Genomic DNA, 61,128 nt, shown 5'->3' on the forward strand with positions numbered 1-61,128 from the left:
GGTGCGTGTGAGTAAGGTCATGTGTGTGTGAGAGAGAGAGGGAGCTTTTCATCCGTGCATCACTGGGAAAACACTGGTGCTTTAGGAGGAATGGAAAAGAAGAGGAGGGATAATCAGATCCAGTGCTGCCGTTGGCTGCCCAGTCCCACAGAAGCTCTTCATCCTCTCCTGAGAACAAACAGTAGCTATCATATCACATATAGTACATCTAATTATATACGTAGAGTTGACATCAAACATATTCTCATCTTCCACAATAACTCAAGAAAACTCTTCTGACATCATTTCATAGAACATCAGATGATCGAGTTGAGATCAAAGCCATCATCTTCAACAGCAACCTATTTATCCTCTGCATATCATCTGATTATTGAGAGCTGCTAGGAAACGAATTATCAACAACAACTGTACAACCTATTACAAGAGTACAAGAGTACATGCCCACGTAATCTGATCAGACTAGTGTTGGATCAGAGTGATTGCTTCCTTGTGTGGGTGTCAATCACCATCAGATGAGGCTGCCAAAGAGGCATTATCATAGGTGTTACGTTCCCCAGGTTTCTGCGTTGTTGTGGGTTTGTATGTGTGTGTATTTCAGGAAATGGCTTCCTGAAATCCTAAAGCAGCTGATTGCTCGGCCCCATCACTGATTGGAGCTCTGACCCCTCCCTCTCGTCAGGGGAAACAGCTGTCTCTTCAATTACCAACTCCTTCTCCAGCTTGATAAAAGCCAGTGTTCCTTCATCAGAAAAGAGCTTATTTTTATGTCGTGTGTTGGTTGTTTGTCAGTGAAAGTTTTGATGTGATTATTTTGTAGCCGCTCCTTCAGAGGTATGTGTATGCCAATAGGACTTAGTGTTTTTGGTTATTGAAATTGTTCTGTTTCATTTGTTCCCAGGGGAGAAGGGGGAACATACCTTGGGAGTGTTTAGCCAAGTGACCTGCGGTCATACATAACCCGTAGTATTTAATCTGTCTATACAGACTAGGTAAAACCTGGGTGTACCACCCCCTGTGTTTTGGTTAGTGCGCCAGGTGATGCTGAAGGTTAGGTAAGGTAGGAGAGGAGACTTTTTTAAAACTTTGCTTTGGTTCCGTCCAGCCCCTTTTCCCGACATTACCATGTTAAGGAATCATAAATTCCCTGTAAACGGTAATTTTCTCTGCCTGTCGTCCTTCCCCTGCACCTACGATCACATACTTTTTCACTCCACAGGGAGTTGAGATGCAGCAGGGTGTTGCGTTCCCTCCAAGAGGCGTATGTAACATAATGGGGGCTCATCCCGGGATTATTAAATCCACAGGACCACGCTGCTCTCTGATTGGTGTTTGAGGTGTGGTGTTAAGGTTGTGAGTTTGGGTGACTTAAGTTTACGTGTGTTCTGTAGGCTGCTGTGTACAAAATGGCTGCCACAGCCGTCTCCAATTTTATTGAAGCAGCCTCTGTTGATCGGTTGGAGGGGTTGTTTAAAGTAGACCTTTGCACCATAGCTGACCATTATGGACTCTTCGTCCCTGAGAAAGCCCTAAAGTCTGAGCTTTTGGTGCTAGTCAGGGAGGGTTTAGTGGGAAAATAAATGTACTTCATCGTTCCCCATGATTGTTTCTCCATCAGCGACTTTGTTTTTTTACGTCTGCAAAAACTGCGATTCACGTCCTACGGCTCCCTCAAAGCTTTCAGTTCAGACACTTTCTTTTCTCTTATGTAAGTGCAAGGAAGTCTTGTATTACTGTGGGAACGTTACACTTCTAATTGAAGAACGTGTGGGAAAGCTGTCAGGCACACACACCTGCTGGGGGTAGTTTAAATATATTTACAAGGTGTCTCACCTCTCTTTGTGATTGTCTCCACCTGACCATGCCTGCAGTCCTGTACCTTTGCCTGCCTGTGTTCGATTTTAAATAACTTTTGTTACTTCGACACTTCCTGCACTTGGGTCTTACCTTCACACCTGATAAAAGGGAAGGTTGCAGTACAGCAGGGATCAGCTAGATATACATTACATCGAGGGCAACCAGTTGGGGGACCCTGCAGTACAGTGTGTGCTGGTAAATAACATTGCTTTAGGTGTTCTCACATTATATGAAGCAGAGGCATGCATGCTAGTATCTGACTGAAATGTATCCCACTGACTTCACCTGCCCTGGAGATAAGACAACTGGGTGACAAGTTATCTTCTTACTCTAGAGATGTTGCACTGTTGACTCCAAGTATCTTCTGTTATGAGCATCCTATAGAATCCTGTAGACCGTTACTACATGTTTACACAGCGGTAGGTAATTTTGGTCCGGTTGGTCTGCAGAGACACAACTCATACGTATGTGACCCCTTTGGGGTGTTGGTGGCAGGTTACATGAGTTCATTCTTAGGACATGGTTTGGAGATGGCTTGTATCCTTCCAGGACTCTCTGAGTTGAAGTTCGTTAGGGAACACAGAGGTAACTCTTTGTCCCTAGCAAACTCGAAAGTACGGTGAGAGGGTTTCTTGTGGTTCCTGAAGCGCTGTCTATAAGCTTCAGGTACCAACTCATAAGCCCGCAAAACAGTTGTTTTAACTATATCGCACAGAAAACTGTCTTCCAGGGAGAGAGCGGCTACTAGGCAGGTAGCCTAGTGGTTAGAGCATTGGACGAGTCACTGAAAAGTTGCAAAATCAAATCCCCGAGCTGACAAGGTAAAAATTTGTCGTTCTGCCCATGAACAAGGCAGTTAACCCACTGTTCCTAGGCCGTCATTAAAAATCCGAATTTGTTCTTAACTGACTTGCCTAGTTAAATAAAGGTAAAATAAATACTTCCTGGGCTTTCCAAGACAACTTACATTGCAACAGGAGTGGCCACACGCTCAAACGCAGAGAAATAGGAATCAACTCCCGAAATGGAGGGACTAAAGCAATATTATTACTCACTTCGAAGTGGGAAGGTTGTGGAGTCACACTGGAGCCAGCGTCTAGCTCCAGTTGTCGGATCCTCACCTCCTTGTCTATTTCCATTTTCCTAATTTCTAAATTGAACTCCAGCTGTCTTATCTTTAAGCTCCATTTCCAAACGGGCCAGCCTCAACTTTAGCCTAGCGGTCCCGTCTGAATGACACGAAGCAGAAGATAAAGGGTCGAATTGGAGCAATGTAAAGGGGGTACGAGCAACCCCTTCCTCCGCGCTGTCCACCGACTTGGCATTGGAAGGTCTACCCGTCTCCTCTCCCGAAGCCTCCCTCTCATCTTTCAATGAGAAAATGCATACAATTATGTGGAATACCGGAAGGTCACCTTCTAAATTTGTCACAAATACACTTTATCGCACACTTTTAATTCCATGCACCTAGAAATAAAATGGTACTAAAATATAGGTAAACGGATACTTTCTCGAAAGAATTACGTGTGTTACTGAAAGGAATGTGCTGCATATTTATAAAACGTTAATGTATCGAGATCTGCAGTGTGTACCCCCCGTGGTCCTAACAGCATCACAACAGTTTCACAGCACCCTCTGGTGGTGATTCAGAATGGACACAAATTTAAATTTTATAAAATAGTTTTATTTCATAGAACCCCCTCCCCCCCACCCCACAATGCCCCTCCCCCCAGAATGCCGTCAGACACATTTTAGACATAAAATAAGTTCCATATAGAAAACAAAGATATAAAAACGTATACTACATAATGAGAGATTCAGTTACATAGAAACTTACCAACAGCATGAAGACAAATGAGGCAAACCTGCTCAGCTCTTGAAAGCAAATAAATTGTCACTATGTTAGTAACACCTGAATAAATAGGCAGGCTGTTGGTATGAACTAGCAATACCTTCAACGTTTGTCCTATTACGAATGGAAAAGATATGTAACGTTATCTGAGTAAGAGCCAATTTATGATTGATCTGAAAATGTGGTCGGATGCATCGTGTGGATGGTGACTCAATTTCGCACACATAGGCCCAATTGAGCTCAATACCGTATCTTAAAAGAAACATATTTGGGCTTCATTTATTTGATAAAGATCGAAATATACTCCCTTATATGAAGTTCTTAGAAACATATGACTTCCCAGAATTCTATTCTATATGCAAAGCAATACCTTCAGGACTCAATTAGTGAAATCACATTTGTGTTTTGGGGAACATGTCAAGATGGATGCACAACTTATGTTAGAAGGTTGCCCCTGCTGGATAAGAAATGTAATAATAAACTCAGCAAAAAAAGAAACGTCCTCTCACTGTCAACTGAGTTTATTTTCAGCAAACTTAACATGTGTAAATATTAGTATGAACATAAAAAGACTCAACAACTGAGACATAAACTGAACAAGTTCCACAGATATGTGACTAAAAGAAATTGAATAATGTGTCCCTGAACAAAGGGGGGTCAAAATCAAAAGTAACAGTCTGTGTCTGGTGTGGCCACCAGCTGCATTAAGTACTGCAGTGCATCTCCTCCTCATGGACTTCACCAGATTTGCCAGTTCTTGCTGTGAGATGTTACCCCACTCTTTCAACAAGGCACCTGCAAGTTCCTGGACATTTCTGGGGGGAATGGCCCTAGCCCTCACCCTCCGATCCAACAGGTCCCAGACGTGCTCAATGGGATTGAGATCCGGGCTCTTTGCTGGCCATGACAGAACACTGACATTCCTGCTCGCAGAGAACGAGCAGTATGGGTGGTGGGATGGTCATGCTGGAGGGTCATGTCAGGATGAGCCTGCAGGAAGGGTACCACATGAGGGAGGAGGACGTCTTCCCTGTAACACACAGCGTTGAGATTGCCTGCAATAACAACAAGCTCAGTCCGATGATGCTGTGACACACCGCCCCAGACCATGATGGACCCTCCACCTCCATCGATCCCGCTCCAGAGTACAGACCTCGGTGTAACGCTCATTCCTTCGACGATATACGCGACCATCACCCCTGGTGAGACAAAACGGCGACTCGTCAGTGAAGAGCACTTTTTGTCAGTCCTGTGGTCCAGCAACGGTGGGTTTGTGCCCATAGGCGACGTTGTTGCCGGCGATGTCTGGTGAAGACCTGCCTTACAACAGGCCTACAAGCCCTCAGTCTAGCCTCTCTCAGCCTATTGCGGACAGTCTGAGCACTGATGGAGGGATTGTGCATTCCTGGTGTAACTCGGGCAGTTGTTGCCATTCTGTACCTGTCCCGCAGGTGTGATGTTCGGATGTACCGAGCCTGTGCTGGTGTTGTTACACCTGGTCTGCCACTGCGAGTTTAACAGTATAGCTTCCGTCCCTCTCCTCACCCCTACCTGGGCTCGAACCAGGGACCCTCTGCACACATCTACAACTGCCTCCCACGAAGCATCATTACCCATCGCTCCACAAAAGCCGCGGCCCTTGCAGAGCAAGGGGAACAACTACTTCAAGGTCTCAGAGCGAGTGACGTCACCGATTGAAATGCTATTACTGTGCACCCCGCTAACTAGCTAGCCATTTCACATCGGTTACACGAGGACGATCAGCTGTCCGTCCTGTCTCCCTGTAGCGCTGTCTTAGGCGTCTCACAGTACGGACATTACAATTTATTGCTCTGGCCACATCTGCAGTCCTCATGCCTCCTTGCAGCATGCCTAAGGCACGTTCACGCAGATGAGCAGGGACCCTGGGCATATTTTTTTTGTGTTTTTCAGAGTTAGTAGAAAGGCCTCTTTAGTGTCCTAAGTTTTCATAACTGTGGCTTTAATTGCCTACCGTCTGTAAGCTGTTAGTGTCTTAACGACCGTTCCAGAGGTGCATGTTCATGAATTGTTTATGGTTCATTGAACAAGCATGGGAAACAGTGTTTAAACACTTTACAATGAAGATCTGTGAATTTATTTGGATTTTTATGAATTATCTTTGAAAGACAGGGTCCTGAAAAAGGGACGTTTCTTTTTTTGCTGAGTTTATATATATTCTTTTGTGTGTATGGTTGCTTTTACGCACCACACCACAGCGACAACGGCTGTTGTAAGTTTAGGGGGAGGCTTAATGGGAACAGAGTCAGTGCATCCATCTCTCCTGGAGCTTGTGTTTCTGCTCAAAGAGGTATTCAACACACATCAATCTGTAAGTGGAAATATGGTAGGCTATAACTAGCTATAACTATCCTGTCTCTTCTTGCCAAATGTGAACTGACACAGTCAGGAAGCATCTAAAACCCAGACAGTGCTAATATTTATGCTCTTATGGGCCCAGACTCATGCACCGACGTGCCAAAGGTTCCAGAATTGTTGCCGTTAACAAGTCATTCCAAATTAATCAAGAGGTCAGGGCTGTCAGTATGTTGTTCAAGAACTCATTATGCCTAATGACTCAAATATAGGGTAAATGCAGTTTTTATATGACAGGTTGACTGTGACTTGAATGTTTGGTTATGTTTATAGTACATTGTCCCTTTAAATGGTTATAGGATTTTTATAAAATGTTTAATAAGAACAAAATGTATTGGCACACACCACTCTCTCTCTCCCTTCATCACTCTCCCCCAATGGACCGCTCTTCTCCCCTCTCCCCTCTCCCCATCAAACCCTTCACTCCATCTTTGTGAAGTATGGTGTTGTTTCTTTCATTGACTCTCCATCATCCCTCAGGGGTTTTCAATCTGTGAGAGTTAATAAGCTTGAAATTGGTCAGTTCGTTGTTGAGTATTCTGTGGGGAGTGTCGAGGAGTGATACTGGACCCTGGGTTCCATTCCATTCAAAATACATTTAGATAAGAGCCATGCATTGATTGTAATCATATATGACATATTCGAAATGTACAGTGTATACCAAAACAAATATCACTATTTGCCATCTCAATGTGACCTCTTTCATTGTAGAACATTATGCTGTAAAGATATGGAATATATAATGCGATCCGGCATGAGACTGTATGTTTTCATATGACACAAGAGCTCCACACCTAAACCTAGGCTTATACCAGTTATTCTAAACATGTACATACACAGACAGGGTTAATTCATAACAGATGTTTATTTTATTAGACTTTACATATTACATGTCAAGTACATATGCAACAGAGAGGGAGCGAGAGTGTGTGTGTGTGTGTGTGTGTGTGTGTGTGTGTGTGTGTGTGTGTGTGTGTGTGCGCGTGTGTGTGTATGCGTGTGTGACATTAAGAGCAGATACAAACCATACACAGCCATGTTACAGAACCAGGCTGACTATGTATTGATATCACATACAGTGCACTCAGCTTATAGTGAATGCAGTTAGTGATAGTGATCAAGTTGTCCTGCTCCGATATAATCACTATAATGAGAGTGCACTGTACTCTGTACCCTTCTCTCTTGCGGTATGGAAAACAGGTCAGCTGGGGCTCAGCGGGCACCACTGAACCTCACCCAGTCCTCTCCTCATCCCATGCCACAGCCACATGTGGTGTTACAACACGCTACTCCTCTCAGTTAACATTTGGATCACAAGGCTCCCCACAGGATCCCTCCCATCTGGATGCAGTATGCTGGGTTTGGGATGCCGTCCCTCTCATTTCTGGTGAGGAGTGAGAGATTTCCACAAGCTCATCCTGATCTGGCTGAAATGAGAGTTTGGATCAAACCGTAATCACAATCTAACATAACGGATAAACTAGGCAGGGGAGGCGGGACTAGGGGTACAGGCATATAGCGCAGCCTATCAGTGTTGAGGGTGTAGCTCTAAAAGTTCTAAAAGGCCCTGAAGTCATCTAGCACTGAGTGGTACCCAAGGGGAAGGCCACACACACACAGAACTCTATAGCAGGGGTTCTCAAACTTTTTCACTGGGGGGGAAGCATCCTGCAACTGTGCACACAGTGTCTATTTCTTTGGTTACAAGCACTGTTCATGACACAAACAGTTCACACCCCTCTTGTTGGTGGTTAAGGTTTTGTTGGTTTAAAGCTTACTTCCTGCATTTCTACACACGTAATCATTGGGTGCAGAGAACATTTTGCAGTTTTAAAGCAAATTTTCTTGCAATTCTATACATTTTGCCATGTCTAATGTGTATTCATGTTATTTGAGTGACTCATGTTACAACAAAATCTTTGGGTAAAAACCTAGCTAAAAAACATTAGCTGACATGGGCTAGTTGATCTGGACATTTCTGGCAAGTTATAAATAGCTCTAAATATGCAATGACTGACAAGAGGAAAACTGATGATGCACTACCCAATGTCAAAATTGCACGTTGTGCATTCTACTATTACAACTTTCAAGAGTAAGTTGAAAGCTGGACTGACATCCCCCCCCAAAACATAACAATACCCCCTTCCAACAACAAAAAAAGCTTTTTTGGGAGGGACCCCCTGCCAACACCTTGTGTGCCCCACAGTTTGGGAACCACTGATCTATAGGGATATGTCCTGCTGGGGGATGGGCATATCCGAATTCAGTCAGAAGGTGTGTGATGGGTGGGTAATGGTAGGGTGGGGGCAAGGATGCAGAGGGGGCTCTCATTTCCCCTGGGGTGATCTGATTAGTTTGGCCAGTGATTCACTAAGGTTCACTGAGTTCTCCCTGTCCTCATGTTGCCCTGTGCCCTCAGGTGTGTGTTTGTGTGTGTAAGACTGTGTGTGGGTCTGCATACTCCCTTTCTAGGGTTGAGTTTACATTCCCAAAATGTGCTGCTGTGTCTGTGTTTTCTAAAAACAAACACACACACACACACACACACACACACACACACACACACACACACACACACACACACACACACACACACACACACACACGAGCCAGGGTGGCAGGTAGCCTAGCAGATCAAATCAAATCAAATCAAATTTATTTGTCACATACACATGGTTAGCAGATGTTAATGCGAGTGTAGCGAAATGCTTGTGCTTCTAGTTCCGACAATGCAGTAATAACCAACGAGTAATCTAACCTAACAAATCCACAACTACTACCTTATACACACACAAGTGTAAAGGGATAAAGAATATGTACATAAAGATATATGAATGAGTGATGGTACAGAACGGCATAGGCAAGATGCAGTAGATGGTATAGAGTACAGTATATACATATGAGATGAGTAATGTAGGGTATATAAACATAAAGTGGCATAGTTTAAAGTGGCTAGTGATACATGTATTACATAAAGATGGCAAGATGCAGTAGATGATATAGAGTACAGTATATGTCACGTTCTGACCATAGTTCTTGTGTGTTTTGCTTGTTTTAGTGTTGGTGAGGACGTGAGCTGGGTGGGCATTCTATGTTGTGTGTCTTGTTTGTCCGTTTCTATGTTTGGCCTAATATGGTTCTCAATCAGAGGCAGATGTTTTGTGTTGTCCCTGATTGGGAATCATATATAGGTGGCTTGTTTTGTGTTGGGGATTTGTGGGTGGTTGTTTCCTGTCTTTGTGTTTTCTATGCACCAGCTAGGACTGTATCGGTTTGCCACATTTATTATTTTGTATTTGTTAAGTGTTCACGTTTATCGTTCGTATTAAACATGTTGAGCACTGGCTACGCTGCGTGTTGGTCTGATCCCTGTTACACCCCCTCTTCTAGTGAAGAGAGGGAAGGCTGCCGTTACAGTATATACATATACATATGAGATGAGTAATGTAGGGTATGTAAACATCATATTAAGTGGCATTGTTTAAAGTGGCTAGTGATGCATTTTTACATACATTTCCATCAATTCCCATTATTAAAGTGGCTGGAGTTGAGTCAATATGTTGGCAGCAGCCACTAAATGTTAGTGGTGGCTGTTTAACAGTCTGATGGCCTTGAGATAGAAGCTGTTTTTCAGTCTCTCGGTCCCTGCTTTGATGCACCTGTACTGACCTCGCCTTCTGGATGATAGCGGGGTGAACAGGCAGTGGCTCGGGTGGTTGTTGTCCTTGATGATCTTTATGGCTTTCCTGTGACATCGGGTGGTGTAGGTGTCCTGGAGGGCAGGTAGTTTGCCCCGGTGATGCGTTGTGCAGATCTCACTACCCTCTGGAGAGCCTTACGGTTGTGGGCGGAGCAGTTGCCGTACCAGGCGGTGATACAGCCCAACAGGATGCTCTCGATTGTGCATCTGTAGAAGTTTGTGAGTGCTTTTGGTGACAAGCCGAATTTCTTCAGCCTCCTGAGGTTGAAGAGACGCTGCTGCGCCTTCTTCACAACGCTGTCTGTGTGGGTGGAACAATTCAGTTTGTCCGTGATGTGTACGCCGAGAAACTTAAAACTTACTACCCTCTCCACTACTGTCCCGTCGATGTGGATAGGGGGGTGCTCCCTCTGCTGTTTCCTGAAGTCCACAATCATCTCCTTTGTTTGGTTGACGTTGAGTGTGAGGTTATTTTCCTGACACCACACTCCGAGGGCCCTCACCTCCTCCCTGTAGGCCGTCTCGTTGTTGTTGGTAATCAAGCCTACCACTGTAGTGTCGTCCGCAAACTTTATGATTGAGTTGGAGGTGTGTGTGGGTGAACAGGGAGTACAGGAGAGGGCTCAGAACGCACCCTTGTGGGGCCCCAGTGTTGAGGATCAGCAGGGTGGAGATGTTGTTACCTATCCTCACCACCTGGGGGCGGCCCGTCAGGAAGTCCAGTACCCAGTTACACAGGGCGGGGTCTCGAGCTTGATGACGAGTTTGGAGGGTACTATGGTGTTAAATGCTGAGCTGTAGTCGATGAACAGCATTCTCACATAGGTATTCCTCTTGTCCAGTTGGGTTAGGGCAGTGTGCAGTGTGGTTGCGATTGCGTCGTCTGTGGACCTATTGGATCGGTAAGCAAATTGGAGTGGGTCTAGGGTGTCAGGTAGGGTGGAGGTGATATGGTCCTTGACTAGTCTCTCACAGCACTTCATGATGACGGAAGTGAGTGCTACGGGGCGGTAGTCGTTTAGCTCAGTTACCTTAGCTTTCTTGGGAACAGGAACAATGGTTGCCCTCTTGAAGCATGTGGGAACAGCAGACTGGGATAAGGATTGATTGAATATGTCCGTAAACACACCAGCCAGCTGGTCTGCGCATGCTCTGAGGACGCGGCTGGGAATGCCGTCTGGGCCTGCAGCCTTGCGAGGGTTAACACGTTTAAATGTTTTACTCACCTCGGCTGCAGTGAAGGAGAGCCCGCAGGTTTTGGTAGCGGGCCGTGTCAGTGGCACTGTATTGTCCTCAAAGCGAGCAAAAAAGTCATTTAGTCTGTCTGGGAGCAAGACATCCTGGTCCGCAACGGGGCTGGTTTTCTTTTTGTAATCCATGATTGACTGTGGACCCTGCCACATACCTCTTGTGTCTGAGCTGTTGGATTGTTACTCTACTTTGTCTCTATACTGGCACTTAGCTTGTTTGATTGCCTTGCGGAGGGAATAGCTACACTGTTTGTATTCGGTCATGATTGCCGGTCACCTTGCCCTGGTTAAAAGCAGTGGTTCGCGCTTTCAGTTTCGGCGAATGCTGCCATCAATCCACGGTTTCTGGTTTGGGAATGTTTTAATCGTTGCTGTGGGTATAACGTCGCAGATGCACTTTCTAATGAACTCGCTCACCGAATCAGCGTATTCCTCAATGTTGTTGTTGGATGCAATGCGGAACATATCCCAATCCACGTGATCGAAGCATCTTTAGTTAGAGCATTGAGCCAGTAACCGAAAGGTTGCTTTTTTTAATCCCCGAGCCAATAAGGTGAAAAATATGTCTGTGCCCTTGAGCAAGGCACATAACCCTAATTTCTCCAGGGTTGCTGTTGATAATGGCAGCCCCGGCCGTGACCCCACTCTCAGAGGTTGTCTCAGAGGTTGTCTCAGGATATCCAAAAAACACATTTCCAATTCAAACATGCATATAATTGATACTTCTACATGTGTGAAATAGGACAAATATAAGCACCCACCTAAGTATTATTATCATTACCAGTAGCCTAGCGGCTAGGGGTATTGGGCCAGTAACTGAAAAGTCACTGGTTCGAATCACCGAACTAGATGAGCAAGAACGTCTGCTAAATTACTCAAATGTAGCGTACCAGTCAAAGTTTGAACACACCTACTCATTCAAGGGGTTTTCTTTATTTTCACTATTTTCTACATTGTAGACTAATACTGAAGACATCAAAACTATAAAATAACACATATGGAATCATGTAGTAACCCCAAAAGATTTAATCAAAATAAATTTTAGATTTTAGATTCTTCAAAGTAGCCACCCTTTGTCTTGATGACAGCTTTGCACACTCTTGGCATTCTCCCAACCAGCTTCTTGAGGAATGCTTTTCCAACAGTCTTGAAGGAGTTCACACATATGCTGAGCACTTGTTGGCTGCTTTTCCTTCACTCTGCGGTCTAACTCAACCCAAACCATCTCATTTGGGGTGACAGGTAGCCTAGTGGTTAGATCATTGGGCCAGTAACTGAAAGGTTGCTAGATTGAATACCCGAGCTGACAAGGTAAAAATCTGTCGTTCTGCCCCTGAAAAAGGCAATCTAGCAACCTTTCAGTTACTGGCAGTTTCAGAGATTTGGAAGAGAACTGGAAGGAGAGGCGGCCAAAGGAGGAACTGACCCTGGGGGTGACAAGTGAGATATACCTGCTGGAGCAGGGGGCACCGGTACCGAGTCAGTGTGCGGGGTTACAGGCTAGTTGAGGTAATCTGTACATGTAGGTGGGGCTGAAGTGACAATGCATAGGTAACAAACAAACAGCGAGTAGCAGCAGTGTACAAAGGGGGGGGGGGGGGGGGGGGGGGTCAATGTAAATTGTCCGGTGGTGATTTTATGAATTGTTCAGCAGTCTTATGGCTTGGGGTAGAAGCTGTTGAGGAGCCTTTTGGTCCTAGACTTGGCGCTCCGATACCGCTTGCCGTGCGGTAGCAGAGAAAACAGTCTATAACTTGGGTTATTGGTCTGACAATGTTATGGGCTTTCCTCTGACACCGCCTATTATATAGGTCCTGGATGGCAGGAAGCTTGGCCCCAGTGATGTACTGGGCCGTTCGCACTACCCTCTGTAGTGCCATACGGTCAGATGCCGAGCAGTTGCAATACCAGGCGGTGATGCAACCAGTCAGGATGCTCTCGATGGTGCAGCTGTAGAACCTTTTGAGGATCTGGGGACCCATGCCAAATCTTTTCAGTCTCTTGAGGGGGAAAAGGTTTTGTCTTGCCCTCTTCACGACTGTCTTGGTGTGCTTGGACCATGATAGTTTGTTGGTGACGTGGACACCAAGGAACTTGAAACTCTCGACCCAATCCACTACAGCCCCATCGATGTTAATGGGGGCCTGTTCGGTCAATAAGAGCAGACAAAGGATATCAAGGATCTGGAAAGATTCTGTATGGAGGAAAGGGCTAACATCTCTCCCAACGTGTTCTTCAATCCTATAAAACATTTTAGCAAAAGTCTCATTTATTTCTCTGAGCAATTGTATTGTATAAAATAATTTCCTTTTTTTTTTAGCTCAGTATTTATTTTATTCATTTATACCGATTTGTATTTATTTATTTAAAAAAAAAATTGCTTACGTTTATGAAGATTTTGTTGTGTTACGGTCACATATTTCTCTCTACTATAAGTGGGAATACTTGGGAACATATTTCCTAAATTCAAAATCAATTGGAGCTGACATCCTGGTGTTTTTACAGTTTTTTATGTACAACAATGAAAATTCCACAAAAGCTAGTTATTTAAATAAAAAAACTTGGGGGGAGCGCAAAGTTTCAAAAATAAATTTGGCCCACGGGCCGCCAGTTGGGGAACCCCGCTGTAGAGGTTTCCTTCTTTTCACTCTATCATTTACCATAGTATTGTGGGGTAACTACAATGTTGTTGATCCATTCTCAGTTTTGTCATATCACAACCATGTTTTAAAATCACCATTGGCCTCATGGTGAAATCCCTGAGCAGTTTCCTTCCTCTCCGGCAACTGAGTTAGGAAGCACACCTGTATCTTTGTAGTGACTGGGTGTATTTATTGATACACCATCTAAAGCCTAATTAATAACTTCACCATGCTCAAATAGATATTCACTGTCTGCTCTTTTTTTAAATTGTATTATTCATACCAATCGGTGCCCTTCTTTGCGAGGCATTGAAAAACCTCCCTGCTCTTTGTGGTTGAATCTGTGCTTGAAATTAATTCATGCTCATAACGCTTATCTGAGAGAGCGAGAGAGATATAGAGAGGCTAACCCAGTCCCTGGGGTCGAGGGGGTACAACAGTGCGTCGGCCAGGCGGGCGGTCTCTTGGGAATGGACGCTACATCCCACTAGAAGGCCAAACAGAACAGGACAGGAAGAGTAAGTACATTGTTTTGGAGGCAGGAATGCAGACGGCAGTGGAGATGGAATAATGGCCCCAAGACTTTAAAAAGGAAACACTTTCATTGTAAAGACGTTAGGGTGGAGTCACATCCTGCCTAAGACAAAAGTGGCATATATCTAAACTATACTATATTCACTCAGTCCGTATTGTATAGGTCTATCAATCTCTCTCGCTCTCTCTTTTGCTCACTCTCCCTCTTACCCCCCTCCCCCTTCTCTCTACAGTTTGCCTTTTTTTGTTACCATTCCAGACGTTTTTTTCTCTTTTCCTCCGTTTCTCCTTCCCTCAGTTATTGTTGTTTTGGATAAGGAGGCCCTATAAATCAGTCAGCACCTGGCATTGCATTGATTAGGAACAAGCAATGGACAAAACAAATACCTTTAAAAAAAACATTTCAAATCTACCATCACTAGACCAATACCGCCAGTCGTTATAGCTCGAACAGTATAGCGGAGATTAGGTAAGAGTCACACGTGGTAGACATATTGGGGAGTGTAACTGTGTGTGTGTGTGTGTGCGTGCGTGCGTGCGTGCTTGCTTGAGAGAGAGAGAGGTTTTCATCTGCACGTCTCTAGGAAAATACTAGTGCTTTAGGACATATTATTTAACTAGGCAAGCCAGTTAAGAACAAATTCTTATTTATAATGATGGCCTACACCGGCCAAACCTGGACGACGCTGAGCCAATTGTGCGCTGCCCTATGGGACTTCCAATCACGGCCGGTTGTGATACAGCCTGAATGGCAAAGAAGAGGAGGGCTAATCAGATCCAGTGCTGCCGTTGGCTGCCCAGTCCCACAGAAGCTCTTCATCCTCTCCTGAGAACAAACAGTACCTATCATATCACATATAGTACACAGATTATATAGAGTTGACATAAAACACATTCTCATCTTCAACAACAACCTATTTATCCTCTACCAAGGATATTGAGAGCTGATAGAAAATGAATTACTAACAACCTGTACAACCTATTACAAGAGTACAAAGGAGAGATGCCCACGTAATCTGATCAGACCAGTGACGGATCAAACTGATTGCTTCCTGTGTGGGTGTCAATCACCATCAAATGAGGCTGCCAATGAGGCATCATCATACAGGTTTCCTCTCACCTGTTCACTAATGGACTTCAACTCAGAGGGTCCTGGAAGGATACAAGCCATCTCCAAACAATGTCCTAAGAATTAACACATGTAACCTGCCACCAACACCCCGAAGGGGTCACATATGTATGTTGTGTCTCTGCAGACCAACCAGAATAAGGTCAACTACTGGTATGTACCTACTAACTGGCTACAGGATTTGATAGAATGTGCATTGCTCATAACAGAACATACTTGGAGTTAACAGTGCAAAATCTCTAGAGTAAGAAGAGAACTTGTCACCCAGTTGTCTTATCTCCCAGGGCAGGTGAAGTCAGTGGGATACATTTCAGTCAGATACTAGCATGCCTGCCTCTGCTCCATATAATGTGAGAACACCTAAAGCAATGTTATTTACCAGCACACACTGTACTGCAGGGTCCCCCAACTGGTAACCCCCCAATGTCATTTCTATCTAGTTGATGATCTCTGCTGTACTTAAATGTAGAGGCGAGAATGCCTTCAAAATACATTTTAGACAGAAAATACATTAAGTTACATGCAGAAAACGAAATACGGGGGGCCAGTACAAAAAAAGTATGAATGTATGTACTTGTAAGTCGCTCTGGATAAGAGCGTCTGCTAAATGACTTAAAAATGTAAAAAAAAAAAATGTAAAAAAAGTAACCAAAATAATGGGAGATTCGGTTATATCCGACCTTACTAACTGCATGAAACCAAAAGAGACAACCCTGCTCAGCTCTTGTATGCAAATAAATGGTCACTGACTATGTTAGTAATGCCCCAATAAGTAGGCTAGGCTGTTTGTAGGAAATAGCAATACCAACTTTTGTCCTATTATGAATGGAAAAGAGATAACCCTATCTGAGTAAAGACACCAAGGCCATTGCCTCACCTTAGAATACCTTGTGAATCCTCCCCCGACATGAGAGACCCGCTATGGCGTAGAGTAGGCCAGGAGGATAAACTGAAAAACCTAAACTACACCAAAGAAAATGATGGCAGAGCCACAAAAGTACTTCTGTGCAAGGGTGTTTATTTACATAGTGATTCCAGAAGAAAACCAGTACTGCCACCAAAAGCATACATTATGGGACAGCTTAAATAAAAAAATATATATAATAATAGTAAACAAAGCATCAACAACTCAATCAAAATGTCCCCCACTTGAACTGATAGAGGCTCCTTTTGTAGGGGAAGCCCCTCCCATCAGAACATACCAAACACTAATTAATTAAGCAATTGCCAACATCCAAGCCTACATTTTTCACTCAGATAAACATATCATGAACTATATCTTTGCACCTTTGCAATTCATTTATCATGAAACAATATAACATATTTACAAAACCCATCACGGCTGTCTTCCAATACGACCATTCCCATGAACGTGCCATTCGGGACAGGCACTACAAAGCCAGACCGATTGCCGTAGCTCTGGTCCTTTTCCCAGCATACCCGGAAGCTACAGAGACGGGGAGAGAGGAACAGAAACAAACAAACTGTGCGCTCATCCATGACATTGATAAGTACAATAAACTTTGCTTAAATTAAACATGAACGCTTGTCTGTATATTCTTTATACCATAACAAACGGTTAAGAATAAAGTGTGTAATGTATGTACTAAGATTAGCAAAGATAACTTGTGTGTCGACCCACATTGCTAACGTAGCTGATAACGGAGCGGGTAGTGGGCGATCAGTGTATGTGTATGGGGGGTGATTCATGCCAGAATTAAGCCTCGTGAAGTTACTGATACCGCTCACCAAGTCACCTTTATCTAACCAGGTAAGCTAGTTGAGAACAAGTTCTCATTTACAACTGCGAACTGACCATGATAAAGCAAAGCAGTGCGACACAAACAACAACAGAGTTACACATGGAATAAACAAGCGTACAGTCAATAACACAATAGAAAAAAAGAAAGTCTATATACAGTGTGTGCAAATGGCGTGAGGTTGGCAATAAATAGGCCATAGTAGTGGTTATTCACAATTTAGCATATTAACACTGGAGTGATAAATGAGCAGATGATGATGTGCAAGGAGATACTGGTGTGCAAAAGAGCAGAAAAGTAAATAAAAACAATATGGGGATGAGGTAGGTAGATTGGGTGGGCTATTTACAGATGGACTATATACAGCTGCAGCGATCGGTTAGTTGCTCAGATGGCTGATGTTTAAAGTTAGTGAGGGAAATATAAGGGGGCGGGGGGGGGGGGGAACGTGCTCGGACTGGGATTTTTGTTTTGTTTTGAACAGTCATTCAACTCGGAAACTCTGGCATCTTTCTCTGACCTGAAAATCATTCATGTCATGATTTGACCTCGTTTCCCCCCCCCACTTTACCAGATTAACACTGTCACCATGCAATCCTTCCTCTATTCATTTCTGTGGAGATGTTTTATGGTTAAAAGCAGGGTTCGAATTGAGGGGGTATGTGAGAAAATAGGCCTTGTTATAGAGATGTGCAAACAGCATGTGCTACCACTTCTTTGCTTAGCCATAGGAAAAGCAACGGTCCAGATTTTATAAAGCGATCTAGGCTATAACAATGATAAACTCCACGACTATTTCCGGTGTCTACTAACCTATCGACGGTCTTGTGCAGCCTAAACATCACAGGAAATGTGGTTGATTTATTAAATGCTCTGCAATGTAGAGCTATGCAAAATACCAAAAAGTTAGAATCAGTATGGGTCTATGCATTGACCAAACAGCTTAACAGATCAAATAATGTATTATTCAGGAGAATCCAATTGAATCAGGCTATTCATTTCAGTGCAGTTGCGTTCTTACGCATATCCTTAGACTAAACACAAATGAAAACACCCCAGTCTGTTTTGATCACAAATCATGATGAAGCCTGAACATTTAAGCTGTTTGTCATTGATTTAGCCCTCATTTGCCTACAGATTTGATACACATGAAGACCTATATTTAATCTGGAATTGACTTTCCCCCACTAAATGTGTTACTATTAATTTGCATAGGCTAACCATTGTGATTCATGTAATTTTTTACATCTTCTGCTTTTTATGAATATTTCAATGCCCCCCACGCACACATTGTTACTTACCTTACAGATCACAAAGTGAGCTAATTTCCACTCCATTCATATGCAAATACATTTGATTCATGCACTGGTTTGTCTGGCTCGCATGTTTTCATTTTGAACAGGCATTCCCTTATCTACACTGAATTCATTTTGGTCCTCAATTATGATTTAAAAAATCATAGCTCGTTAGTACACCCTTGTGGTTGAATATATATCTATTGTATGTCTTATGATACAATTAATAATGTTGAACTAACAAATACCATCAAGTGATACATTACAATTTACAATAACAAACACCTTATGAAACGGCTGTGAAAACCAATCTAGCAATATTTTAGATTTAAATACATAACCATTGATTTTTTTGGGCACGTGTGTCAATTTACTTAAAGATTTTTTTGTACACTCACATGGCAATCATAGACTGAAATACAGAATTCTGGTGTGTGGAATAGAGAGAAGGTGGGTATTGTGTGGATGTCTGCCTGTCACTTGTTTTTCAACAGGTAGTGGACTCTAAGAGGGAAACTGCAAAGTCCAGGCACTGCTGCCCTCTTTGTTCTGAGTGTTTGCAGTGCTAGTGTTTTTAACTAACCTGTGCAGCTCACATTATGTGCCCAGTATGATAGTTGTCTTGCTCTTAGCAGATAATGACAACTTGACAGTAACAGTAGCTGATGTAATGAAAAGTTGGACAGTGGTTGGTAATGGAGGACATCAGGTGGATCCATGTCTGGGTGTTAGGCAGAACCCCTAGGTCCTGTAGAACAGGAGCAGAGTAAACGGAACAGGTTAGGAGACAGACGTAAACAAGCAAACACAGGTTAAATGATTATCAGGTATGTAAAAATACAGTTATTAAATGATTTAATTTAAATGTTTGATTAGATATGCAATAATGTTAATGGCAGATAGAAATAAAAGGATACCTGTTTAATTGTTGATGTCAGTGGGGTTGGTAATGGATGGTCCCTGGAAAAGATAGAGAGATGAGTTGTGAGAGAAACTCCCCGGTGGTGTCATGACCACTGGAGTCATACACCTTAACAGTACCTACCTAGAAGTGGCGGTTACTTAACGTGACCCAGTGGTTAGCCTTGAGATTGACTATTTGGAGAAACCCCTGAGCCAGTGGTGGTACTGCAGACAGCATGGTGATGCTGCCAACCACGAGGCTGCAAATGGTTATCTGAGATTTTTATATTCACCTTAACGGATGTTGACCCCAGCTAGGAGCGAAAGAGCACCATGCTTTCCCGGGTCTCGCCTTCCTTTCGTCCTTCTTCCAAGCTAAGTCCTTGATTCTTCTCAGGTGGCTCTCCTTCTTCTCATGCGCCCTGTCCATGTTCAGTCTCACCTTGATAGAAAAATAAATACATGCAATTATATTTCATATTATTACAAATACATCTCTTATATATCTCTTGGGAGGCCAGAAAATAAAATAACAGCGAGCAATCATTTTTACCTGGTCAAAAACCTCCACATCCTCCTCAGTCCGTGCCTGAAGGTGGTCTTTGAAGGCGTTCTGATCTGGTTCGACAACTTCGACAAGTCCAACAACAAAAAATGTATACTACAGTATATGCAATAATGTTATATACAATTGCATTGTTTACGTTAGTTAACAGCTGTGGCTCCCCTCCATATAGCAGGCGATATAGTGAATACTCTGGAGGCCTAGACAATGCTGTGTTTTGTCCAAAGATAATTACCTTCAGATTGTCCTTCCACCATTCCTGGTACCCGTCAAGGGACTTGCCCATGGCATTCCCATTGGTCCGTTCATCCAAACGTGGAGTCACCATACATCTACACATTCACATTATATATATACAGTTGAAGTCAGAAGATTACATACACTTAGGTGGAAGTCATTAAAACTCGTTTTTTCAACTAATCCACAAATTTCTTGTTAACAAACTATAGTTTTGGAGGGTCGGATAGGACATCTACATTGTGCATGACACAAGTAATTTTTCCAACAATTGTTTACAGACAGATTATTTCAATTATAATTCACTGTATCACAATTCCAGTAGTTTACATACACTAAGTTGACTGTGCCTTTAAACACCTTGGAAAGTTCCAGAAAATGATGTCATGCTTTAGAAGCTTCTGATAGGCTAATTGACATCATTTGAGTCAATTGGAGGTGTACCTGTGGATGGATTTCAACGCCTACCTTCAAACTCAGTCTCTTTGCTTGACATCATGGGAAAATCTATATAAATCAGCCAAGACCTCAGGAAAAAAATTGTAGACCTCCACAAGTCTGGTTCATCCTTGGGAGCAATTTCCAAACGTCTGAAGGCACCACGTTCATCTCTACAAACAATAGTACGCAAACACCATTGGACAACGCAGCCGTCATACCGCTCAGGAAGGAGACGTGTTCTGTCTCCTAGAGATGAACGTACCTTGGTGAGAAAAGTGCAAATCAATCCCAGAACAACAGCAAAGGACCTTGTGAAGATGCTTGAGGAAACAGGTACAAAAGTATGTAGATGCCCACCCTGACCCTCCCCTATAGGTTCAGGTTTGCGGCCGGGAGTCCGCACCTTTGTGGGGGGTACTGTCACGCCCTGACCTTAGAGAGCTGTTTTATTTCTCTATTTGGTTAGGTCAGGGTGTGATGTGGGGTGGGCATTCTGTTTTGTTTTCTAGGTTTCTGTATTTCTATGTTTTGGCCAGGTATGGTTCTCAATCAGGGACAGCTGTCTATCGTTGTCTCTGATTGAGAATCATACTTAGGCAGCCTATTTTCCCACCTAATGTGTGGGTAATTATTATCTTCCGTGTGTGTTTGTGCGCACCTCGGTTGCGTCACGGTCATTGCTGTTTACCTGTTTGTTTTTGTTAAGGTTTCACTCCTATTAAAAGATGTTGAATGACATGCACGCTGCGCCTTGGTTGATTTATGACAGGGAGTTTGACGATAGCGACCGTGACAGGAGAGGTGGAAGTTGAGAGCTGTGCGTCCTCCGAAACACAACCCAGCCAAGCCGCACTGCTTCTTGGCACAACACCCGCTGAACCCAGAAGCCAGCCACACCATTGTGTTGGAGGAAACACCTGGCAACCGTGACGCCCGGCCTCCGTCATTCTTAAATGGAAGAAGTTTGGAGCCCCCAAGTCTCTTCCTGGAGCCAGCCACCCGGCCAAACTGAGCAATTGGGGGAGAAGGGCCTTGGTCAGGGAAGAACCCGATGGTCACTCCGACAGAGCTCTAGAGTTCCTATGTGGCGACGGGAGAACCTTCCAGAAGGACAACCATCTCTGCAGAACTCCACGATTCAGACCTTTATGGTAGAGTGGCCAGACGGAAGCCACTCCTCAGTAAAAGGCACATGACAGCCTGCTTGGAGTTTTCCAAAAGGCACCTGAAGACACTCAGACCATGAGAAACAAGATTCTTTAGTCTGATGAAACCAAGATTGAATTCTTTGGCCTGAATGCCAAGCGTCACGTCTGAAGTAAACCTGTCAACATCCCTACGGTGAAAACCTGCTCCAGAGCGCTCAGGACCTCAGACTGGGGTGAAGGTTCACCTTCCAACAGGACAACGACCATAAGCACACAGCCAAGACAATGTAGGAGTGGCTTTGGCACAAGTCTCTGAATGTCCTTGAGTGGCCCAGCCAGAACCCAGACTTCAACCCCATCGAACATCTCTGAAGAGACCTGAAAATAGCTGTGCAGCGACTCTCCCCATCCAACCTGACAGAGTTTGAGAGGCTCTGTGGAGAAGAATGGAGAAACTCCCCAAATACATGTGTGCCAAGCTTGTAGCGAAAAATAAACACATTTGTGAAGCTGTAAAGTATCGTGATTATGACGCTTGTGACATACAGCTCAAATTAAGAAATATAGACTAAAAACCTAATTATTTAATTGCCAGGGAGGTGTATAAGACCCGATTTGATGAAGAGGGCCGTATGGTCTGGAGACATCATTCTGCCTATCCCAATCAATCCTGGAGAGAAGGTGGATGTAAGTTAAAACACACAAACACACACAATGGGATTATTTACTCATTGCAGTGACTTCTGACAGATGGGGAGGTTAAGGTGACCATTGATGTTGGTCGTCAGGGAGGATGATCAGAACTGGGCCACAGTGGAGTCTGCCAAGGACGTGAGTACACACACACACGATTACAAGCTTCCTATGAAATCAATAATTGTGATTGACGCTGAATGTGACTTCTGACCTGTAGATAGCCCAGATGATGAGTGCAGCGGGTAACGAGCACCTACTGACCATTCTACTATACCCTGATGCTGGACACCTCATTGAGCTGCCCTGCACACCCCACTTCAGAGCCACTTCAGAGCCAGCAACTTCATAGTGCCTCAAACACGACAGAAAGGTACTGTACACACACAAAGCTCACACCTATAGTATACACACTGGAACCAAGATATGTATAGCCAATTCTTTACTCGCAAAGTAACAAATTATTGTGTGTGTTGCAGTGATCATGTTGTGTGGGGAGGGTACCCAAAGTAGCACGCCAATGCTCAAGAAGACTCCCGGGAAAAGAGCCTTGGCTTTCTACGGCAACACCTGTACCCCAGCCATGACTCTGTCGCTAAGGCCAAGCTGTGATGTCACGCCCGAGAAGCCTCCAGGACCTAGTATGAACTAGTCTCTCATTCACTGTACTGTCTGAGTTTCAACCTGCCAATAGTGTTAACACCTGTGCCTGTAACCTAACTGCCATAGTACACAGATGACTGATTCCATTTTTTGATTCATGAGGAAATATTAGGAAATGTATTGTCTATGATGTTTATAATGTAGACATCATAGATAAATCAGAGGAAGGATATGAGCAATATCTGTTGCTATTGAGAGCATGAGAGCGATTTGCTATGTTTCTTGCAGTTCTTCAAAATACCACACGAGGGTAACGTATGCACGTAGTATGTAGTGGTGGTCAATGGATGAGTCCTGGGGCTGTATTCCAAACGTCTCAGAGTAGGAGTGTTGATCGAGTATAAGGAACCCCCTGTACATTTAACCTATTTCATTATGATCTGAAATCCAGAACTGATCCTAGATCAGCACTCCTGCTCTGAGATGTTTCATACATAGGTTGCAGTCTAAACCAGGGTTTCCAAAACTCGGCCCTAGCCCCCCGTGCATGTTTTGGTTTTTGACCTAGCACTACACAGCTGATTCAAATAACCAATTCATCATCAAACTTAGATTATTTGAATCAGCTGTGTAGTACTAGGGTAAAAACCAAAACGTGCACCCAGGTGGGGCCCCACGACCGAGTTTGAGAAATCCTGGTCTACATTTTTAAATAAACCCCATTGAACTTGTTGGATAGAGTGTTTAGGAAACTAATAAACATGTCTTGATTTTACAGTTCAAAATCCAGGCAAATTAATTCAGCACTGAGGACGGAATCATCTTTAACTCACAGCCTGTGTGCACACACACACACACACACACACACTGAGAAGGGAATAATCTTTAACTTTCAGTGTTTAGGGAGATGCTATGTCTATTTACCTAGGGGTAACTATGGGCACCTGCCTCTTTGCCATTTGTCATAACTGTGTCCATTGTCCAACTCAATGACAGGCATGTCCAGGGTTTAACCCAATAGGGGATTGAATCTGGCAGAATATGATTTTTCACCCATCACCCATCTGTGCCCACCTGCTAAATAAGCAGTCCACTACAAACACAGAAAATGGCCCCTGTGTGTGTCCCTCTGTCCGCCAGAGACGGATAATGTGGAGTTCTATGCTTGACGTGGTAAAGTACCCACCCAATTAGCACAGTGGATCTGGGAGTCAGACTCGGCCGATGTCATGTGGCCCGAGTCTGAGCCGCTTTCGGCAGTATTACTTATGGTTTGGATGCAGGGATTGAGCTCGGGCCGATTCCGGTGAGAGTTATCTAGCCCAAATGTATTATTTGGGACTCGGCCCGATTGGGGCTACTCTGGCAGATGATCACACACGCTGCTTTATATAATTAACATGTCATTATTTATTTTCCCATATTTTCCTCACTGTTTCTGTGATCAAAAAATACAATTAACATTTAAATGAAAATATTTAAGAATCCTGTGTAATATTTCAGTATTTTGATACTTTGTGCAAGGCAATTGATAAGCATAATTTTTTTTGTGGATGAGCCTCCCGAGTGGCGCAGCGGTCTAACTGCGCTGCTACAGATGCTGGTTCGGCTAGCCGGGATGTCCTTGTCCCATCGCATGTAGTGACTCCCAAGGGGGTGCGCTGCATAACCTGCCAGGAGGGTTGAGACTCGGGAGCGCGTGGGATGCACAGTTGGGGGCTCGCCACGACTTCCTAGAACAGAGTTACAGAGACCACTCGTTCACACACACACAAGAGACACTCACGTACACAACTGCTTCAGGACTTGCTGACAACAACCCGAGGGATAATCATCAATGTTTCATACTCGAAAATGTTGATATTGCACATCGCATCACTTTTGAGTAAGTATTGTTTTTACACGGAACTGTTACGTTTTATAGAGTGAATTTCCTACTGCGCAGGTAGCTAGCGAAAGTATTTTCAATTCATTTGAGGAGTTGCCTAAAGCCAAGTATTGTCTTAAGAGGAAAAGTAAAACGTGAAGAGATCCAATAGAGGAGTTTAATTCCAGTGTTACTTTTCACTCTCACCTATCCAGGACCATGGGGACATTTAATGAGGAACATCTGTAAGCCATTATTTAAACATCTCAAATGTGTCCAAGAGTTTATACATATCAGATGTCTCAATCCACTATGCTTGTTTAAAGATGTTTTGTGCACATTATTTTCAACTAGCTATCGTTTACAGAAGCTATTTTGTACAGTCAATAACTGTCGATGTTGTTCTCGAACATAGCAGCCTGTTTTCATAAACAGTCACCCCACAGGGATCGATAGGAAAGCGAATCCATGTGATTTCAATGAAATTAACCGAAGAGAGGCATATCTTGTGACCGTTATGTTTTTATACCCAGTGATGAAATAGACGAAAGGGAAACTGTGATAACAATGCAGAGACACGTCTCTTACGTCTAAAATAGAAACATTTGCACAGGTTTTTAACTGTGGGATAGTTGAGTTATATAGCATAATAGTTGCATGGAGAGTTATACTCCAGACATGTTTTGCTCGTCCATGCGGCATCATCAGCAACTCTCACGGCTGTTTCTGTCGCTCAGCCCTCGGGTGGCGCTCCTTTGCCCAGCTGCCGGAGTTTGGGGATGTGTGCACTGAGGGGAGCTGCTACCCCGCCACCGGGGACCTTCTGATCGGCCGTGCGCACAAGCTCACCGCCTCCTCCACCTGCGGCATTGAGAAGCCTGAGCGCTTTTGCATCGTTGGTCACTTGGAGGTAAGACACCTCACACCTGGGGCACAGATACTGTAGGTGCACTACACCTAGACAGGGCCGGCAGTGGGCATAAGCGGCCGCTAGGGGCCGACATAAGCGGTTGCTCTCAACTGAGTTTGAAAAGTAGAATACATAAGGTGTAATTTCGAAATTTGGTTGTGCATCAGCAGTTTCCCTTATTGACTTAAGACATTTCAGTTTTTAATTTTTAATTTATTTGTGTAAAAATGTATAAAAACATAATTCCACTTTGAAATGATTGGATACTGTGTTTAGGCCAGTGACACAACATCTAAATGTAATCCAAATAAAATAAAAACGTTATACTTTCATCATGGTTCCCCCCAAATCATGCATGAAGGGTTGTGCCCAGGGGCCCTGAACTTCCCCCATTGATTATGATATCTCACGGATATCATATTAACATGACAAAATGTGTAGAATTTCTAGAAATTAGCTTAAAAACTGCTAAAATGTCTAAAATGTAAGTCCCAGGGGTTCGGATAGGGAAATTACACCTGTAGGTAATGGGATACAATATGGCCATTACATTTGCAGCTAATAGGGCTGGGCCACATATGATCGATACACTCACTGGTCCTCTGTAGTTCCGTTGGTAGAGCATGGCACTTGCAACGCAAAGATGGTGGGTTTGATTCCCTGGATGGGACCACCCATAAGTAAAACGTGTGCACGCATGACTGTAAGTCTGCTAAATGATGACTATTATTATATTACACCTGACCAGCAGGTATATGATTTAACACTTCATTGTGTTTCCAAAAATTGTGTTGTAACGTAATAGTGTAGTACAGTACAGTGTAATATTTGAGTGTACGAAAGAGACTCTATGGTATTGTGTGGGAGTCTTGGCATTTCCCTCCACAATAAGCATTGTGTGCCACACAATCACCGCCCTGTGTGCTTATCATGGGGGAGGGGAGAGTGCATGATCAGGGGTATCCCGTTATTCCAGAATCCCCTCGGGGGTGAACGCCTACAGAATGTGTCCATGTGAAGGGGGTGTTATCTACCAATGGGCTGTGGGACGATTAACGAAACATTGGAACATTCTAGGATGAGTCATCGTAATGAGGAGGAGAACGGGGGATGAGGAAAAGAGCCTGAGGGTCTAGTGCAGAGAATTCTGGGAGCAGACTTTGCCTAACGGGGAGTGGAAGCTGGACCACTTAGCAGTTACAAGTGGTCACATTTCAACGCAGTTAAAACATGTGTGTGCAGATAGATTGGAAAGCAACTGCTTGGATTAAATTAGAAGGTTGTGAAAGTCACACTGTGAGGTTGTGAAATCCTCACTCACACACTTGTTAGGAAGATACAGTGCAGAGAGTAGGGTGTGTGTGTGTGTGTGTGTGTGTGTGTGTGTGTGTGTGTGTGTGTGTGTGTGTGTGTGTGTGTGTGTGTGTGTGTGTGTGTGTGTGTGTGTGTGGAAGACAATCCAGAATCTGTGTGTGTATGCCAAACCATCTGATGACAGACTGAGTGGTAGCGCTATAATTAGGTGAATGATCATGTTTTTCACAGTACTGAGACACTCTCTCTCTCCTCCCTCGCTCTCTGTAGGAGGAGAAGAAGTGTTTTGTGTGTGACTCCAGGGAGAAGTATGATGAGAGGATGAACCACACCACCAGCCACAGCATCGAAAACTTGGTCACCACCTTTGCCCCCAACCGCCTCAAGACCTGGTGGCAGTCTGAGAATGGTGAGAATATGTGTGTGTGTGTGGGTGGGTGTTTGTGTGCATGTTTTTGGTTTTACTAGTAAAATAAGTAACATTCAGACAAGTGGGGACATTTCGCCGGTCCCCACAAGGAAAAAGGCTATTTTAGTGTTAGGGTTTAGGTTTAGGGTTTATGGTTACATTATGGACATCACATGTTGAATGCGGAATGAGGGCGGAACGAGGAAGAGCTCGGTTTGTTGTTTTGAAAGTCTCTGAAAAAGAATTCTATTGAAAAAGTTTGGTTACTAGCTACCTTTTAAATTTGGATCCCGCGGCGCGGTTAGCCTCGGTTGCTGGTACCACTATATCTGTCCAGGGATCCTGCCAACCGAAAGTTTGAAGAGCTGCTTGGCGTAGCAAGGTTTCCAGCCCTTTTGGCTGGGACTATGGATTGTCCCGGGATTGTGGCTGTCTAAATCCCTGCTGTTTGTTGCTGTTTAAATCTGCCCTGTGACCTGCCCTGTCTGGAACTGTGTGGAGTACCAGCGTTAGCCTACATTGCTACCATGGCGTCCAAAGCCAAATGTGGAAGTAATGGAGAGGACAGTGTTTCTCTATCACAGGTCAATGATCTTTTAAATGAACAAAAATGATTTTACAAGCAGTTGTTACAACAACAGGAAAATAGCTTCAAGAGTTTTGTCCAGATACTGATGGACTCAACTAACGAAAGAATGGCCGATCTGACGGGGGGAGGTTCAGAACTGTAAGAACAGTTTGCAGTTCTCCCAGGGAGATGTGTATGTCCTGAAAGAGACTTGCAGCAACAAATTGTAAGTCCTCTCGAGATGACATCAGCAAGAATCCTTATTAGCAATGACTGGTAAAACAGATCCAGGGGGACAATCCAGGAGGAACACCATCGTTGTGGATGGCATACCAGAGTCTTCACATGAGAACTGGGCCGAGTCTGAGGAGAAAGTATGGAAAATGATCACTGAAAAGCCTGCCGATGGATCATACGAAGATTGAGGTGGAGCGCGCCCACAGGTCTGGAAAACATGTAACCAGCCCAGGTGACAGACCCAGGCCGATAGTGGTCAAGCTCCTGAGGTTTGAGGACAAGATTGCTGTTCTGGAGAGAGCCAAGAACTTGAGAGGAACCAACATCTTCCTCAAAGAGGACTTCTCTGAAGCTGTGCGCCAGAGGCGGGAAAAGAACTGATCCCAGCTATGAAAGCTGCCAGTGAGCATGGGAACATTGCTTACATCTGCTACAACAGGCTCATTGTCCACCCTCCCTCCCAAAAGCTTGGGAGAAATGAGAGAGCCAAGCCTCAGTGCCCGTAGCTTCAGCCCAACATCACACACACGTATATACAGTGTATATTTTTTTCTCAGATAAGCTATCAAGGAAATGGCTAAGAATAGCCAATATTAATATACACCGAGTTTACAAAACATTAGGTTGCACCACGTTTTGGCCTCAGAACAGCTTTAATTCGTTGGGGCATGGACTCTACAAGTTGTTGAAAGCGTTCCACAGGGATGCTGGCCCATTTTGACTCCAATGCTTCACAAAGTTGTATCAAGTTGGCTGGATGTCCTTTGGGTGGGGGACCATTCTTGACACACAGGAAACTGTTGAGCTTGAAAAACCCAGCAGCGCTGCAGTTCTTGACACATTCAAACCGGTGCGCCTGGCACCTACTATCATACCTCATTCAAGGTACTTAAATCTTTTGTCTTGCCCATTCACCCTCTGAATGGCATACATACACAATCCGCGTCTCAATTGTCTCAAGGCTTTAAAATCTTTCTTTAACCTGTCTCCTACCCTTCATCTACACTGATTGAAGTGGATTTAAGTGACATCAATAAGGGATCATAGCCTTCACCTGGATTCACTCAGTAACTTGCTAACATCGGATAACATTCATATACTGGCCATCTCTGAAACTCACTTAGCTAATTCCTTAGATGATACAGCAGTAGCAATGTATGCATATACTGTAATTACGGAAAAGACGTGAATGCCAATGGGGGAGGTGTTGCTGTGTACTTTATGTTCAGAGCCATATTCCGGTAAAGCTTAGAGAAGATCTCTTGTCAAATGTTGTTGAAGTGTTGTGTTTGCATGTTCACCTGGCTCATCTAAAGCCTCTTCTTTTGGGGTGCTGCTATAGGCCACCAAGTGCTAAGAGTCAGTATTTGGATAATATGGGTGCAATGCTTTATAATGTGTGGGAGAGGTCTATTTTCTGGGTGACCAGAACATTGACTGGTTAGCAACTAGCTGTCCGCTCAAGAGGAAGCTTCTAACTGTGACTAGCCTGTAGCATGACCCAGGTTATCGCTCAACCAAATAGAGTGCATACCAATTGTTTCGGACAAAGCAATATCCGTTTCCATTGGCTGTAGTCACCATAACATTGTGGCAATAACAAGGAAAACCAAAGTGCCAAAGTTGGTTCTAAAGTAATTAATAAAAGATCATACAAAATGGTTGACATACTGTAAATTGAGAAATGTTGTGACTAAACTTAACAAAAAGAAGAAGAAATTATATCACCATAAAACACAATGGGAAAAGACTTTGGAGTACCTTAAATGATATCATGCACAGAAAACCCAATACATATCCATCGTTCATTGAAGTTGATGGGCCATTTATAACAAAACCTTTTGATATTGGCAATCATTTCAATAACTATTTCACTAGTAAAGTGGAAAAACTCAGAAGTGAAATGACAACAATGAAGAGTGAACCATCATATTCTTGTATAAATAAAATCTAATAATGAAAGAGAAGGATTGCTTTTTTTGAATTTGGTCAAGTTAGTGTGGGAGAGGTGGGAAAACTATTGTTATCCATCAATAATGATAAGCCACCAGGTATAGACAACCTAGACGGGAAACTATTGAGAATGGTAGCAGACTATGGGTGCGTTCGTTAATTCACTCTGGCTATCTACTCCGATTTCAGAGCAGAGCTCAGAATAACTGATACATTTACAAACGCTCAACACCCGTTGAATATGGCCGGTGTCAGTAAACATCTGCAAAAAAGCTTAGTTAAATTGTTGCCAGTAGCACAGTTACAGTCACCAACGCTCTGGATAACATGAAAACAGCCTAACCAGCTCTGCTAGGGCGAGTAAAATGGTCAGAGTGAGGTGTTCTCTCATTTGTGTTTGGAAGTAGCTAGCAAGCTAGCCAACGTTAGCCAGTTAGCTTAGGTGCTTGACTGCCGTTGTGAGGTCAGAACGCTCGGATCAACCCTACTCCTCGGCCAGAGTGTCCAGTATGTTCTCTGAACACTCCGAGAGCGAAACGCTCTGAACTTCCGAACGGACAATCTGACAACACTCTGAATTTACGAACGCCCAGAGCGCACTCTGTGCTTTGGCGCTCCAGATTGAATTTACAAACAAACCCTATACTGCCACCCCTATTTGCTATATCTTTAACCAAAGACTAAAGGGAGTGTGTGTGTCCACAGGCGTGGAAGGAAGTTAAAGTAATTCCACTGCCTAAAAATAGTAAAGGCACCTTTGCTGGCTCTAACAGCCGCCCAATCAGTTTGCTGCCTGTTCTTAGTAAACTGATGGAGAGGATTGTGTTTGACCAAATACAATGCTATTTTTCAGCATGCATATAGAGAAGGGCACTCAACTTGTACAGCCCTGACTCAGAGGACAGATGATTGGATCAAATAAATGGATAATAAGATGATAGTTGGAACTGTGTTGTTAGATTTCAGTGCAGCCTTTGATGTTATTGATCATAAAAAGTTATTGAAAAAACACCACCTGCCTTCACATGGTTGGAGAGTTATTTATCCAATAGATCCCAGAGAGTGTTCTTCGATAGAATCTTCTCTAACATCAGATATGTACAGCGCAGTGTCCCTCAGGGCAGTTGCCTTGGGCCGTTACTCTTCTCTATTTTAACAAAGGATTTGCCACAGGTCTTACACAAAGCTAGAATGACTAAGTATACGGATGATTCCACACTTTACATGACAGCACCCAAAGCCAGTGAGCTCACTGAAATTCTAAATAAGGAGTTACAGTCAGTATCAGAACGGGTGATTAGTAATAAACGGGTCTTAAATACATCTAACACGAAAGCATTGTATTTGGTTCAAAACATTCTCTAAGACCTAAACCTCAACTGGAGTTGTACGTAAAGGGTGTGTGGCTGTAGAGGCAAGTCGAGGAAGCTAAACTCCTAGGTATAACAGTGGATGGTAATTTATCAGGGTCAAGTCATATTGTCAAAGTTGTTGTGAAGATGGGGAGGGGTATATCTGTTATGAAAAGATGTTCTGCATTTTTTGACACAAATCAACTGTACTAGTTGTTCAGGCTCTGGTCTTGTCCCAAAGAAAGACCTAACAAAGCTGCAGCTGGCTCAAAACAAAGCAGCACGCCTTGCCCTTAACTGCACATACAGAACTAACATCAACAACATGCATGGCAGTCTTTCCTGGTTCCGGGTTGACGAGAGATTGACTGCTTCTCTTATGTTTTATAAGAAATATTACCGTGACGAATATTCCAGATTGTCGGCATAATCAAACCCCCATACGTACCCCACAAGACATGCCACCACGGGTCTCGTCACAGTCCCCAAGTCCAAAAACAAATGGACGGCAAACGCACGGTTTTATACAGAGCCGTGATCTCATGGAGCTCCCTTCCGTCTCCAATTACTCAGGCAAACATCAAAATGATCTTTCAAAAGTGGATTAAACAACAACTCATGGAACTGCGGGTACGGTGAGGGGACAAACACACAACCACATAGACACACTCTAATGCACACACACTTTTTGAGTTGTGTTGTTTCTATTATTTCTTTGTTGTATTGATTGCATATCGTTGTATTTTACATTTGTGTTACTGTCCTTGTCTATCAGTGTATCAGTGTTTTGTTACTTGTCGTGTTTTTTTGTGGATCCCAGGAAGAGTAACTGCTGCTTCTGCAACAGCTAATAGGAATCCAAATAAACAAATAGGGCTAGGGTTAGGTTTAGGGTTATGGAAAATAGGATTTGGAATGGGAATCAATTGTTTGGTCCCCACAAGGATAGTAATACAAACATGTGTGCACGTGTGTGTGTGTGTGTGTCATGGTGAGGTCCAGCTGTGAGAGAATGGTCAGTGTGTGCTAAATGTGTTCTCATGGGAACAGGGGGGCGGTACGGTGAGTAGAGCAGATCACAGAGCAACACAGCTCAGCCAATCAGAGCAGGCTTCAGGGCAGAGGATATACAGGTATGCTCACGTGAACAGGTGTTAGACACAGCTGTAAATCAACACTGCCGACGCCACATGACCGCATTGTTCCCTGTAATACACACTCCCTCGCACACATACTTGCAACTGGGCAACATAATAAGAGACTGAGGTATTCTTGTCTGAGAGCATGGGAACTGGACTGGATTTCCCGAATAAACACACACACACACACACACACACACACACACACACACACACACACACACACACACACACACACACACACACACACACACACACACACAGTCGTGACACTAACACAGACTCACATAGCCCATGCACGCACGAACATACACACACGCAGTGGGTTTGTTTATTCATTGCTGAGTCTTCTGACAGATGGGGAGGATAAAGTGTCCATTGTTGTTAAGTCATGGAAGGGGCCACAGCCAGATGCCCAGATGGTCTGGGAATACCAGGAAGGACGAAACATGGAAAAGCAGGGGTTCCTTTTCCCGGTGCATTAGTCCCTATGAGATCCCACTACGCACCTGTTACCACGGCAGCGGATCAATTCGTCACATGGGTGTGGCAGAAAGACCAATTGACATGGTCAAATTGACACAGCTAATCAGCCCAACTCCTGTGTGTGTGTGTGTGTGTGTGTTTGTGTGTGTGTGTTAGCAGAGATTTTGGCAGACTCACTAGTGTGTTTTTATGGGTCTGTAACTCCTAACTCCTGACTTAAAACAGGATATGTCTGTCATGGGATGTCTTTCTCAGTGTGTGTGTGTTGTGTGTTTGTGTCCCTGTGCTGCAGGTGTGGAGAATGTGACCATTCAACTGAACCTGGAAGCTGAGTTCCACTTCACACATCTCATCATGACCTTTAAGGTGACCACACACACACGCGCACACACACGCGCACACACACGCGCACACACACACACACACACACACACACACACACACACACACACACACACACACACACACACACACACACACACACACACACACACACACACACACACACACACACACACACACACACACACACACACACGTGTTTAAGGTATGTGGAAAATCGCCCTACTCTCTTGAGATGGATGGGAGAGAGGGCCCTTGTAAAACACTATACTCTGTACTGCTGGCTTCAGTGTATTGAGTCTATCCAGCTTCCTTTACAGCCCTCCATGTATCTCTGTTTCTGTCTCTGATCTGGTCTGGACTCTCCTCTCTCATTCATTCTTGTTCTCATTCGCTCTTTTTCTTTCTTTCTGTGTTATAATATTAGGACCCAGAGTTATCCCTGGTCGGGTCACGTGGTCAAGTAACTAGTCCTTTATATTTGTTGTATTTCTGTCTTTACAAATTAGAATGATCTCTTTGATTGATAGACGTTCCGTCCGGCTACCATGGTGATCGAGCGTTCCATGGATTTTGGGAAGAAGTGGCAGGTGTACCGTTACTATAGCTATAACTGTGAGTCCGCCTTCCCTGGGATATCCGTGGGACCCATGGTCAAAGTGGACGACATCATCTGTGACTCTCGCTACTCTGACATAGAGCCGTCCGCAGAGGGAGAGGTATGCATCTGTGTGGCCTTTGAGCTTTTGCAAGGGGTGGGGGTAGAAGCTGTGGCTCCAGAATGATTCAGAGTTAGTCTCTCATTGAATTATAACCCAGTAAACTTTTATTTTTACAATCCTTCTCTTCATCCCTCTCTCCCCCTCTCGATCAGGTGATATTCAGGGTGCTGGACCCAGCGTTTGAGATTGAAGACCCTTACAGTCCCAGGATACAGAGTAAGTAACTACAGTACAACACCAGGCCAGAAGTGGGAAATCTCATTAGCTACATATGATCCAGTTAGTACTGCAACAAATCATTTTCTCAGTGTAATAACCGAAGTCTGAGTAGTGGCGGTAGTCAAGGCAACACAGCAGGGCAGGGGTTAGAGGTCAGGTTATCCTGACACCTCTTATGGAATTTCACATGTAGAAGCTACACACACACACACACACACACACACACACACACACACACACACACACACACACACACACACACACACACACACACACACACACACACACTTACACACTTACACAGAGGGCCCCTCATGTTACGTATGTGGTGAATGTGTGTGTAGGGTGTAGGGAGCCTTTCGAAGGAGGATCCCACGTCTTTAGGGTCAGAGGTCGTAGAGATGAGCTTGGAGAAGATCCAGAACCTAATATAAAGGCACAGTAACCTACAGAAACATTCCTATAACGTACCACTGCTGTTTTAGATGGGCCGTTGCATTAGGACTGGCAAGTGTGCCTTTATCCTGATTGTGTGTGTGTGTGTGTATGTGTCTCCATATGTGTGTGTAGACATGCTGAAGATCACTAACCTGCGTGTCCAGTTCACTAAGCTCCACACACTGGGTGACAACCTGCTGGACTCCAGAGACGAGGTCACGGAGAAATACTACTACGCCCTCTTCGACATGGTCGTCCGCGGCAACTGCTTCTGCTACGGACATGCCTCCAAATGCGCCCCTGTCGATGGGATACACGTAGGCACAGAGGGCATGGTGAGTGAAACACACACGCAGACACACACACACACACACGATACAACATACACACACACGACATGCACACATTCTCCTAATAGGTTGTGTGACCGTTAAGAGGGAGATGACTCGAGTAGGTGCTTTTCTCTTGTCTTTGGGACTAGCAACTCTAACACTAGTGTTTCTTTCTCTCTCGATCTCGCTCTTTCTGTGCGTGTGTGTGTGCATGCATGCGTGCGTGTGTGTATCCAGGTCCATGGTCACTGTATGTGTAACCACAACACAGAGGGTCTGAACTGTGAGCACTGTAAGGACTTCTACAACGACCTGCCCTGGAGGCCTGCAGAGGGACGCAACACCAATGCCTGCAAGAGTGAGACACACACACACACACACACACACACACACACACACACACACACACACACACACACACACACACACACACACACACACACACACACACACTGATCACACTGTACCAGATATATACAGAGTCTGGATCATTCTGTTCCAGATATGTCAAAAATATTCAACAGGGGGAATCTCCCTCATTCCGTCCTGTTGGTCGTGTCTTTTGAAGTGCGAAATACGTTTAAACAAAATATTCTCTCTATTTCTCTCTCTCTCTCTCTCTGCCCCCATCTCCCTTCACCATCTCCCTCTGTCTCTCTCTCCTTCTCCCAGTGTGCGAGTGTAACTACCACTCCAGGTCATGTCACTTTGACATGGCTGTGTATCTGTCTACGGGGAACGTGAGTGGAGGAGTATGTGATGAGTGTCAACATAACACCATGGGGCGTCAGTGTGAGCAGTGCAGACCCTTCTACTACCAGCACCCCGAAAGACACCTGAGAGACCCCAACATCTGTGAACGTACGTCACCGTCTGTCTGTGACCTATGACAAGGGCCAGGAGTTTGCTGGCCTCACCTATGACCTCTGACCTATCAAGTTTAAACTCTCAACTCTCCCTTTGATCTCTGTCTCTGAACTTAACACTGTTGGAGTCTCTGTTCTCTTCTTTTTCTCTCCTTCGTCTCTCCCTCTCCAATACCCTCCCCAAACTCTTTCTGTTTCTTTGTCTGTCTCCTTCAACTGCCTCATCACTCTCCCTCCTACCCTCCCTGTCCCCTCACATTCCTTCCTGTCTTTTTCTCTCACTCACCTCCCTCCCTCTCCCTCTGTCTGTAGCGTGTAGCTGTGACCCGACGGGCTCCCTGCAGGGTGGTGTGTGTGACGGCAGGACAGACGTGTCTGCTGGTCTAATAGCAGGACAGTGTCGCTGTAAGACCAGTGTGGAGGGAGAGCGCTGCGACCACTGTAGACAGGGACACTACGGCCTGGGACAGGGACCAAACGGCTGCCTGCGTGAGTCTAATACACACACACACACACACACACACACACACACACACACACACACACACCTATATTTTTGTCTCTCATTGTTTATTTGATGTGTGTGTGTGTTTTTGGCAGAGTGTACCTGTAATCCCCTGGGCACACTGCCTGGAGGAAGCCCATGTGACATGGACACAGGAAACTGCTTCTGCAAACGCCTTGTCACCGCCAGGAACTGTGACCGGTGTCTGGTGAGGGACTTACCGACCACATCACTGTGTGTCTGCAGTGTGTGTGTGTGTGTGTGTGTGTTTATTTATGACTCTATTATTTTGTTCCTGCAGCCGCAACACTGGGGCCTGAGTAATGACATGGACGGCTGCAGACCATGTGACTGCGACCAGGGCGGAGCCGTCAACAATGAGTATGTTTCAACCAATCACACCATGTCTCTACTCACATGATCCAATCACAGCACAACTACTCTTCATAATTCCACCCCGCCCAAAAATGCATGGTTGCGGAAATGTAATTGTAGGTATTGGATATTCACTAACAATCAGTTATTCTCATTCTGTTGCTCTCCCTATTTATCTCTCTTCCTTCCCCTCTAGTTGTTCTCCGATATCAGGCCAGTGTCAGTGTCGAGAACACATGTATGGGAGGCGTTGTGACCAGGTGGAGTCAGGATTCTACTTCATCGCCCTGGACCACTACACCTATGAGGCTGAGGACGCCAAGCACGGCCCTGTGAGTGTGTGTGTGTGTGTTGACCTCTCGCTTTCAATCTCTCTGCCTTTGTCTTTCTAAATGTGTCATATCTCTCTCTCAGGGTGTGACGGTGGTTCCCAGGCCCTCTCCTCCGAACCGTAGTCCTACCTGGACAGGGGCGGGGTTTGTCAAGGTACCTGAGGGAGCCCACTTGGAGTTCCACATCAACAACCTACCTGACTCCATGGACTACGACATGCTGATCCGCTATGAACCACAGGTAAAACACACACACACACACACACACACACACACACACACACACACACACACACACACACACACACACACACACACACACATAACAAAACAATCAAGCACACACATACTCCCACGCGGTTTTCTCTACCGTCTGCAATGTGTGATATTGTGTGTCTGATGTGTGTGTTGCTGTAGTTGCCGGAGCAGTGGGAGCAGGTGGAGATCAGAGTGATACGTCCGTACTCAATGAGAGTGGAACAGCCAGCCAGTCCATGTGAAAACACGCTACAAGGAGGAGATCAGCAGTTAGTGTCTCTTCCTCCAGGATCCAGGTAGGTGCCCAAGTGACACACATCTCCTCCCTGGTCCCTACAATACACCCTTGCCTCCACCTTCATACACCATCTTTACACACACGCACGCATGCAAACAAACACACATACACACACCGGCACGCCGCCTCTACCGTTTCAACCGTGCTCTCCTCTGCGTGTGTGTTTCAGACATGTGCTGCTCCCGAGGCCTGTGTGTCTGGAGAAGGGGTGGAACTACACGGTGCGTCTCAGTCTGCCTCTCTACTCCTCTCTCAGTGACGTCCAAAGCCCCTACACGCTCATCGACTCCGTAAGTAACAGTCACAAACCACGCTCCATCTAGTCTGATGAACTGTAGTTTCCACTAACACACGAGTCATTATGGAAAACATCCCTACACTAGTCATGTTATAGTCAATGGAGTGTGGAATAACAGACTTGTACTATCTCTAAGACAAGCCCTCGGTCTTTATCTGTCTCTTCCTTACTCTCCTCCTCCCCTTCCCTCCCCTTCTCTCTCCCTCCCTCCCTCCTCCCCTCTCTCTCCCTCTAGTTGGTGTTGATTCCGCGGGTGCGTGAGCTACTGTTGTTTGAGGGTTCTCAGGGCGAGGGGGCGTGGGATACGTTCCAGAGGTACCGCTGTCTGGAGAGCAGCCAGAGCGTCATCAAGAGCCCCATGACGGACATCTGCAACAACTACATCTTCAGTGTGTCTGCCCTGCTACACCAGGGGGCTATGGGTAGGAAACGGGGCTGGGGGGGGGGCTGTGTGTGTAGGGTTCGATGGAGGGGCGGGATGGGACGGGGGGGTAGTCTGTATGTTTGTGTGTGTGTCTATGAGTGCATGTTTTCCGTGTGTCTGTCTCTGTTTATCATTAATAAACAATAATTTGCTTCCTGAAGCATTCCTAATACTCAAACAACAACAACAACAACTCCCATTTCTGCATTCCTCTCTCTCTCTCTCTCTCTCTCTCTCTCTCTCTCTCTCTCTCTCTCTCTCTCTCTCTCTCTCTCTCTCTCTCTCTCTCTCACACATCTTCCCTCCTCCCTCTTCTCCCCTCCCCTATCCTTCCCCCCTCTTTTACTCTCTCCCGTTCCCCCCTTTCTCCCTTCTGCTCTATAGCGTGCCAGTGTGACTCCCAGGGCTCTCTCAGTGCAGTGTGCGACCCCAGCGGCGGGCAGTGCCAGTGTCGGCCCAGCGTGGCAGGCAGGAACTGTGACCGCTGTGCCCCCGCCACCTTCCTGTTCAGCCCCTTAGGATGCAGACGTGAGTGACAGACAAGCATGGGGTCAGGGGTTAGAGGTTAAATGTCAGGGAGAGGGTTATTTTGAGACTGCGGTTGAAATTCCAACTTCAAAAGTGTGGTATTTTTTTATCCCTTTCCCACTCTCTTTTCCCCTCTTATCTTCCTCTTTGCTCCACCCCTCCTTCCCCTCTCCCTATTACGCCCTCCCTCCTCTCCCTCCTCTCTCCCCAGGCTGTGAGTGTAGTCCTACGGGCTCTGTGAACGCTTTCTGCCACGAGGCCACAGGTCAGTGTGAGTGTATTCCAGGTGCGTCAGGGCGTCAGTGTGCCCACTGCTTGCCAGGCTACTGGGGCTTCCCTCAATGCCAGCCCTGTCAGTGCAATGGCAACAGCGACTACTGCCACCCTCAGACTGGGGAGTGCCAGGGCTGCCACGCCTTCACCACCGGGCACATGTGTGAAAGGTACTGTGTGAAATTATACCATATACCATATTCAAATTATAGCCAGCTAATATACCACACACCAAACCACAGTGCAGGGCACAGCTACATATTTCACTGTCATGCTTCCTCTTATCAGTACCAAGCGTGTGTGTGTGTGAGTGTTTACCGTGCCTCTTATCATGTCTTACCCCGTGCCTACAGGTGTCTGGATGGTTACCATGGCGACCCAGTGTTGGGTTTGGGGGGTCACTGCCGCCCCTGCATGTGTCCCGACGGGCCGGGGAGCGGGCGCCAGTACGCAGACAGCTGCTACCAGACCGCCAACAACTACCAGCTGGTCTGTGTCTGCAGCCCTGGATACAGAGGTTAGACACACACATTGTACTACATACATTGTTCTCCCAGTCCTAGTACACATTTTCCCTGAAATGACAGAGCTAGCAGAATCCCCTCTGCTCCTGGTCATAATGGGCAGGTAGTAACTACAGGGACAGTGAGTATGTGAGAGATCCCACAGATACCTCTCTCACTGGAACAGGAGGCCAGTCCACTGCCTGTAACTGTTTACGACTGTTTACGATTGTTCTATGACTGTTTTATGAGTGTTTACAACCTGTGCCATGACTGCACTGTACTACTCACTGCAGCCAATGGACAGTTCTGCCTCCTTACAGATCTATAACTGTAGGTGTGTGCGTGTGTGTGTGTGTGTGTGTGTGTCTGTGTGTGTAAACAGTTCGGAATTCACCTTTCCTTCTCTTCCGTAGGAGCCAGGTGTGACGAGTGTGCCCCAGGTCACTATGGTAACCCCCAGGTGCCCAGCGGCCGCTGTCTGCCCTGCCAGTGTAACGACAACATCGACCAGCTGGACCCGGGGTCCTGCGACGCTCGCACAGGCGTCTGCCTCAAATGCCTGCACCATACCGAGGGCTATGGCTGCCAGCGCTGCAAGCTGGGTTACTACGGCAATGCCGCCAGCCAGAGCTGCAGGAGTGAGTACAGTTAGACAGTGTGTGTATATATGTAGTGTGTGTGTGTGTGTGTGTGTGTGTGTGTGTGTGTAACTGTCTTTCTCTCTCCACAGAGTGTATGTGTTATTCAGTGGGCACAACGTCGGAGACGTGTCCGTCCCCGGGGGAGTGTCACTGTGACCTGCAGACTGGCCAGTGTCCCTGCCGGACTAACGTGATTGGCCAGAACTGCGACAGCTGTGCCCCTGATACGTTCAACATTGGAAGCGGACAGGGCTGCCAGACCTGTGACTGTGACCCAACCCACTCTTTTGGGACGTCGTGCAACGAGGTGAGAGCCACAACTGTCCTCACCCTTACCCGTTCTGCCAGTCACATTCTGTTAAAGGTCCCCAGAGCACACACATCCCTGGGTCGCTCGTCTTTTCAGTTCGCTGCAGCTAGCGACTGGAACGAGCTGCAACAAACACTCAAACTGGACAGTTTTATCTCAATCTCTTCATTCAAAGACTCAATCATGGACACTCTTACTGACAGTTGTGCCTGCTTTGCGTGATGTATTGTTGTCTCTACCTTCTTGCCCTTTGTGCAGTTGTCTGCGCCCAATAATGTTTGTACCATGTTTTGTGCTGCTACCATGTTGTGTTGCTACCATGTTGTTGTCATGTTGTGTTGTCATGTGTTGCTGCCTTGCTATGTTGTTGTCTTAGGTCTCTCATTTTGTAGTGTTGTGTTGTTTCTCTTGTCGTGATGTGTGTTTCGTCCTATATTTATATGTGATTTATTTATATTTTTTTATCCCAGCCCCTGTCCCCGCAGGAGGTCTTTTGCCTTTTGGTAGGCAGTCATTGTAAATAAGAATTTGTTGTTAACTGACTTGCGTAGTTAAATGAAGGTTAAATAAAATCAAATACCCCATCCTTCCAAAACAACCCCCACACCCCATGTTGTCACCCAACCCATCTACACACAGCACACACACAATTGGCCAGTGTTACCTGGTGTTGATTTTCAATGTAACATTTTTACACTCAGTGGTGTAAAAGAACCCCAGTGTTGGTGTAAGTAACCAGAGTTGAACCAAAACCACACCCATCTTTATCATATTTCCCAGCATGCTCTATTGCAAGTAGATTTTTTAGAATTGTTCGTTTCAATATCTATGTTTTTGCATGTGAATTGATTAATTAATATTATGCCACACAAATATAAATAACATACATTTTCTAACCTAATCCAATCTGTTACTTGGATTTATTTGACCCGTTACTGAAAAGGGGTTCAGTTTAGATGCTTTAGCTCAGGGATCATCGACTACATTTAGCAACTGGATGGTTTTTTCTTAAGTGGATGGTCAGGGGGCCTGGAACATGAATACAAATAATTTGTAGACTGCAAATTGACCGCAATAATATTTGACTAAAACAGAAGAATTTCAAAGCTTGTTTACAGTTGTATACAATCACAAATATCTCTTTATTATGATTGTGAATATTTATGAACAGATTTCCAAAATAAAAATCCCTTTGAGCTGATTTACTGGTGTTTTTACAATATTTTATGTCCAACAATAAAAAAAAAATTAAAAAAATTAGATCAGAAAACTAGGTGGGCGAAACGTGGGCCGCCAGTTGGGAAACCCTGCTTTAGGTAGTCTCATATCTTAGTCTTCCCAACCCTGGCAGTTATTCTGAGTGCAGGTTACGGGTGAATACAAATTCCAAATGTTGGATATCCCCACTCTGGCTTGATTCCAATAGGAATTACACAACACTTTGCAAGCCAGCATAATGTGACTTGCAGGCCTGATGTGGCCTGTATACCATGAGTTTCAATACACTGCATTAACGTAAAACTTGTCTTGACCTGGGATCTTATCCTAGGTCAGCACTCCTACTCTGAAACTCTGTATACAATACAGGCCACTGTCCATTTGTACAGTGTGTAGCAAGAAGACCCTCCTCTAACCTGGAGATGGTACACTGAGTGCACAAAACATTATGCTCTTTTCATGACATAGGCTGACCAGGTGAATCCAGGTGAAAGCGATTATCCTTTATTGATGTCACTTGTTAAAACTTCTTCGGGATCGGTGTCCCTTCCACGGGACAGTTGAGCTAATGTCGGCTAATGCGATTAGCATGAGGTTGTAAGTAACAAGACAATTTCCCAGGACCTAGACATATCTGATATTGGCAGAAAACTTACATTCTTGTTAATCTAACTGCACTGTCCAATTTACAGTAGCTATTACAGTGAAAGAATACCATGCTATTGTTTAAGGAGAGTGCACCATTTTGAACATGAAAAGTTATTAATAATGGCACTTCCATCAGTGTAGATGAAAGGGAGGAGGTAGGTTAAAGAAGGATGTTTAAGCCATGAGACAATTAAGACGAAGTATTATGTATGTGTGCCATTCAGAGGGTGAATGGGCAAGACAAAATATTTAAGTGCCTTTGAACAGGGTGTGGTAGTATGTGCCAGGCGCACCGGTTTGTGCCAAGAACTGCAATGCTTCTGGGTTTTTCACACTCAACAGTTTCCCATGTGTATCAAGAATGGTCCACTACCCAAAGGACATCCAGCCAACTTGACACAACTCTGGGAAGCATTGGAGTCAACCTGGGCCAGCATCCCTGTGGAACGCTTTCAACACCTTGTAAAGTCCACGCCCGACAATTTGATGCTGTTCTGAGGGCAAAAGTGTGTGGGGGGGGGGGGGGGGCAACTCAAAATCAGGAAGGTGTTCTTAATGTTTTGTACACTCAGGGTATATTGCATGTTCATAATGCTGACATGTTGTGTTGTCTTGTGTTGTGTGTTTTCTAGCTGTCAGGGCAGTGCTCGTGCAGGTCAGGTTTCGGGGGAAGAAAATGCAACGAGTGCCGAGATAAGTTCTGGGGAGACCCTGAGGTCAAATGTCAAGGTAAGTAACTCTGGCTGGGATTTTGAGTAGCAGTAGAAAGTAGAAAGTATGTGTGTGGGATTCCTTCCCATGACTGCCTTAAACATCATGAAGCTGAAACATGTGCAACAGGGTATCTAAGAGCGCCATTGCTTCCTCTCCAAGTGGGTCTCTCTCTCTGAATTCACTGGGGCCTGGAGAAACACTCTTAGAGAGGGGTTCTGTGTGTTTTGAATCGGTCTCTTAGAGTTGGAGTAAACAGCCTCTCACGGTCTCGTTCTCATGACCGGTGGTTCCCATGAGTGACTGGGCTGGAAGTGTGTGTGTGTGTGTGTGTGTGTGTTATCAGACTTCAGCAGAGTGGATGTCTCTGGAGACACTGAAGTGGCGTTCATGCTTCCGTGTTGTTTTGTGTGTGTGTGTGCGTGTGCGTGTGTGTGTGTGTGTCAGTGTGGTGTTAGTTGGCTCTAAATTACTCCTCCCTGTCTACATCTCTACATGGTTTATTGTCTGCTGAACAACTGACTGACAAACAGGCCAGTTTCAATCAATCACCGCATCTGGAGAAATGTATGTCTTATAGAAGTTGGCACACCCTCAGAGAGACAGTGAAAGAGGGAGAGAGCGAGGGAGAGGGGGGGGGGGTAGAGATTTTGAGAGTGAAATTCTGGGAATAACTCCTTGGCTCATGTGAGAATCAGAGGCAGATGTTCCCAGCAATCAGAGGAATCCTGTCGTGGTCTTATTCCTGTGGCTTAGGAATTCCTGCAGTATTCCCAAACTGCCTGTAAAGTTAGTCTGGCCTCCTGGCGCTGTCCTCGCCCTATCATCGCTCTGTGTGTATACTGCATGCATGTGTGTGTATGTGTATGAGTGCGTGTGTGTGTTTGACATAGAGAGAGAGAAAGAGAGACACTTTTGAGGATTGACACCACATCTGGGTTAAGAGGGTCATGCCATGGTCTGATTTAAGAGGTCAGAGGTTAAAGTGACAGGCTTGACGACGGCGTCTGTGTGTGTGTGTGTGAATTAAGACGTCACGGCCATTGGTACACGCTCAACCCAACCACATGTGTGTGGCTGTGATTATCGTGTTACCTGTTCATGACCGCCTTTGTGTATAGTGGTGTGGTCACTCATGTTACTGTCAGCCATTCATGTCATGTTTAGGTTCACTACCGTCACAGTAGGTATCAGTAGTATGTGGTTGTGTTGACAGTGTAACAATAGCGGTTGCAGTCCTAAGCCTGAGCACTCTGGGTCATGGTGACCATATAAGCAGGGCTCAGCCACAAGGCAGTGTGTGTGTGTGTGTGTGTGTGTGTGTGTGTGTGTGTGTGTGTGTGTGTGTGTGTGTGTGTGTGTGTGTGTGTGTGTGTGTGTGTGTGTGTGTGTGTGTGTGTGTGTGAACTAACTGAGAACGACTACCTTGGCAGCCGTTGCAGGTGATTAACTCCAAAAGGAATTACACATCACTTTGCAAGCCAGGATAATGTGACTTGCAGGCTGTAAAACAGGAGTTTCAGACCACCGTGTTAGGGTGTAACTAGGCCCTCAAAGAAAGGCCTTACGATATACCTATGTAATGTATTGTAATAAAGAGTTCATTTTACACTGGGAAATATACAAATAATGTAGAATACGTGCTCAACTTGAATTGTATGTTCACTCAACCTAAAATTCAAAGTTGAGTAAACATACGATTCAATTTAAGAATGTATGTTGGTTCAGCTACACTGAGTGTACAAGACTCCAAACGTTTGCACTCAGAACAGCCTCAATTCTTCGGGACTCTACAAGGTGTTGGATGTCCTTTGGTTAGTGGACCATTCTTGATAAACACGGGAAACTGTTGAGTGTGAAAAACCCAGCAGCGTTGCAGTTCTTGGTACAAACCGGTGCGCCTGGCACCTACTACTATACCCTGTTCAAAGGCGCTTAAATCTTTTGTCTTGCCTATTAACCCTCTGAATGGCACACGTACACAATCCATGTCTCAATTGTCTCAAGGCTTAAATCCTTCTTTAACCCGTCTCCTCCCCTTCATCTACACTGATTGAAGTGGATTTGACAAGTGACATCAATAAGGGATCATAGTCAGTCTATACCATGGAAAGAGCAGGTGTTCTTAATGTTTTGTACATCAAATGTCAGCTGGTTGCTTTATAATTGTATGTTGAATCTTTTTTTTTTTTGGTGCATCAATCACCCTCTTCAAAAGCTTAGGCAACAGTAATGGCTGCTAACCGCTTATATACACCCTTCCCTGTTCTCCATTCCCCACATTCTTTCACTGTGACTTACTCCATCACTCTATTCCTCTCCTTCTCCTCTCCTCCACTCTAGAGGTTAGAGGGCTTGTCTCTGCTGTGCTTCAGACTGGGGGGGGGGTCAAAATGGGGATAGAGTTTATAGGTCAAGGCTACCTGTGGGTTTATTTACTCGCAGCGCAGGACTGTTGAGACATTAATAATGTCGTTTTTCAATACCTCTTTTTCCCTAGGGGGGGCTTTTAAAGGCCACAGACCTGTTATCATATTACTATGAGTTCATTTCCTTGTACCCTCATTTCCTTTCCATCATCACAACTGTTTTCACCTCAAGTCAACTATAGGTATGTGTATGTGCTTAACCCTTTTCTCTCTTCTCCTCTTCCGCTTTCTCTCCCTCTCCCTCCAGCGTGTGACTGTGACCTGCGTGGCATCGCCAGCGAGCAGTGCCACCGTTCGTCCGGCCAGTGTGTGTGTGTGGAGGGTGTGTCTGGACCCCGGTGTAACGAGTGTGCCAGAGGGTACCATGGGACGTTCCCCGCCTGCGAACGATGCCACCAGTGCTTTGCCGAGTGGGACCGCGTGGTAGGGGAACTGTCCAATCAGACTCAGCGTTTGAAGGATCATGTGACAGAGCTCCAGACCAGTGGGGTGACGGCGCCGTACAAAGACACCGTTAGCAGTCTGGAGATTAGTGCTAATGCTATCAGTGCGATAGTAGAGAACAACCCTGCTATACAGAAGATGGAAGATGTACAACAGATGATGCAGCAGGCCACGTATGTACACACAAACACGTGCGCTTGCACACACACACAAACACGCACCTGATTACACACATTTACACATTGAAACACACCGTGCCAAGGGTTCTGTTTGGATGCTTGATGTTATGATCAGTCCATGTCAACTCTAATGAAAATACTATTCTCTGTGTGTGTGTGTGTGTGTGTGTGTGTGTGTGTGTGTGTGTGTGTGTGTGTGTGTGTGTGTGTGTGTGTGTGTGTGTGTGTGTGTGTGTGTGTGTGTGTGTGTGTGTGTGTGTGTGTGTGTGTGTGTGTGTGTGTGTGTGTGTGTGTGTGTCTGTAACAGTGAGCTGGTGGCAGGCCTGAACGAGAGGCTGAACGTCTCAGAGGATTCCCTGTCCCGTCTCGTTGTCAATGCCAACGACACCGAGGCCAGTCTGGACGCACTGAGAAAGCAGGCCCAAGAGCTAGAAAGAACAGTCACAGACATTCGAGACCACATAAAGACTGTGAAGAACTCTAACATAGAGGGTGAGAGAGGAGGGAGAAAAGAGAGGGGGTACAGTATGCATGATATCATTACTAGTTCTGACACACCCCTGTGCCTTGTGTGTGTGTGTGTGTGTGTGTGTGTGTGTGTGTGTGTGTGTGTGTGTGTGTGTGTGTGTATGGCAGGAGCGATGGACACCATCACCAAGGCCCACTTGGAGTCTAAGAGGGCGGAGATCCGTGCCAATCAGTCCACCAGTTACCCTGACAACACTTTGGAACAGTCGGCTACACTACGGCGCCAAGCGGAGGCCAGACTGAGCCAGAACCAGGCGGAGTTTGACCTGAGACAACAGAAACACACAGAGAGACTGGAGAGGCTCGCCACAGAGCTCAACACTCTTGACCTATCAGAGCTCAGCAAGCAGGTAAGTCTGACCTATCAGTAGCCAATTATCATCGCACTTCTTCACCATACTGCTTTTTGATTGGTCCCTGGTTTTACAGTGCTCTAACCCGATTGGTGTGTTTTCTCTCTGTGCAGACATGTGGAGCGGCTGGGGGGGAGGAGGGGTGTGCTGCGTCCCCCTGTGGAGGGGTGGGGTGTGTGTCGGAGGACGGCACCCTTCGCTGTGGTGGGGAGGGGTGTGACGGTTTGGTCACACAGACACAAAGCACTCTGAAAACAGCCAAGGACTTCGACCAGGAAATCCTCTCCACCGTGCAGGAAGTGGACAAGCTCTCCAGGATGGTGGGAACTGTAGTTTTTTACACTCCGGGCCAAATCCTATTTTGAGATTCACGCATATAACTTTGTGTAATACAGCTGATGTTTGGTTATGATTCAGCCCTACATGAATATAGTCAGGTCATCTTACATGATTATCATAGTAACTAAAGAGCATAGAATATCTGCTTGCTCCAGCACAAGCATTGGTCTGTTGAGGAGTGTTTACCTTACTGTGTTTGAGTTAACATGTCCTGTGGCGCCCTCTAGGTGTGGGAGGTGAATGTGCGTGCGGACGAGGTCAAGCTGAGTGCTCAAGAGGTGCTGCTGAAGTCCAACCAGAGCCGAGATAGAGTGGAAGAGAGCAACGAGCAGCTCCGCAGCCTCATCAAGGAGATACGAGACCTACTCACTAGTGAGTATACACACATTTTTCAAAGAGCAGGCCTCAATCTTTCACTGTACTGTACAGACTAACTAAATAATCACTGATTCATAGACAATCAGGGCTCCAGCTCTTCTTTCCTCGTGTGCATGATTGGTTATGCTTGTGATTAGAACTGATTGTAATTGATTGTGGTAGATCACCTGTTTATGGCTCTTTGAGTCTAATTAGCTCTGTTTCCACGGTGACAGACGACCGTGCCAAAGTGGAGGTTATTGAAGCGGTGTCAAATGAGGTGTTGGCCCTGGAGATGCCTACATCGTCCGAGCAGCTGGAGGCCCTGACCAAGGAGATCAGAGACAGGGTGGGAACCCTCACCAGCGTGGAGGACATCCTCAGTCAGAGCGCCAACGACATACACACTGCAGAGAGGCTGCTGGAGCAGGCTCGCACCGCCAGGTAAGATGCACGCACGCATGAACGCATGCACACACACACACAAACACGTACACACAAACATAGCATGCACGAACGCAGGCAGACACACACACACACACACACACACACACACACACACACACACACACACACACACACACACACACACACACACACACACACACACACACATACACACACTCCCCAAGCTGACAAGGTAAAAATCTGTCGTTCTGCCCCTGAGTAAGGCAGTTAACCCGCTGTTCCCTGGGTGCTGAAGACGTGGATGTTGATAAAGGCAGCCCTCCGCGCTGCTCTGATTCAGAGGGGTTGGGTTAAATGTGGAAGACACATTTCAGTTGAAGGCATTCAGTTGCACAACTGACTCTCCCCTTTCCCTAATAAATGCACACAGAACCACATTAACAAATTCACATACAATCTCCTCTCAGTCAGGAGGTGTCTGAGATGAAGGAGACAGCTGCCCTGGTGAAGGAAGCTCTGGAAACGACTGAGCCTGCTCAGAATGCTGCCATCGATGCCGTCAAACAGGCCCACAACAACACCAGGGGAACACTTGACCTCATCACATCTGTAAGTCACCTCTGACCAGGGCTTCAGTTGTGTCTAAGCACACAGGGGCACTTCTCTTGATTGTGTTATACGTTTTATTATATTAGCCCATGTTTTTAGGGTTTTCAGCCTATGCATTGTAGAGAGAGATATGTGGGAGTTTTGTAGAAATACACATTCCATACAAGGTCTCGAAAAGTGTGTATTGTGTGATGTGTGGTGCTTGCATCTGTGTGTGCATGTCACGAACGTCGTCAGGGTGGAAATGACCGGACCAAGGTGCAGCGTGGTGAGCGTACATTTTCACTTTATTTTGAATGTCGCCAACAAAACAAAAAACAACCGTGAAGCTGACTAGGGCTATACAGGCCACTAACACAGACAACTACCCACAACTAAGGTGGCAAAACAGGCAGCCTAAGTATGATTCCCAATCAGAGACAACGATAGACAGCTGCCTCTGATTGGGAACCTCACTCGGCCAAACACACAGAAATACAAAACATAGAATGCCCACCCCACATCACACCCTGACCTAACTAAATAGAGAAATAAAACGTCTCTCTAAGGTCAGGGCGTGACAGTGCATGCTTACATGAGTATGTGTGTGGGCTGGTGACTCCTTGTTGGGACTAAAAATTCCCCAAAGTCCCCACAAGGTTAGTAAAACAAGGAAAATTCCCATGTCCCCATGAGAACAAAGGCTATTTTAAGCTTAAGAGTTAGGGTTACGGGTTAAGGTTAGTGTTAGTGTTAGGGGTAAGATTAGGGTTAGGCTTATGGTTAGGGAAAATAGGTCCCCACGAGGATAGAAGACCAATACATGTGTGTGTGTGTTTGCGTCTGTGCTTGAATACATTTTAACATGTGTTTGCGTGTTTACAGGTGGAGTCGGAGATGGCGGAGTCGGAGCTGCGTCTGAGTAACGCCACACTGCGTCTGCTGCAGCTGGAGAGAGACGTGACTCTGCTGAGAGAGAGCAGCCTGGGCACCAGCCACCGCACACAGCACACTGAGAGACTGTCTGAGACCGCCAGGCAGGACGCGGAGCAGGCCCTGCAGGTACACACACACACACACACACACACACACATAGACGCACGCACATGCACACACACAGCCCAGAATTTTACCTGCCAATTATATTGGTACCCATTCTCAATGTGCTTTCTGCTTTGTGTGTGTGTGTGTGTGTGTGTGTGTGTGTGTGTGTGTGTGTGTGTGTGTGTGTGTGTGTGTGTGTGTGTGTGTGTGTGTGTGTGTGTGTGTGTGTGTGTGTGTGTGTGTGTGTGTGTGTGTGTTTTATTGCATGTAGGAGTTTGACTTGGAGGTGAAGGGTAAATACAGTGTTGTGGAGGGCTTGGTGGTGACGAAGGCAGAGGGCGTGTCTGACGCCAGGAAGAGGGCAGAGCTACTGCAGCAGGAGGCCAAGGAGCTGCTCACCCAGACCAGTGTTAAACTACAGAGACTCAGAGGTAACACACACACGCACACCCACACACATGCGCACACATATGCACGTTCACACACACACACACACACACACAAACCAACGTGCTAACACACACGACACAAGCATAAATTCACGCATGCATGCATTTGCACACGCACACATGCACACACACACACACACACACACACACACACACACACACACACACACACACACACACACACACACACACACACACACACACACACACACACACACACACACACACACACACACCTACTCTCTAATGACATCACTGTGTGTTTCCAGAGTTGGAGAGGTCGTATGCGGCCAACCAGCGTACTCTGGAGGCCAAGACAGTTCAGCTGGCCGGGCTGGAGAAAACAGCACGCCAGCTGCTCAATGACATCAGCCAGAAAGTAATGGTCTACAGCACCTGTTCTTAGGGTAACCATGCCAACAGTATCCCTGGCAATGCCTGCCGGATGTCATACCAGAGATTATGACGATGTCTTCTTTAGTGTCAAAGAGATAATATGACAATCACTCAGGAGACTCCAAAGACCAAAAGCAGTATTTTACCACTAAGAACCAAGTATTCCATAAAAAAACTGTTTCTGTATGAAATGGGTCTCTAAGCCATATAAGCTATTATCACAAGTAATACATGTTTTAACCATAAGACTGCACATAGATTTCATGATTTTAGATTCTTGAAATGTACAGTATTTGGTGTTTGCTTTCCCCTAGTGGCAATCTGAAAAAACTGTACCCTCTTTTTGCTGCATTTTCATCATCTCTAGGGAGTATCAGCACATACACAATTTCAGCTTAGTTTTCCATTATGGAGTCCAATTCAATTACAGGCAAATGTACTTCCATCACTTTTAACTGTAATAACATGCTGTTCACTCTGCCAACTGAAACAACCTTACTCATTCACTGTCATTGTAGGCTTAACTAGACAATCCATTTCATTTGAAAACATACTCTAAAACAGCCTACCTTCTAATCAATTTGGGCAGTTAGAGTTCTGCTTGTCTTTCTCCTGCCTTTTCTCTTACACCCTCAGTGTCTCTGCCCACCTCTCTCTCTCTCTCTCTCTCTCTCGCTCTCTCTCTCTCTCTCACAATATTGATGCAAGGTGATTTGTAGATCAGTGATTCTGAACAGTTCTTTCCTCAGGCTGATCCTGTTGAGCATAATGAACATCTCTCTCATCCTCCCATGAATCCCTCCTTCCTCTCCGGAGGGTTTCCTCCTCTGTCACCATCACACTGTATCTCCACCCAGTGACTCAGACTTGCTCTGAGCAAATGAGATACAAATGGCACCAGCAGTGTTTCCCGCCTGGACCTCTTCATCAAATGAGATTTGGCAGAAAGCAATCAATATGGCGGCCTTCCCTCCCTCTGAAATGAGCTCTTTCCATTTAGTGCTGCAAATCAGTCAGGCATCACTGTTTTCCCTCACATATTAACCCCACTCCAGCATATCTGTGAGATAAATTGCTTTAGAAAGTGGTCCAGCCGGTCCCTTCCCCTGTGTACACTATTTATGGTACAGTGGTTTAACTGTGTGATGTGAATGCTTGTACAATTATATAATTTTAATACATCACAAAAGTCATACTGCAGTGCAATGCCTCGTTCTAGACACATATTTTTTTCATCAGCTTGCATGGATGACACTCCGAAAACCTTATACCATGCCTAACCTCATCATCCACTTGCAGAACAACTAAATAGAGCTATCCTGTAGAAAAACACAGCTGTGCCTTGCAGGCTGGTCAGCCCATCCATCGTACGACAGTAAACAGCCATTGACCTTAACCGGCCCTAACATCACCTTCCTGTTTGGACCATTTGATTAGCAGCCACTGGGCCTGGAGACGACTACAGCTGCCGGGCGGATAGGAGAATGATGTGGTTCCCATGTAGCTGGCCACGGGGCACTTCTCAATATCAGCATGTGTATGCAAATGTGGTAGAGTGTGGTTTTCCTGAATTGATATGAGATATTAATTAAATATGACTCCTTCCTCGCTCTCCTTGGCTCATTCCCACTGGGGTCTGAGATGTGTTTACCTTACTTTGTGCCGAGTCATTGTACTGCTGATGACGCTGCTCTGATCTCTCTGATACACTTACAGCAGGAAGATGGTGAGGAACCATTTTAGAGCAGCCGCCAGACCATAGAAGGGCTGCAGAGAGGAGAGAGAGAGGGACCGAGAGAGAAAGAGAGAGAGAGAGGTAGGGAGAGCAAGTTAGAGGGAGAAAGGGAGAGAGAGAGGGGTAGGGAGAGCAAGTTAGAGGGAGAAAGGGAGAGAGAGGTAGGGAGAGTAAGTTAGAGGGAGAAAGGGAGAGAGAGAGAGGTAGGGAGAGCAAGTTAGAGGGAGAAAAGGAGAGAGAGAGAGAGGGAGAGAGAGAGAGAGAGAGGTAGGGAGAGCAAGTTAGAGGGAGAGCAAGTTAGAGGGAGAAAGGGAGAGAGAGAGGGGTAGGGAGAGCAAGTTAGAGGGAGAAAGGGAGAGAGAGGTAGGGAGAGTAAGTTAGAGGGAGAAAGGGAGAGAGAGAGAGGTAGGGAGAGCAAGTTAGAGGGAGAAAAGGAGAGAGAGAGAGATAGGGAGAGAGAGAGAGAGAGAGGTAGGGAGAGCAAGTTAGAGGGAGAAAAGGAGAGAGAGAGAGGGAGAGAGGTAGGGAGAGCAAGTTAAAGGGAGAGAGAGAGAATCAATCAATCAAATAAACTTTTGATTTAATTAGCACTTTTGAAAAAAACATTTGTCACAAAGTGCTTCACAGTAACCCAGTCTGCTCCAAGACAAGGCAGGTTGTTGCAGAGGAAAGTTGGAGAGGGCTTGGAAGTCTGCCAGGTTACTTTAGGATTAATGGCCATGGAATGGATGACACTTTCCTACGAGGATCCGCTGTGATTTCTCATGACATAGGTAGGTGTCTGCTGATTTAAACATGGAATGGCATTGTTGATTCAAATCATTGGACACTGTGCAACACACCTTATTTTATGCGTCAGAGCCAGCCATCATACACAATTTGACTCAATACTGGAATGTACAAGGTGCTAAAACATGAAACTATCAATTACTGGATATAAAGAGACTCCTAAATATCATATCCAAATAAAAGAGCAAAAAGCGTGGTTTTCCTCTGCAGTGAATAATTTAAACTAATAAGCTCATTAAAGAGTCTCCTCTGGCAGTGGTCTACTATTGATTGATGTGGTAAATTTCAGTGGACGCAACAACAACAAAAAAATTATAAGTGGGCTGGGTGTCAAAAGCGCTTTGAAATCTAAAGCTGAACTTTGGCAGACGTTCCAACGTTGCAGGCTGGGTATAAAATCAAATAGTTGTTGCATTTGAAATATTCAGAATCAATTTAGTGTTTGTTGTTGTTGTCACTGAACTTCTGAACGCTCGCTCACAATGAAATGACAACCCTCGAATTCAAGCCGTTAAAAAAAAAATACTGCATGACTTTGATAAAGGGAGTAAGTCACACTGCATCTTGCATCATACTAATACTGTGATCTTGAAACGTTTCAAACCACTGACTTGCTATGAAGCTCAAATGCAATTGACATTGGAACTCTTTGAATGTTTTATAGTTACATTCTAATGCCTCTGTTATCAACCCAACAAGCAATTGATATTTGTATTATGCCTGAAATTAATTAGTCTGCTTATAGGGACAATGATATCTTTACTAAGGGAATCAATGGGAGTCAGCATTTGTGAATGTACTGTGTTTTTCCCTGGAAGGATGAGCAAGGAACTGCTCACTAAATTCGAATTAGCATATAAACAATCAAAGATTTAGGCTTTAGTTAATTCAGCCAGCATTGTTTTAATTAATTAAAAGTTTCCAATCCAGTCACTCTGGAAAGTTTCCAATATGAGGCAACGTCTTTTCATTTAGCCTACTAAAAGAGGCGTTGCCCAATACAAATAAAAGATGTAAATGTTTATAATAAAAATCAGGAATTTGCGTCATTATTAGTTATTACACAGCACTAAGCAAGGGCATTAAGTTTGAGAGCTAGAGCTTTGACTCATTCAATCCCGGAATGATCATTGAAAGTAATGGTGAAGTGTAGTCTTGTGTGACAGGTTCTCTGGCCCTACACGCTTAGAAAAAAAGGTGCTATCTAGAATCAAAAAGGGTTCTTTGGCTGTCCCCATAGGAGAACCCTTTGAAAAACCCTTTTGGTTCCAGGTAGAACCATTTTGGTTCCAGGTAGAACCCTTTTGGGTTCCATGTAGAACCCTTTTCACAGAGGGTTCTACATGGAACCCAAAAAAGGTTATCCTATGGGGACAGCTGCAGAAGCCTTTTGGAACCCTTTTTGTCTAAGAGTGTATGGGATAGGGAGCATTGAGACAGTAAACAAGTATGTTACAATTGTGGAGGGCATCATTTTGCAAAGGTAATTGAATTAATATTTGCCATAAAGAGATTGTGGTCTGACTCTGGATAGGCTAAAACACATCGGTGTCCCAAGAATATACATAACAGAAATTATTACTTCTGTCTGAAATCCAAATATTTATTAAGCCTACACAAGATATATGATTCCAAATGAATATAAATATTTTCTGTGTTTTTTCTGTGGTGTGTGTGTGTGTGTGTGTGTGTGTGTGTGTGTGTGTGTGTGTGTGTGTGTGTGTGTGTGTGTGTGTGTGTGTGTGTGTGTGTGTGTGTGTGTGTGTGTGTGTGTGTGTGTGTGTGTGTGCGTGTGTGTGTGTTTTCAAGGAAGTAGGGCTTCCCTGGAAATCAGTAGCAGATAAAACACCTACATGGAGTCTTTCTTATCTCTCAGCACTTGATTTGTCTGAACTGAAAATTCAATGCTGCCACATCATTGAAATATAAAATATTTATATTCCACAAGTCAAACAAATTATGAGGGATGCTATTAAATACCACAAATTAATTGACCAATGAGGTAACCAGGGGATCTCAGGGAATGGATGCATTTTGCAGCTCCCAGCATGCATTGTGGGATACAAAGGAGACTGGTGGATTCTGAAGCGCGAGCTGGTGAGGATTGTGACACGAGCGCAAGGGGAGCATCATCCAAACACTTTGTGTTACCAGATACCAAGGTAAAACATTACAGAAATATTGATGCTGTCCGTAGTTAAATGTGGTGTCTATGTGCATGTATTTTTATTCTCGGTCCACCGCTCTCAGCTGAAAAGAATCATTCACCTTACAAACGAAACGGTTACTTCGAGCACGTTAGCGTATTTCAGCCGCTGGTTATATTTATTTGCGCAGGCTAATTAGCGCGTTGCAGTCAGGGCTGTTTGCTTGCTACAGTACACGGGGTACGGGGTAGTCGGTAACGGTGTGCGGCAATGATCTGTTCATTAATATCTTGTGATTTATTGATTGGTTTGGGGTGAAAAGGGAATTCCCGCATGCAGCTAGGACATTGTTACACGCACCTGCGCTCCTAATTAGGCTTATCAATCAGATTTTCTTTGTATTTAGTGAATCCCAAACCTCTGCATCAACATATTTGGCATGTTTTATACAATTATGTATACCAAAATGATATGATCTACAAACTATACTGAAATAATGCTATTTTATGCCCGAGCGAGTGAACGCACTTGTTGAAAATGTCAAGGTTCCTGTTTTCTTTTTCGTTCAAGTTGGTAGGAAACTAGACTTTATCATCATGTAATATGTCTATTAAGCTACTGAAGGCTGTATGAACATGCATATATTTTATCTATAGAATCCTATCCATGTCTAGAGATGCTGTCATTGCTGATTTTAACTCTACGTTGTGCATGTGCCGTCAGACTGTGACTGAGTAGATAGCTAGTGAGCTGTAGCCTGGATCCTCTCTGCCAGTGTTTCCCCTTGATTCTTTAGTCCGTCTGAGAATCCAAAATGTTCAATTGACAGAATTGGCTATGTACCACAGACAGTCGGTACTAGTGAGTCTTTCTTTAGGCTCTGATCTGGGATTCTTGACGATCTTAACAGGAAGCCATAATCTGGTGAATAAACACCATTCAATATTAAATAGCTTCTCCTTGAGATAGCTGCTAGTGTTCTGAGTGTTCAGTCTAATGAAAAGCTGTAGATCTGCTGTAGATCTGGATATTTGCTCAATTTAGCCGTTTTTGCAGTAAATATAGAAATGCTGATGCCTGTTGTGTACTTGCCCGCTGACGGGCCATCTGCAGTGAGAGGCGATCTGAGGTTGACACCTGTTATGTCTTTCTGTGGCTGAGAGGTGATGATGCCATGCCTCTGATTGACCATCTTAAGCCACTGCCTCATTCACTGCTACCAGGCCAAGGCTGCATGCAGGGAAAGGCACAGTCCAGCCCATCCCAGCCCAAAACATGCTGTGTAAACACCTCATGGATAAGACAAAGACATTGAGCAGGGAATATTAAGCTTTTAAAGACGTCATCCATTTCTATGCCTCAGCTGTATTTTACACACACACACACACACACACACACACACACACACACACACACACACACACACACACACACACACACAAAACAAATAAATCGCAGTCCATGAAAAACGAATGGAAAATCCTTTAGTCAAGGAGAGAACTGTTAATGTGCATTTAGGTATATTTAAGTATCCTCTTCTGCCTCCTAACTGCAGGACTGGTTGCTTATGATGAAGTGGTGAGGGATTGGTTAAGTGGTTTGTGCCTATGGTTGTGTAGCCCTGGCACTGTAGTGGCAGGCTGATAGGCCATCTAAGGTCACCACCCTCTGTGGTCTCTAGGTGGCTGGGAGATGATGATGATACAATGAGGGGATTTGATTAATGCCCCGGGCCTACCCTGGGTGAATCGGGTTAGTGTTGATTGCATTCGTTTTGGAAGCGGGCTGCCTCCCGGGCGTGAGCCAGGTGCCCAGTTTTGACTGATGGTGAGGTGATGTAGGTTAAGCACGTGTAGTAACGACAAATGTGGTTCTACCTCAAAAAGCACAAGAGGATTTCGACACCCACCATCTCAGGTGGTTCTGAAATTGTTTCTGTGGTTAGAAACAGATAAGAGAAGACATTGTTTTGTTAAAATATTACTTGAACTCTGACAAATTAAGCTAATTGATTGTACCAAAATTGTCTATTTACATTTTATAGGATTCATATAATATTCAATAAATATAGTACCCATGCTGTGGCTTGGAGTATTGTCTATTCATACTATGTAATGTATTCTCACTGAATTTGGTGATGAGGTTTTCCCCTGTTCAGAGAAATTAGCCATTAAAGTCGCTTGCATTTTCCCCTATAAATTAGTGTGAAGGTACTAGGTTTTGCCAACTAGATGCTGCTGTTACTGCTACACCCTTTAATCAATTTTGCTAGTTTTCTTGAGTTTATTAAATGGATCAAACTTTTTTTTAAATGAAAATTTGGGTAGAAAACCAATAGCTTTTGCTCATGATGAAAATAGTGTGGTCATCCTCACAAGTCAAGCCAGTCCTCCATGAAACCAATTCAGTTTGTCCTCCTCTTAGCAACCTATTGCTTTAACCCAACTCTTCCCCAATAGTCCAGCAAATGGCAGCTGTCTAAGAGGGCTGTCCTTATGGTGCAGTTCTCATATGAAGACTTTTCCTACAAGCCCAAAAATGTGATGGAGAAATGGGCAGGTGACTCCAATGTTTCGACAATCCTAATAAATTAATACAATTATAAACCATTACATACCATCACATGTTTTTCAATTAAATTATTAGAAAATCTGTTTGATTAGTGACATTTATTATTAAATCCAAACCAATACCATTGCTAAACACTATACATAGGGCCCTATAAAATCTGAGTAGCGGCGAATGCAGACATGGAATCATTACAATTATAGCGAATTCAACAATATAAAACCATGTATTGAACTTATTAGAAAATGTATTCATTTGACCAAGTTAATCATAAGACATGAACAACATTCATCAGTGATTTAATATTTTCATGCAACTTTCTGAAATGGCACAGGAATGCACTTGTGTGTTTGCGGTGCACGCATATGTCTGCCCTTAGTGTAGCCGTTAGCAATGATGCTAATGATAACTTTCTTCTGGTAGAGATGGAAAGGCTTTCCCAAAAACCTTTTAAATTAAATGTTAACTGCAAAGTAGCCTATGCCTACCTGGCAGAATGATATCATGATTGTTTGCATAAATTCAGTGGCGATTTGTTTAGCTAATTCTGCAATCAGATGAGCTCTACAAAAACATTGCTATCCGAACAACTGTCTATTGGTGGTGCATACTTGCTTTAAAGGGTAACTACACCCAAAAAGAAAAATGTCTTACATTTTTACCAGACTTGAAAATGGGTTTCCTGATGGTTTTGAGGATTGTTGTGGACTTAGAACACCCCATTTTGTTGTTTTTCTATAAAAAAACGAATGATTTGAGAGTGAAAACATGTGAAAGAAACCTGAAGAACAGAAACAGATTAAGCCGAAGCGAAGGACAGTTTGTGTGTGTTTGAATTGCTTTCATGGAGGACTGGCTTGAATTGGAAAGATGACCACCCCATTCATTTTCATCATGAGCTAAAGCTATTGGCTTTCTACCCAAAGTTGCAAAGGGTCAATTTAACAAACACAAGACACCAGGAAAATTGATAAAGGATGTGGCAGTAACCGAAAGAACAGTGGCACCTAGTGGGTATAACCTGGTACCTTCACACTCATTTGTGAGGGGGAAATGCAAGCAACTTTCATGGATCACTTCTCTGAGCAGTGGAAAAAAAATCACTAAATTCAGTGAGAATACATTACATAGTATGAATAAACAATACTCCAAGCCGCAGCTAAATACTACTTGTCTTACATAGAAAACTGATACTGTATACTGGCCATTTGGGTGGTCCGTGGGTGGCTTTTGACCATTTATTTGGATTCCTTAACAATGACTGAAGTGGTTTAGCCCGAATTGGATGTTGAATGTTATATTTAATGAATATTATATGAATCCTATAAATTGAAATGGCCAATTTTGGGTGCAATCAATTTGAGTTCAAATTGCCTTTCAACAAAATAATGTTGCAGGAATGCGTGTCTTATCTCTTTCTAACTACAGAAACCATTCAGAAAAATCTGCGATAATAGGTGTCATGACTCTTATCTGTGTTTCCACATGCAAAATTGGTGGCTTTAGATTTTTTTTTTTAAATGCTTTATCAGCCTTCCCAGTGAGATGCATGCTTCTGAATGATGCATCATGCTGCCATGTTGACGACATGACCGAGCGGTGTAGATTATTGTTCAATTTGTGAAGGGCGCTCCTCCCTCACTGCTTTTGCACGTTTACGTCATGGGCCATAGCCCGGTGCACTAAATCATACTCCCTCAATGCTTCTCAGTGATAGTGACCCTCATGGCTTGTAGAGCTTGTGCCTCATGGCTGCCAAGCCAAGGCTGCATGCAGAGAAAGGCCCAGCCCGGCCCAAACATGCTGTGTAAAACACCTCATGCATAAGACCTTCAGAAATTGAGCAGGGAATTTTGTGCTATTAATGACTTTATCCATTACCATCAAGAACGAAAGCATCTATCATAGTCAAAACTTGTACACATACGGACAGCAGGTTATTAGAATATTGGACCGTTGGCTTTCATACTTTTCAAATTCTGAGCACTACTCAAGCAATTTCTCCAACTGTCAACACATTCAAGTTGAGTACATGGCGCTGCATTAGTTAGGAATTTTGTATGGTGGTCTCAGGTATGTAGTTACTGTAGGTCACAATGGGACGCCGGACTATCGCGTGTCAGTATCTGTGGACTAGGAATGTGACGAATGTAAACATTTTCTTAACTTTTAAACTGCCCTTTTTTTGGTTTTCCTTTTCAACGTTAAGAAATTAATAAAATTCCACGTGAATTCACAATGCAGCTCAACTCAAATTTATTTATATGGCCCTTCTTACATCAGCTGATATATCAAAGTTCTGTACAGAAACCCAGCCTAAAACCCCAAACAGCAAGCAATGCAGGTGTAGAAGCACGGTGGCTAGGAAAAACTCCCTAGAAAGGCCAAAACCTAGGAAGAAACCTAGAGAGGAACCAGGCTATGAGGGGTGGCCAGTCCTCTTCTGGCTGTGCCGGTTGGAGATTATAACAGAACATGGCCAAGATGTTCAAATGTTCATAGATGACCAGCAGGATCAAATAATAATAATCACAGTAGTTGTCGAGGGTGCAACAAGTCAGCACCTCAGGAGTAAATGTCAGTTGGCTTTTCATAGCCGATCATTAAGAGTATTTCTACCGCTCCTGCTGTCTCTAGAGAGTTGAAAACAGCAGGTCTGGGACAGGTAGCACGTCCGGTGAACAGGTCAGGGTTCCATAGCCGCAGGCAGAACAGTTGAAACTGGAGCAGCAGCACGGCCAGGTGGACTGGGGACAGCAAGGAGTCATCATGCCAGGTAGTCCTGAGGCATGGTCCTAGTGCTCAGGTCCTCAGAGAGAGAGAGCATACTTAAATTCACACAGGACACCGGGTAAGATAGGAGAAATACTCCAGATATAACAGCCTGACCCTAGCC

At 44.7% G+C, this 61,128-nt stretch overlaps 1 protein-coding gene across 1 annotated transcript; it reads left to right on the top strand.

Annotated features, from left to right (window-relative positions):
* The first annotated feature begins 22,478 nt into the window (after positions 1-22,478).
* Positions 22,479-52,593, top strand: LOC120049072 (laminin subunit beta-1-like). Its single transcript, XM_038995321.1, has 35 exons — positions 22,479-22,535; positions 22,618-22,642; positions 22,877-23,038; positions 25,605-25,777; positions 27,362-27,500; positions 33,528-33,601; positions 34,108-34,296; positions 34,452-34,515; positions 35,089-35,291; positions 35,526-35,646; positions 35,961-36,149; positions 36,467-36,643; positions 36,755-36,867; positions 36,961-37,040; positions 37,231-37,366; positions 37,449-37,607; positions 37,784-37,920; positions 38,092-38,212; positions 38,456-38,642; positions 39,029-39,172; positions 39,384-39,615; positions 39,799-39,962; positions 40,365-40,589; positions 40,682-40,899; positions 43,401-43,497; positions 46,156-46,525; positions 46,839-47,023; positions 47,168-47,409; positions 47,526-47,732; positions 47,979-48,123; positions 48,345-48,552; positions 48,984-49,125; positions 49,990-50,166; positions 50,420-50,579; positions 50,867-52,593. Exons 1-35 carry the CDS (start codon positions 22,479-22,481, stop codon positions 51,001-51,003), a joined length of 5,559 nt encoding a protein of 1,852 aa, XP_038851249.1. The 3' UTR covers positions 51,004-52,593.
* The last annotated feature ends 8,535 nt before the right edge of the window (positions 52,594-61,128 follow it).

This window comes from Salvelinus namaycush, chromosome 6 (assembly GCF_016432855.1).
Source record: "Salvelinus namaycush isolate Seneca chromosome 6, SaNama_1.0, whole genome shotgun sequence".
In the NCBI taxonomy this organism is placed as follows: domain Eukaryota; kingdom Metazoa; phylum Chordata; class Actinopteri; order Salmoniformes; family Salmonidae; genus Salvelinus; species Salvelinus namaycush.

Bases quoted from the DNA above. Each gene is read 5' to 3' on its own strand.
- LOC120049072 (XM_038995321.1), top strand. From the start codon at position 22,479: ATGTTGGTCGTCAGGGAGGATGATCAGAACTGGGCCACAGTGGAGTCT. The intron at 47,024-47,167 runs GTGAGAGAGGAG...TGTGTATGGCAG, and splicing joins GAAGAACTCTAACATAGAGG to GAGCGATGGACACCATCACC. The intron at 48,553-48,983 runs GTAAGATGCACG...ATCTCCTCTCAG, and splicing joins GAGCAGGCTCGCACCGCCAG to TCAGGAGGTGTCTGAGATGA.